The 68,342-nt window shown below is 40.4% G+C and overlaps 1 long non-coding RNA gene across 3 annotated transcripts; it reads right to left on the reverse strand.

Annotated features, from left to right (window-relative positions):
- Positions 1 to 29,357: 29,357 nt before the first annotated feature.
- On the reverse strand, positions 29,358 to 50,168 carry LOC131497255 (uncharacterized). 3 transcript variants are annotated; one of them, XR_009254842.1, is made up of 7 exons: positions 49,853 to 50,168; positions 46,418 to 46,561; positions 42,738 to 42,910; positions 32,238 to 32,351; positions 31,311 to 31,458; positions 30,843 to 30,945; positions 29,358 to 29,491 (listed from the first exon to the last, which is right to left on the reverse strand). It is a non-coding gene; the product is annotated as an uncharacterized LOC131497255 (long non-coding RNA). The 3 variants fall into 3 exon arrangements; XR_009254841.1 differs by having other exon boundaries at positions 32,238 to 32,356; XR_009254843.1 differs by lacking the exon at positions 31,311 to 31,458 and having other exon boundaries at positions 32,238 to 32,356.
- Positions 50,169 to 68,342: the final 18,174 nt, after the last annotated feature.

Genomic DNA, 68,342 nt, shown 5'->3' on the forward strand with positions numbered 1-68,342 from the left:
TGTGGACACAGTGCCAGGCCAAGCATTGGAAAGATGCTTCCTTCCTAGATGGTGGTGTTGTCGCTGGGCTTTGTTTCCATTCTTGTTCGGTGAATTTAAATCTGTACATCTATATTTCATTTTCAACAATAAATGTGCTTCTGAAAAATTCTGTGTAAATTGAAATTTTTATAAATTGAGTCCACTTAAGAGTAATACTTAGTAATCTCTCCATTTGCTTTATGTGTCCATGGATTATCATTTATTGAGCTAATAGTCTACATACTGAGTAGTGAAAGGTTTCTCTCAATTAGGGTTTCTCAGCTATGGCACTACTGATATTTTGGGCTGAATAACTCTTTTTTTAGGGGTGGGGAGGCTGTCCTTTGCACTTTAGAGAGTTTGGTGGCATTTCTGGCTTCTACCTTCTGGATGCTAGCAGCAACCTCCTGCCCCAAGTTTGACAACCAAAAAACGTCTCCAAACATTGCCAGGTTTTCCCTGGAGGGCAAAATCACCTGCAGATGAGAACCACAACTATCAAATAAAGTGTATGCATTTTATTATTTTTTTAATTTTTTTAATGTTTATTTTATTTTTGAGAGACAGAGAGAGCATGAATGGGGGAGGGACAGAGAGAGAGGGAGACACAGAATCCGAAGCAGGCTCCAGGCTCTGAGATGTCAGCACAGAGCTCAATGAAGGGCTTGAACTCACAGAGTGTGAGGTCACAACCTGAGCCAAATTCGGACGTTTAACCGACTGGGCCACCCAGGCTCCCCAAAAGTGGTCTTCTTATGATTAGACAGCATCACCTGTCATTTTCAAATATTTTTAGTACTTGTTTGAGTAAATTGCAGGAATCAGTCTGGCATGTGTGATTGTCCACTAAAATTAAAAGGTTCTAGGTATGTCACCAATTTTATCACTCATATCATCACAGCTCAAAGGTAAGAAATAACTGATGTTTTAGTTCCTTCCCCTACAACTTACTGAGCTGCTTGGGAAGTGCATTTACACTGGGAAGAGAGCTGGTAGCAACGGTGGTGTGTATGCTTTTCCTTCTTCCGGGTCTCCCAGAACTTAACCTTTCACAGCAGAAACTTCTGATCCCTAATTCCTATGAAAACAAAATTCCTTCCTAGGATCTATTGGAACTTCATTTGATGAGTCCAAAAATTCATCAAAATTTACTTTGTGACTATTGAGAACCTAGAAAAAGACATTGGTGTAGTTTACCAATACATAATAACTGCCTGCATTTTAAAGAGTATTTATTGGTGCACCTGGGTGGCTCAGTTGATTAAGCGGCCGACTTCGACTCAGGTCATGATCTCGCCGTCTGTGAGTTCGAGCCCCACATCAGGCTCTGTGCTGACCACTTGGAGCCTGGATCCTGCTTTGGATTCTGTGTCTCCCTCTCTCTCTGTCCCTCCCCTGCTCGTGCTCTGTCTCTCTCTGTCTCAAAAATAAATAAACATTAAAAAAATTTTTTAAGAGTATTTATTGGAGAATTTCCCTGGTAATGGGAGCTTTAATATGCTTACTATAGTCAGTCAACAGGAAAGGCTAACTCAGCAATACCCAGCTTGATGGAACCAATGGCAGAAGGACCAGTTAATAAAACCAACACATTCCAATTGTTTGATATAAGAGGTTGTTGAGAGTGTGACTTTTTTTTTAAGGCCATTTAATTACATACCCTGATGTCTTCACTCAGCCATTCTCTAAAATATATTTTCCCAATTTCAGCATATACCCCTTCTCTACTCTCAATTAGCTATTGCATTGGGCCTTTGCTTCCAAGCCCCATAAGTAATAGTAACTTAATTTTCCAAACCATAAATCAGGTAGACTTATGCTCCATAGCACATGTTCCATTTGTTTTTAATCAGGGGCAGCCCGGTACTCAGAGGTCGGAAGCTTTAATTCAGAGGGCTCCTATGCCTTTTGGAGGGAGAAACCTTTTGCTTTCTAGAGTTCCCTTTGTGAATGTTTAAGTATTCTTTTGGCAAAAGCTGGAATATATAGCATCTCACATAGAATCCTTCTTTATAATTCACTGACCTATACACACTCCCTTCTTCCTCAGCTCCAAGATTAAAAGAAACACTTAACAACATTCCTATACTCATGTATTCTCCTGATTTTTAATGTCATACTTTCAAAAGAAATGTAGTTGCAATAAAAAGAAACACAAAGAAGGGAGTTAAGAGATTTCTTACATTGAGAAATCACTTCAGTGAAATAGTTATAATAGGTAAGAATATGATTGGGATAGTTTAGATTTGATATTGTCTTGATAGGAATATCATTGTCCTGAGGAAGAAAAAAGAACCATATAAAATCTCTTAAAGTTTGTAAAGTCTTGGAGTTCCTTGCACACCATTTTATAACTGAAAAGGATCTTAGAGATAGTTTCTATAACTTCCTTATTTCATAGACGAAGAAAGAGAAAAGTAATGCCCAGAGAAATTTTAAGTCTAGACGATAGTCATGAGTCTGTCAGTATAGAGTTGGATTCAGAACTCAGTTATTCTGTATCTTTTGACATTGAATCTAAAATAAAGTCCAGGGGCACTTGGGTGGCTCAGTTGGTTAAACATCTGACGTCAGCTCAGGTCATGGTCTCTTGGTTCACGGGTTTGAGTCCTTCATCAGGCTCTGTGCTGATAGCTCAGAGCTTGGAGCCTACTTCAGTTTCTGTGTCTCCCTTTCTCTCCCTTTCTCCCACTTACACTCTGTCTCTGTCTCTCTGTCTCTCTCTCAGAAATGAATAAACAGAATAAACATTAAAAATTTTTTAAATAAAATCCAATAAGTATTTCATCATTCCGATGGTCTATCCATCTAACATAAAATATCCAAATATTTATTTATTTATTTATTTATTTACATTTTTAAAACATCCAAATATTTAGAAGTGTTTAAATTACTTACCAACCTTCAGTGTTCCATCTAGGTATATTATATTTAAATTTTTAGAATGTTGGGGCTCCTGGGTGGCTCAATCGGTTAAGCATCTGACTCTTGACTTCAGCTCAGGTCATAATCTTGCAGTTTGTGAGATGGACCCCACATCAGGCTCTGTGCTGACAGTGTGGAGTCTGCTTGAGATTCTCTCTCTTCTTCTCTCTCTGCCCTTACCCCCTCTCAAAATAAATAAGATAAACACGCAATAAGATAAAACAAAATTTTAGAATGTCAAAAACCAAGAGGAAAACTTTAAAAACTATCAGAGTAGAAAAACATAAAGATTACCTACAATAGATGAGTATCATACTGACATAAGAGTTCTCATCAATATGAATGCAATGAGACAGTGACCATTTTACATGCCGGACGATATTTAAACTTGAAAATGTTGGAAGAAAATTTCTTTTAGCCTATAATTCTTTACTAAGTGGTATTTAGGCATAAGTTTGCAAAGAAACTAGTTTTCTACATATGAATAGTAAGACATCATATGAATAATAAGTTAAACTCCTGAAAGAATTCTGAAAGAATTATAAGAAGATATATACTGGCAATAAGGAAGATTAATCTAAGAGGAAATAATGTGGTAGAAAAATCAAAGGTGACCAATGATGCTAGGAGAACTTAATGCTAAGTTTAATAAACATTCATTGTAAGAAAAAGGAAGGAAGGAAGGAAGGAAGGAAGGAAGGAAGGAAGGAAGGGAGGGAGGGAGGGAGGGAGGGAGGAAGGAAGGAAGGAAGGAAGGAAGGAAGGAAGGAAGGAAGGAAGGAGAAAAGAAATATCTGAAACTAAATTTGTCAACTATATAAATAGGGAATTTTGTGGAGATGCAGTGGGAGGCTAGAACAACAGGAAGAAAGAAAATCATTGAGTGTGTCTGATGTTAGTGAGGGTACATAGAAGTTGCTACATTTGTAGGGACACCTGGGTGGCTCAGTCAGTTAAGCACCTGACTCTTTTGATTTCAGCCCAGGTCAAGATCTCACAGTTTGTGAGATCAAACACTGCATCTGGTCCTGTGCTCACAGTGTGGAGCCTATTTGGGATTCTCTCTTTCTCTCTGCCTCTCCCGACACTTTCAAAATAAATCAATAACCTTAAAAAAATTACAAAAAAAGAAGTAGCTATGTTTGTAAACCACCTTTGTAGAGCAACTTTGTAGAATTGATTGACATGTACAGTGTACGTTTCCTATAACCTAGCAATTCTTCTTCTCAGGTGTCACCTTGAAGGAAAACATGGGTATGTGAATAAGGATGCATATCCGCTCAAGGATCCCTTAGCGGCAATTGTTCCTAATAGTGAAAAAAAAAAAAAAATTGGGAGTCCACCTTTCAGCCAGGGAGGATAGCTAAAACATTTGGGATATACCTCATCTACAGAATCGAAAGGAAGAATTAAAAAAGCAAAAAGAAAAACAAAAACCCAAACCAAACAAATACAGGCAGACCTGACCCAAAAAGACCTTCAAGTCATATTTTTCAGTAGAAAATGCAAGTTGCATGTATATATCCAAAGAAAATGTAAAGTTTGGGATTTTATGTGTATTTGTATATTAAATTTTATATAAATTGTGTCATTCTACATATATATGTTATTGCACGGAATTATGTGTAGATTAACCACTGTTCTACGTTATCCATGCCAAACATGCTTTGCATTAGTTTTGCTGAATGAGCCATTTGTTCATTTATTAATTCTGTGTTTTCATCAGATATCTATCAAATATTTATTAAATACTTTTTATATGCCACGCCTTATATTAGGATCTAAAATGTGGTCTATACTCTCCTTGAATTTATTTTACATTACAGGATCCAAATTATTGACTTAGGATGTCAGTAGTTTACAACAGGATGCATGTTTATAAAAGAGGTATGCATAATGGAAGATAAAACCGAGTAGAAGTAGAAGCAGCTCTATTTGGAGGGCTCTAAAGACCTTACAGAGCAGATGATGGAGTTGGTTGATCTTTGGAGGAACAGCACCCTGCCAGTACAAGAGACAGAAGAACACTTCAGAGGGCATACTAGAATGTGCAGCAGAATATTGACATGGGTGTACCCAACATGGGTGGGGAAATGAAAATATCCCAACGTGCAAGAAGGGCACGTATTAAAAATTTTGCAAGGGGGGCGCCTGGGGGCTCAGTCAGTTAAGCGTCCAACTTCAGTTCAGGTCATGATCTCACGGTCCATGAGTTCGAGCCCTGCGTCGGGCTCTGTGCTGACAGCTCAGAGCCTGGAGCCTGCTTCTGATTCTGTGTCTCCCTCTCTCTCTCTGCCTCTCCCCTGCTCGTACTCTGTCTCTGTCTCTCGAAAATAAATAAACATGAAAAGAAAATTTTTTTTTTTACATTGCAATTTATGCCAAAGAACAGAGAGGCACTAAAGACAAGGAACTTTATTAGATGTTTATTTTCAGAAAGGTAACTTGATAATTTGGAAGACGGGGGTGTTAGAGGAAAATAGAACACTGGCAAGGATTTTCTGAGAATTCAAGTGAGAGATAATGAAACGGTCATGGAATTGCACGAGAGGAAATTGATGTGATAGAGACTTCAGAACTTTCATGATCAACCTGAAAAACTGTTGCCCTCTAATACGGGGACAGTTTTCAAGTTATTTCTCAATTTTGTTTTTGAGTCTACTATCATTTTCTGTTTTTTTGTCCCAGGTTCCCTGAAGGCTATGGTATCCAATCCTGGATAATGGGTGGCCCAGAAGCCTCTTTTGGGTGGCTAATGCTTTCACAGGCCTTTTTCTAAAAGATACAGCTGTAGATACTGGCAGTGAGGGACAATAATGCACACCGTGGGTAAGTGCCAGCTCTGGGAAGACTCTCTTCCAGATGTCCTGGGGAGCCCAGTGGTCTCTAATCCCAGCATGCAGGGAATATACTCCCACAAACAGATGCCTTCAGCCACAGGATGGGGACTCCTGTAATTGGTTACATTTGGCATGCAAGGTCTCACCACAAGTTGGCAGAGGCTGGTCACACACAGAGAAAGACGTGTCTGTGGGCATGACCTTCTCCAAAGCCATGGTTTCAAAGCGGGTGGTGGCGACTCAGGGTGGAGGAACTGTTCGAGAGCTCGGAAGGCACCGGAGGGAGCCTTGGAAAGGGGCTGAGGTTTGGCTTGCATTAACCCCCCTGGCTTTGGCTACTCTGGCTACTTTGCTAAACCTCAGAAAAGTGAATTATAAGGCTGGAAATGTCATAAGAAAAGACCTCCTGGGGACACAGCTTCCTGTTCACCCAGACGCGTGGACCCTGATCTTTATGTTTGGAATATCCTTTCCACAGTCCCAATTTCTGGTCTACATTGTGCTAGAAGGAGAAGGAAAACATAAAAATAAAGCTATTCTTTGTTGATGCATGGAGAACTGGCTAAATTTCTTACAATTTCTTAATAAAGTTAAAGAGAAAAAAAATTATAAAAGCAAGGTCAGTGATTGGTGTTGTGTGTTTTTTGTTTTTTTTTTTTTTTTTTATCTCAACAACCTCATTCCCCTCCAGCTGCCATCCTTCGCAGGGAAAGAGTGGGCAGCTCTTACAAGAAACGCAGATACAGATGAATGAGTCTGTGTGACGTCTCTACAGGGACATGTTGGCTGTGTACACGGGTTTATGTCAGCATATAACCCCCACCCCAGGGATGATCCAGGGCTGAGCTGAAAGCAGGAATATGACGCTTGCAGGGCGTAATCCCACTCAGAATTCTCTTTTCCACTGCTTTCTTGATCCTCTGCAGTCAGACACGCTAAGACTCCACCTACTTACCTTTCTCTTTTCTTTTTCCTGCTTACTACTTCTACTTTTTGCCCTCCTGTCTCTTGCTTTCTGTGACTTTCTTTTTTCCCCCCTTATCTCAGACTGGAGACACTGAAAGAGTAAGGATTAATTGACAAATTCATTTGATTGCCCATGTTTACCAGTGTATAATTTTAAAGAGAATATGTAAGTAAAAGAGAACAGTGAGAGAGAGAGAGAGAGAGAGAGAGAGAGAACAAGAGATAAACAGAACATAAGAGTGTGAATACATGTGAGAGTGACCTTAGGTGACAAATTACAGTATAAGAAGTAAAACAAAACACAAAGGGACCTGACTGTTGACAGTTCTGCCTTCCAGGGAGCTCATATAATTCATACTGGGAGAAGGCATTTCATATTACTCTTCTTTACTTGCAAAGACTGGAGGTGGGAGCTTGGTATGCCTAAGAATTTGATCCTGAGATTGGGGTGCCTGGGTGGCTCAGTCGGTTAAGTGTCTGACTTCAGCTCAGGTCATGATATCACCATTCTTGAGTTTGAGCCCCATGTCGGGCTCTGTGCTGACAGCTCAGAGCCTGGAGGCTGCTTCGGATGCTGTGTTTCCCTTTCATTCTGCCCCTTCCCTGCTCTCTCTCTCTCTCTCTCTCTCTCTCTCTCTCAAAAATAAATAAACATTAAAAAAAAGAGAGAGAGAGAATTTGATCCTGAGACAAAGTAAAGCCATTTTTGTCTCTAGAACAACCTGAGTTTCGAGACAGGCAACAGTGGCCCGGAAACCTTTGAGGTAGTGGGTGGAGGGAGGGCTGCATTATTTTCAAGAAACACTTAACCAACTGAGCCACCCAGGCGCCCTTGTTTTGAAGAAGAAACAAATCAGCATGGGGAGGAGGGAATTGGAAGCTGGCCATGGGAGAAAGAAGGAAATGTACAATAGGGCAGTGGCCTGAGACATAAGGCAAAGAGACAGCCAGTGAGAAATTTCTTGATATGGGATCTGCCAATGGAATTTTCACAGGAAGACCTGCTCAGTTGGTTATTGTGAGATCTTGCAATGGAACTACTTTGTTTCATTGTTTAACTTCAAACTTCCTTATGTGTTCATTATACAGAACTGGCTTAGGGTGGTGATTTTGGGGGACGGTCAGGGCAAGGGGGATGTGTTTTCAGGGCTTATATGGGGTGGGGGGAAGGGAGCAGTCACATGAGACATAGATAAAGGAAAGTTCAGTAAGAACAGGAACTTGGAGAAAGTAGTGACTATGATAAGTCTAAGTTCCTCTAGAAAAGTCACCCATTTAGGCAGAGAGGTCCTTGTCTTCCTCATAAGAGAGAGGCAACTTATGTAGATATGTAGATATCATTGAAAAGGTGTCCTTATAACACTCAAGGACTTGGGTGATTTTGATGTGTAAGGCATAAGTTACACACACACACACACACACACACACACACACACACACACACACTCACATACACTCACCAGCCTATCTATCTGATATTGCTGTGGAGTCTTGTGAACTGTTGTCAAATAAATTAATTCCTTCCTGGTCCTCACCTGGAAATGCTGATCTACACCAAGCTGCTGATTTGAGAGGCAGGTGACAGAGGTGACACTGACTGCACCAAATGTCGTCTCTGTCCCTAGCATCTTAGTAAGACATATCTCTTCCATCTGGATTCCCAAGGCAGTCCTCCCTGCTTTGGTGTCCATGAACTTGATGAGTGCCTCAGTGCCTTCCAAGTTTATTTAATCAGAATATCCCTCAAATACTCTCCAAATGGTAAAATTCATCTAACGACTTTTGGTGCTTGACAAACAGGAGAACAGAGGTCAAACTGTGTGTCTAGTTTTCCTATATAACTTTCCCCTCAAATAGAAAAAAAGAGAAGTAAATGAGAATTTCGTAAAGATAAGCCAGCATCAAGTCCCCCTGTCCCTCCCAGGTTCCCAAGTGCTCACGTCTCTGGATCTAACGGGTAGTTGACATTCGTGTTTGTGGTACTGACCTGAACTGGGGAGTAACTGCATTTATCTGTCTTCACTCTGTCCTGCTGTTGAACACACTGTTCTCTGGTCTCTTCCTAGAAAGTGCTCATATTTCTACATCCTTTGAAATGCAAAAATGGAGAGCAAATCACAACATTTTCCTGTTTATCATGACCCATTGGGCAATGGGGTGAGCTGAGCTTTTCACAAGATCCTGAAGGGATGAAAAGGACCCAGAACATATGGAAAATATGGAGAATAGGGTATAAGTCATAAAAATAAAAATAAAATAAATAAAATAAATTGGGAATGCCAGTTTCTGGTAATGATTTGTTTTCACAGTAACTGAGAACTCCCTTAAACCTGCGATTAATCACACATTTATGGTGAGGCTAAGCGGGGAGAATTAGGGGCTTGGATTATTAGTGCAGCTGCTTTTCATTGATGAGATCTGAGTTCAAATCTTAACCAATGTTACAAATGAAAATGTCATTTTGAAAGTTAATTAGCTCCATGCAATAAATGCTGGCTGCTTGATTGATGTACCTAAAAAATCACTACCTAGGAGAAAAAATTATATATATGGCCCGTTAGGGGAGTCAAGCCAGTCAAAAAGTCAGACATTATTTAAACAATTTGCTTTTTTTTAGTAGTCCAACCACCTGCAAGTAAATAGAATTTATTAAAAGAAGGTGGGGTTTCTAGTAGTCAGAACACGTGTAAGAATGTCTGAATGTATTAAGAACTGCAGAATTTTAGAAGTAGAAAAAAAACTCTTTATAAGCCATCTAATCTAATCCTTGCTTTTTTTCAATAGAAGAGGGAATAGAAACTCAGGAGGATAAGGGACTTGATTAAGTCACACATTTAACTAGTGGGGGAGACAGGGCTGGGTTCCAGATGTTGTCTGGATTACTCCTGTGGATCCCTAGCTCGGCTCTCCCCTCACTACTCTGAGACTTACTTTCTTCCACAGGGCCTTGTCTTTGGTGTGTTCTGTGCCTCAGAAGGTTCTGTCTTCTTCTACCAAAAGATCTCAAAACTTATGCTCTCCATACTTATCAGTGAAGCTACCCAGCTCACACAGGTAGAGGAGAATCAGCATGTGATCCCTTCGCCTTAGATGTCCTAAAATGGAATTCAGAGTGAATTTGACCCAAATGAGAGAAGTGTGAGGTACTATATTTAGCAAGACAGCAGACCACTATTCTGCCTAAATCAGTATTTTGTTAAGAGCCCTGTCTGGGCTGGTGAGACACAAAGAAGTCAGGGAAAAGTTCCAGGTGACTTTGTTGACACGTTTACAATTTAAGCTGCTCCTGATATTGAAACAATGCCTTTGATGTGGCATTTCATTTGGTGGCAAGGTGACTTTACTAGGACCATTAAAGGTGATTCTGCTTGGGGCTCAGGAGCAAAGAGGAGCCCTATGGGGGAAGCCGCTATTGTGCCAGAGAATACATACATCATCATGAACCCAATGCTGGTAGAAATGTGGTTGCTAAGGGACATTCTGGTGAGGTCTGCAATGGAAACGAGGAACATGTTATTGAAAACTGGAAGAGAGGAGATCCTTGTTACAAAGAGGCAAAGACCTTGGCAGACTTGCGTTCCAGTGCACTGTGGAAGGTAGAACTTGCGGGCCATGATGTTGGGTGTTTAGCTGAAGACATTTCTAAGAAAGATATTGAAGGTATGGCTTGGTTTCTCCAGTGAGAGGAGAAATGTGAGAGGAGAGAAAAAAATGAAGGGCATTGTTAGGCAAATAGGAATCAGAATTTGAGGATTTGAAGAATGTTCACATTGCAAAAACTGAGAAAGCACGTTTCGAAGTGAACACTACGTCTCCCCTCTGGAGACGTTAGGGTAGATTTTGTTTCCATGCTCATTCTGGTTGTTGGGAGAATATAGTTCCTTGAGGTTGTAAGACTGAGGTCCCCATCTTCTTACTGGTTGTTATCTTCTGGAGGCCACCCTCATTCAACTTTCCGCTGCCCTCCCCATCTTCAGCTCCTGCAACGGTGGATAGAGTCTCTCTCAGGCTTGGAATCTCTCTGGACTTTTCTTCTAACGTTTCATCTCTGTGACTTTTCTACTTCCTTCTCCCACTTTTAAGTAATGTAACAGAGGTCTCAGATATGAGAGTGAGAACACTTCTGGGTGCTACTATTCCACCTACCACAAAGATGAATATCCATTACAATTTTACTTTTTATGCTTACTAATTATTTCTAAAATATTTAATATTGTATGTAGCTCTGCTCACTTATATACTAGTGATAAATACAAACATAACTCACTCCGGAACAAGATGTATGGTCAGAGGAAATAAAATAAGTTTTAAAATTTCAAATTAAATTTTGTTGTAGATAAGAAATGATCAAATCAGAACATGATTAATGAAGTTGTAGATGTATAAAATATATTACATTAGGATAAAGATAGATGAAAGAAGGGGAATAAAAATATAAATTCAAAGAGAAATAAAACTAAGTATAGTTTCCAAATCTTAAAGAAGAGTCTATTTAAAAAAAAAATGATAGTGGATGTCAAACAATTCTTAGATTTAGATTGCACTGAGAAAATGTAAAAGAGTGATACAATTTTAGTTTTGGACAGCAATATTTACAATATTGCAAATCTTTAAAGTTTAGAATAAATATTAATTTAAAATACGGAAGTGTTTTTTATTTTTGAGAACTATTTTATTGGTAAATGAGCAAAGAATGCCTAATTACTGCCTTAGAATACATATTTCTTTCTTTTTTTTATAATTTTTTTTAATATTTATTTATTTTTGAGACAGAGAGAGACAGAGCATGAACAGGGGAGGGGCAGAGAGAGAGGGAGACACAGAATCTGAAACAGGCTCCAGGCTCTGAGCGGTCAGCACAGAGCCTGATGCGGGGCTCGAACTCACGGACCGTGAGATCATGACCTGAGCCGAAGTCGGACACTTAACCGACCGAGTCACCCAGGCGCCCCAGAATACATATTTATTTCTATCTTCACTAAAACTTAATGAACTTCCATTAAAACTTCCAAATGTTAATATATTTTGCTGGTCTAATGGGCAAATAATATGTAATGTTGATTTACAACAATATGTAATGTTGATTTATATTTCTTCTTTGGTTAATTATCTGATCATACACTCTACATACTTTGGTTTGCCTCTTCCTTGTTTAATTATAGATGCTCTTTATGTATTTCTTCCCATGTTTGGCTTTTAGCTTTAATAGTTAAAAAAATTCAATGCATTCAAATACATCTATATTTTCTTCTATAGCTTTTGCTTTTGTTTTTGGTTTACAAAGAATTTTCGTATCTTAAGGTAATATTTTAACACTTCCTTTTTTAGGTTAAAGCACTTAATCCATTTATACTTATAAGTTCAGATTGTAAGAAAGATTTAACTTTATTTTCGATCTCTAATGACTAACCAGTTGCCACAACCATTTATTCAATAATCAATCTTTTTCCCACTGTTTAAAATGTTTCAGATACTACGTGCGTGTACATGTTGATTCTCAAATGCACACCTGGTTCAAGTTTCTTTCCAGAAGTCCAGGCCTTTATAGCCAAATATCTCTTAAATATCTCCTCCTGGATGTTTCTAGACACTTTGGAATAAATGTGTCTAGACACCACAATGGATCATCAAGCTGAAGCTAAAGAACACCTACTATGTATTGGTCATGTTAGCAAACACTCTGCTAAACATTAAAGGGGTAATTGTAGATAATCCTCTCAAGGTGGATTCTATTATACCATCTCTATTTTATAAATGAAATAAATAATTACAATTACGAAAGTTAAATGATTTATCCAAAGGGGTCAAGATGGGTTTGAACCTGGGCAGTCAGAGCCAAGGTGCATTCTCCCATCAACAGTGCTTTCCTCCAGGGTCCACCCACCCCCGTGTTCATTATCTCAGACAATGGCACCACTACCCAATCACCCTGAACAACTGCTAGACTTACTAGCAAATATCTCTCAATCTCTTCTATTTGGAACCCTGGGTTGCTTCTCATTGTTCTCTTGATACAATTCTAATCCCTACAGGACCTTATTCTGCTCTGTGGATCTAGCCTTTTTCTTTCCCTTTTAGGCCACATTCTTGCTCACTTTCTTTCTTTCTTTTTTAATGTTTTATTATTTATTTTTGAGAGGGAGAGAGACAGAGTGTGAACAGGGGAGGGGCAGAGAGAGGGAGACACAGAATTTGAGGCAGGCTCCAGGCTCTGAGCTGTCAGTTCAGAGCTGGACGCAGGGCTTAAACTCACAGACTGCAAGATCATGACCTGAGCAGAAGTCAGATGCTTAACTGACTGAGCCACCCACGCACCCCTCACTTTCTAAACTCTAACCCTTTTTCTTTCATGTGCAATGGTCTTACCCCTTTAAGGATTTAAATAATCACTATGTATCCTTTGGATTAATTGACCCTAACCTACCAGATTAGTTTCATCCTCTCTCACATGTGGCCATACCACCCTGTACTTCTGCTATGATGGCAGGGACTTGCCATGGTTTCTCCAGTGCTGATCATGGTACCTCAACAATAGTTACACCCAGCAGTGTTTGATATAAATTAATGACTACGTTAAATAAATGAATGCCTTTCAAAATCAACAGAATATGTCTTTGGCATGTTGACTCAGAAAAGAGAAAATGAGGTGAATGGAATAGATTGCCAATGATATTACTTTTCTCCCTCAATTATTTTTGTCAAATTACATAGAACAATTGTTAACTCTCTATATTTACTTAAAACTTTATTTCCACCCATTTTTTTATTGTTTCAATTTTTAACTGTGAGTCACTTTTATATAGATAGTGATGCCATCTACAAATAATAATGCTTTTGTTTCCTTCTTTTAAGTATTGGTATCTTTTATTTGGTTTTCTAGAATTTCCAGGAAGATGTTAAATTATAGTGGCACAATATTCGATCCCTAACTTTCACGGACAATTCCTTTAGCCATTCTGGGTAGTGTTAGTTATTGGTTTGGGATAGATCTCATTCTTCAGGTTAAGTAATTCTCCATCCATTTCTAAATTACAAGAAAGAAAGAAAGAAAGAAAGAAAGAAAGAAAGAAAGAAAGAAAGAAAGAAAGAAAGAAAGAAAGAAAGAAAGAAAAGGAAAGAAGGAAGGAAATAAAGAGAGAAAGAAAGAAGGAAAGAAAGAAAGGGAAAAAGAAAGAGAAAGAAAGAAAGAGAAAAAGAAAGAGAAGGAAAGAAAGAAAAGAAGGAAGGAAGGAAAAAGAGAAAGAAGGATGGAAAGAAAGGGAAAAAGAAAGACAAAGAAAGGAAAGGAAAGGAAAGGAGGAAGGAAAGAAAGAAAGGAGGGAAAGAAAGAAAGAAAGAAAGAAAGAAAGAAAGAAAGAAAGAAAGAAAGAAAGATAAAGAAAGGAAGGAAGGAAGGAATGAAGGAAGGAAGGAAGGAAGGGGAAGGAAGGGAGAAAGAAAATATACTCTTGAATTTTATCAAATGTCTTTCAGGTATTTTTCAAAACTATTTTAGCTGTTTTTTTGTGTGTGTTTTCTGTGGATTTGAACACATTAGCAACCTAATCTTAAACCAGCTTTATGTTTTTAGGATTAAACCCTTACTGCTACATACACATTTTACAACAGAGTCACTCTTGGGGCACCTGGGTGGCTCTGTCGGTTGAGCATCAGACTCTTGATTTCGGCTCAGGTCATGATCCCAGGGTCCTAGAATTGAGCCCCGCATCAGGCTCTGTGCTGAGCGGTAGAGCCTGCTTAGAATTCTCTTTCTTTTGGGGCGCCTGGGTGGCTCAGTCGGTTGAGTGTCCGACCTCGCCTTGGATCATGATCTCACAGTTGACATGTTAGAGCCCTGTGTTGGGCTCTGTGCTAACAGCTCAGAGCCTGGAGCCCGCTTCTGATTCTGTGTCTCCCTCTCTCTCTGCCTCTCTCTGTCATTCTCTGTCTCAAAAATAAAGATAAACATTAAAAAAAATTTTTTTAAGAATTCTCTTTCTTTCTCCCTCTCTCTCTTCCCCTCTCCTGCTCACACATTTGTGTGCTTTCTCTCTAAAATAAAAAAAAAGAAGAAGAAGAAGAAGAAAATTTGCTCTCAGCTGTACATAGTTTTAAAGGCTAAATTTTCATTTAGGTAGTAATTCTATGCCCCTGTTGAAAGTCTTGGAAGGAAAGCATGAACTTTCCATAAGGCCAAACCTTTACTATTGTCTCGTTTAAATTCAGTCCCCATTTACAAAAACACATTCTCATCCCACCTCTCTCACCCCAATTTATTTCTCTATAAGCCATATTCTATTTTATATAAATTTCTCAAATATTGCATTTGAATTCAAGTCAGTTCTTTCAATGATAATTCTTAAAATTCTTTTCTTGAAAAGTGGCTTCAGATCCCACAAAGACTTACTGAGAACTAATTACTTTCCAGGTTGTGTACTAAACATTGTCATGTACAATATCTAATCCAATTTATTGGACTTTAAACTCCTATGTAAAGTGTTTGCTTTAACTCGGAAGATGTTTTCCCTTTCAAAGGAAAAGAAAAAAAAATTGCCTGCCCCAGTTTCTGCATGCTGAAAACTAGACCTGACAGTGAGATGTGTTTTTATAGCTTGAGGTGCTGGTAACTACAGTACTCTGAAAAACGCACAAAGCAACCTCAAGTGCAGTTATGACAGTCAGACGATTTCTGAAGTTTGTACCTTGCAAGAAATAAGGCTGTGCTTAAAAGAAATGAGGCTGATGATTCAAGTGGAAATTCAAAGTAAATGCATAGCACTTGAAACTGTATATTTCTACACTATAAATGCTCTCTAATATCAGGCAAATTGCCGAGATCACTTGTCTCCCTTATTCAAATTCCTGATCAACACACATTTCCTGAGTAATTTCTTTCTACTCAGTTTACTCCCATAGCGTTAAGTATCATTAGGTCCACTAGCTTAGAAATTAATCTGTCCAATCTTAAGTACATCTCAAATCTATCCGGCCCTCTCCATCCCCAGTGCCACTGCATTAGTTCAGGCCTGCATCATTTTTCCCTTGGATTATTGTAATTGCCTCTATTCTGCCTTAACTGCCTCAAGTCTTGTCCCTTTCCCTGTACCCCTTACAATTTATTTTCTGCATTGCCTCAGTAATCTTTCTTAAATGCATGCCTGAGCATGTCATTCCCTGCTTAAAATCCTTCAATTACACTCAATTGCATTCATCATACAATCCAAGCTCTATGACAACAGCCACTTTAAATCCTCTCTGGAATACGGTGGGGGTGTAAATACAAACAGGGGTGCATGCTCACATGAATTCCTTAGCAGGGCACATAAGAACGACCTGACGACGTATCCTGGTGTCTGCCTCTCTGGCCTTTATCCTTCCACCTCTCACTCATTATACACTCTGGATGCCCCTATCTGCCTCAAAGCCTGCGAATGCACTATACGGCCACTCCCTTTGCATAGAATTTACCCTCCTCAAGATCTGCATAAGCCCTCACCTTTTAAGCCTCACTCACATGTAAGGAGGTGGGCAGTGAGGAGCCCTCCTTCGAAGCGGGTTTGGGGCCCTCTTCTAGATTTACCCAGCATTTAAGCACTTCTCCCACATTGTTCTTGTTGGTTTACTTGTTGATCAATTGCCAGACTATGAATTTATTGAGAGTAGGAACTAGGATAGCATTTGGCACTTGGTAGGTACACTATAATGATTAGTAAGAGCTGTGTATCTGGTCATTCAGAAGACCAAAATGTATTTCTCTGGTATTTTTGGTCTTCATCCACAGTTGCTAAAAATGTTTCAGAACCATAAAGGTGAAATGGGTGTATTATTATTAATGAAGGTGACTTCTGGACCCCATGCAAGGGCAGGGGACTTCCAGGAGGACCAACCATGCAATTAGAGGGTTGGGACTTTCAGTCTCACATTCTTGACCTGCAGGAAGGGGAAAGGGACTGGAGGTTGAATCAGCCAATGGCCAATGACTCAGTCAATAATGAAGCCTCCATAAAAGGACAAGAGGAGAGTTTTTTGGTCCTTTTTCGGAGAGATTCTGTGCTTGGGGAATCAGAATGCTTCCACATGTCACCAAGCTGGGCCTCAAGCTCCATGAAGACAGGAGCTCCTTTGGGACCTCTCCCTATGTATCTATCTGGCTGTTGATTCGCATACTCTATCATATCTTTTAATAAACCAGTTAACCTAAGTGTTTCCCCGAGTTCTGTGAGCCACTCTAGAAAATGAACTGAACCTAAGGAGGTCATTGGAACCTCCAATCTGTAGCCAGTTGGTTAGAAGCATAGGTAACAGCCTGGGGCTTGTGACTGGAGTCTGAAGTGGGAGTTGGGGGAGAGTTTTGTAGGACTGAACCTTTAACCTGTGGAGTCTGATGCTATCTCCAGATAGATAGAGTCAGAATTGAGTTGAGTTCTTGGACACTGGTTCTAAGAATTGCTTGGTGTTGTGTGGGGGGAAACCCCAACCCCCAGGTTGGGAGCCCTGAAAGATTAGGCATTCCAAGTCAGACGTACAGTTTTATTTGTTTGCTTTGAAATGCCTTATTGTTTTCTACTCTCTCTTCTTCTACAGTAAAACATACGTTATACATGAAACCGGGGAGACCAACTGGCCCAACCCAGACTTCCAATATAAGAACACTTTCTCTAACACATGAGCTGATGGTCATCCAGCACCTGCCTGACACCATGGTGTAAAGCTACTGCACTTTACCATTCCCAAAGGACCACAGTGATTTTTTTCATTGATTTTGCTCAGTCATTTCTTGAGAGTAGTTTGGAGAAGGGTCATCTTGGGCTTTTGTTCCTCCAAGAATACTAACCATGGACGTTTCCCTTGTCAGATAATTTATAGAATTGTGACATAGGTAAAATAGGTCTTGGGCAATTGCTTATTTTCCCTTTTAGTTTTCTTGATGTGCTTCTCTTCTCAAGATCCTCAGTACCCTGATCTGCCCCAACTTCCTTCCTCCCACCTGGGTCCACTCCATTTGGTTGGTGCACAAGGTTCATATTTTCACCTTCTCATGTACAAATCTCGAGGACTTCTGTTCCCTAGGAAACATTTAGAATAGGAAAATTCATAGTGGTTGATGACTAATAATAATTTCATTATCTGCCCACATGTTCTTTACATGTTAGTTGATGTTTCTACTTTAACCCAAAGAAGTAAGCTTGTGGTGATGAAATTTCAGACATCACAAGTGGACTTGTGGGGATTTTATAGATGTTGGGGTTATGGTTATTCTTAGCATCCTTACTAAACATACCATCTGGGTTTCCACCTATTCTATGTAAGCATTGATTTGTTACATGGCATTAATTTGTTATGCAGTAGAAACAATTCAAACTAGAGCAAGAGCTTCGAAGAGAACAAGCTCAGGCCTGATTCAGACTTTGTGGTCACATGCATGGGATCGAACAGAAAAGAGTTTATGGAGTAAGGACACTCAGGCAGTTGCTTCCTGGTGGATGGTAGATGCTTCCTGGTTGTCAGAGGATCCTCCCAGAATCCACCTCTAGAACGTACCTGTGGTACTCACTTACGGAGGGGAAAGGAACCACATAAAATCAAGAGGCTAGTAAAGATCTCTGAGGAGTTTCTGAGTTTTATACATTTGTTGATTCAGTCAGTAAAACTCATCCTCAGGGCACGTTTAAAATTTTGCTTTTATCAGATGTTTTACAGTCTGCTCCTTCCATTCTGGAGTTTTTCTTCAGTGTAGCTAGTCGTGATGTGATTTTCCACACTGATATGAGCTCTGGCAAAGCTTCCTCTCCACTTCTTTGGCTGCCAAGCCCCTGAGGGCTCAGCTACATCCTATTGTCTTTCTTCCCTGGAATGACTGAGGGAGAGGCTTCATAGAATCCTCTGGCTAGGTTGGGACAGCAAGACTCATTCCTGGGCCTTTGTTTCAGCTTGAAATACACCACAAATTAATTGGGCTGATGCAGGTAATTAAGATAGTCACTTGGATTGTGTGCCTTTCCTCTGAAAAATTTCTGTAAGTTGCCAGATCTAAGCTTGGTCTATTGAAATGTTAATGATCCATGGCCTTAAAAAGAAATGTTTCTTTTGAATGGAAATTCATAGCTAAAGAAAGTGTTTCTGAATGGAAATTCATAGCTAAAGAAAGTGTTTCTAGTGATGAACATTCATGCTGTAGTCTAATATACTGCTCTCAATAATAAATAGCTCATCATTTAGCATACTCACAAGTAATTCAATGCCAAACTTTCAGTAGACTCCTACTGTTGTAGTAACAATGATTTTTCATCTCTACTCTAAAATGGTCTTGTAGCAAAGAAGGAAATATTCTGGGATATTTTCTGGATCTGCAATCAGGGAACACCAAACTTTGAGTAGAAACCAATAGTTTGAGCAAACAGGATAACTTGCAATCAGAGGCTGTTAGAAAGGGAGATAGCAGTAAATACAGTAGTATAACCAGGGTCGTTTGTCATTTTCTGCTGGTGGTTACGATTCTTTAGCATTACCGTGTTTGTGCTTATAAGTCTAATAAATCATGATATTGTATGTTCTGCTAAGAGGAACCATTGGTATTTCTTACCTTGGCCCTTCATCAGGCATAGATCTCCTGTATTTCCTACATTAATTCCTTTTTGAGGCACATGCTTCATTTCTGATCCTAATTTTGATACTTCTGATCATGACCTGGTTGCCTGATCCTTATTCCACACTGATCCCTCAGATTTAGAAGTCAATTTGGGAGTATATCCTACTTGACTTTGCTAATTCCCACCAGCTCAGGAGAGGACCCTAGTCTTCTTCCTCCGACAGGTAAGTGTCCTTTAATTGTGCCCCAAAGCTTTTTCTGTGTTTCTCTTAGAATTCAAATTATTCATGGTTGGAGAAGGGTATTAATGTACATATTTAAAATAACCATCCTTGAGTTTTATATAAATTCAATAAAGTACACCTATGTTTTTCCACTAAAGTTTTAAGTTTGTTTTTAAGTGGATCAGTAGGTGGAAATGTTTGCAATTAGAAATTTAAAAAATAAGTTGAGCTAAGCAGAGCAACTCAGTGTTACCTGAAGGTAACACTAATGTTTGATGAATTTTGGTAAATTCCCATATTCATGTAAACATCACCCAAATCAATGCATATATAGAACTCTGTCCAATCTTTCTCCAAGTAAATATCGATCTGATTTCTATACTATAGATTAATTTTGCTTATTCTAGAATTTTCTATACATAGCCTCATATAGTATATATTCTTCTGTGTCCTATTTCTTTCACTTAGCATAAAGATTTTGAGACCCATCCTTGCTGTTGTTTGTGACAGTAGTTTGTTCATTTTAAATTGCTTAGTTTATTTCATTTATGAATATGTAACTATTTACCCACTGATGTACATTTGTGTTGTTTCCATTTCGGTGCTCTTATGAAGAAAGCTGCTATAAACATTCATGCATGACTCTTTGTGGACTTCTGTTTTCACTTTTCTTGGATACATATCTAGAAGTGCAATTCTTGGATCACAGATTAGGGATATGTTTAAACTTATAAGAAGCTCTCTGTTTTGCAAAGTGACTGTACATTCCCACCGGCCATGTGTGACTGTTTGAGTTGCTCCAAATCTTTGCAATACCTCTTATTGTCAGTCTTTAAAATTTGGTCATTTTTAGTGGGTATGTGATGATGGATAACTGTAAAATACTCCTTTATGACTTCAATTTGCATTTTCATGATTTCTAATGAGCACTTTTATATACACTTATCAGCCATTCATGCTTCTTTTGTGAAGCGGCTCCTCAAATAATTTGCCCATTTTCAATTGTTTTGTGTGTCTTATTATTGAGTTATAAGTGCTTTTTACATATTTTGGATAAAACTCTTTTCTCAGGTATATGTACTGCAATTATTTTCCTCCAGAGAGCTTCCTGTAAGTTGTCTTATTTCTGTTCATTGTTCCTTGGTTGGCCTTGTGGAGTCCAAAGACATGAGCAGACCCTTATGGAGACTTCTGGGACTCTTTGTGTGTCGATCGGATCTCTCCTTTCTGGCACTCAACAGCACAAACTCCAGCCACCTCAGCCTCTCCCAACTCTGATCTTTGCCTTTTCAGCTCAAGGAGACCCCTGTGTTCTGCTTTTCCCCTCTTCTTACAGGATGATTCAAAAATTGCCTCCAGGCAGAAGGCCAGGGTGATCACAAGGCTCACCTACTTGTTTCCCTTCCTGTGGGGATTACAGTCATATAATACCTATTGCCCAGGGTCTAAAGGCTGTTGTTTCACATATTTTGTCTAGTTTCTTACTTGTTTACTGTAGGAGGGACAGTCTGGTACCAGAATCCTCTTCTGGATTCTGTATTTTCGTAGCCGGAGGCAGACACTTTAAGAAGTTACTTAGAAACACAAGAAAATAAAGTAGGAAAGTGACAGATAAAGGGATTTCAGAAATATGATTGAATGCAGCATTAGTACACTAAAGATACTTGACCAAGAAATTATAAGGAATGTATTCAGCCTACTCTACTGAAAGAGTTACTAGTTTTTCATTGTACTACAACATATTTTTGGTTTCATAGCTGCTTACAAAGTTAAAAAAAAATCCAAAAATCAAACAAATGTAAGCCCTACAACTGAGCTAATAAAATTATCATCACTTCCTCTGGAATGCCCTTATTCCCTGGTTGAGCCTAGTGCATCCTATCCCTTCATGTACCTTTCTATCTTTCCCACTTTCCTGAAGACCTACTTGTACTATATTCAGAAGTTGGAGAATCAATAAGGACCAGATGTTCAATCATGAAAAATAACTTTTTCTACTCAATGATGATAAGACTATAACTATGCTAAGTGATTTATCTCATTGAATACTTATAACAACTCGGAGACAGAAAGATGATTTTGTGACCTTAAGCAACTTATTTAATCATCTCACACCTGAGCTTTCTTATTGGTAAAGTGAAATAGTAAAGACATAGGCAAGAGGGGAGCCCACTTAACCAAATTTCAGTGTGGGCAGCTTGCTTCCAGTTTAGGAAGCATGCTCTTGAACTTCTGGTTAAATATTATGTGAACGTGCATTTGAATACGTGTAATATAACACGCATGTGTCTCTTTTAAAGCCCTGTTCACATGGCAGTAAAATAATTTCAAAGGAAGTTCAAGGTAAAAAAAAAAAAAAAAGGTAAGAAAGGCAAACACAATGAACTACAAATTTCTTCAAAAGTTAGGCAGTAGAAAGGAGATAACTGGTTTGGTAAATGATATAACAGAGAATAGTGAGCTGAAAACCATGTTCCTGTAAATGAAGATATTAATAAAAATGAGCTGATTTGTGCTAAAGAAGCACAGTAAATTTCAGGTGCTTGGAAAGAAGCAAGGTATTCAGCAAGGCAGGAGTGAAGGATAAGTTGTAAAAAATTAAAATCTGGCTCCCAACCTCCTATTACCACATTCCTACCCCTATCCCAACAGGAGGCAGGGGGCTTACTCTCTGGAGAATACCAAAGAGAACTGGGAGTCAAGAGTAATGGTTAAGCTGTATATGAAAAACATGGCCCAAGAGAAGTTTCTGGACCTCTGTGGTGGTGACAAGTTCTATGCAAATACATCCTGGCAGCAGATTCATTCTCAGAAAGCTGCTTGATCATCCAAAGAGATGTTGAGGAGATGAAATGATCAGAGGGCTAATACAAGAAAATGTTCTAGGACACAGTCATTTGGAACAGTCGGGTCCTTTCGGGTCATGTTTTTAAGTTTTGTTAGGCAAGAACAAAGCAGCTCGTACTTCCAGTAGTGATCCTTCCCTACTTACTCTACCTGAGGACTTGTGAACGGTGAGGTTTTCCTTCTGGCTGGTGGGAACAGGAATTATTCCTGGCCCCAGGTGAGCCCTAAGAAATTGTTCCTTTTAACCCTTGTAGGTGTTTCTTTTCTCAGCCTCAGGTACTTTTCTCCAACATATACACTGATCACTGAAAGACTTTTAATCCCTGGAGCTCTCTGCTCTGTACATCACTATCCTCTTAAGGGCCCTACCATGCAAGCTCTAGCTGCCTTGACCTTTCTAGACCTTGACCTTCCTAGACAACCATTTCTGACTCCTCAACTCAAGGAGAGTGCTGAGTTCCACCTGGGTACCCCTCCCTGCACTGCATCTGCTCAGTAAGAGGAGTAAATCACAGAACTCACCTTGTTACTTCCCTTCTCTTGGGGTTCACTGTCCTTCATTGACTGGTGTCCAGTATCTTCAAAACCACTGTCTCAGGCATTTCTGTCCCACTGTTAAGATGTTGTTTCAGGTGGGAGGGTAAATATGGACCCTCTTACTCCATCTTGGCCCAAAGTGGAACTCACACAGGTAAAACTCTAGTAAAATTAAAATTACATTAAAAATCATTGTCTCAGTCATTGTTAACAAATCCCAGCCTTCCCAACCAGGTGATGCTATGATGACAAAGCCTCCATGGTTTTCATGGAAGAACAACAACTTGGGCCTTTCCCAATAATTTTAGCCAGAGAATGGTCTCCTCTTTCTTTGTCAGACGTTGCTATTTTTAAAGGAATGACCACTCTCCTCTAAGTTCATCATATGGTGTTGAGGAGAAAGGAGACAGGGTTCCTCAATGGAACCTTTCAAGCATCTACCTGGATGATTTTCAGGTAAGGCAACTAACCTCCCTGATCCTTGGTTTCTTCCCCTGTTGAGTGAAGTGGATCCTATCTACTTTGCAGTCATTACAAGGATTAACTAAGATATTTGTAAGACAACTAGCACAGAGCCTGGTTCATAATAATTTTCACAAAATATTAGCTAATTTATTCTTAAGAATGTCAATAAAGGCCTTTTGGCACTAGGTCTATTCTTCTGTGCGTGGTCTTATTGTCAAAACCTCCCCGCTGTGTATGTGGTTGACATGTCTTCAAGTTTTCCTTGTGGATATAGCTGGTTCCTGAAGCATATTATGTTTCAGTAATCCATTTGTCACTAGCAACCAAGGCACATAACTTGGCACACAAAGAGGGCAGACCAGCAACAAACAGATTAGTCTGCCCCAGTGATGCCTGTGGTGATTTGCCTGACAGTCTCAGAGCCAAACTGGGGGCAAGGAAGTGCATTGCTTCCTGTGTCTCACAAGCCGAGGGCCAGCAGTTGGAGACACCCATTCATGGCAGAAGATTAGCTGCTTTAGCAGCTAATTAATGAGAGAGGCTATGCATGACGTTTGGAAAGTTCCTGAGTGAGCAACGCTGTAGTGAGAAGCTGAATAACATCCTTATGCTATCTGTCACATCGTTCATGTTCACTTCTCTTGGCCTGGCCTTAGCACACTGCATAAATCTACAGCTGCAGAAACCAAAATCTCATATAAAATTGAAGGATTTATTCTGAGGTATTGAAAGGTTTATAGCTAAAAAAGTTAAAATTTGCCGAATCGGCATTTGGAGGACTCTCCTGTATGCCTCACCCCTTTTGGCTCTCCCATTGTGTTCTCTGAATTCCTGTCTCCACAGGGAGACAAGAGAGCCAGAGGAAAACAGTGACGTGGATGGAATTGTCCAGACTTTACCCACTCTTGGCCTTCGTGGCTTCATATTTCAACCTAAGTAGCCCTTGAAAGCTGTCATTATGATGCTAAGACCCATACACAAGAAATATAAAACAATAATTCCATTCTGCTCTGGTGCTTGATTGCATTTTGGACTCCAGAAACTTCCGTCAGTTTTCACGACATTATTTTAGAGCGTAGTGTTCAGTTTTCAATGCTCACGTTCCTGCATCTTTACTATTTGGTAGGAACCAGTCAGAGGCTGGCCTAGGTCTTTAGTTCTTTCATAGAATAAAAATCTGAATTATTACTCTTGTATTTAATCCAGGATTCAGCATTTTCTCCTCTGGATTCTGTAGGTCCTCCCTAATGACCTCCTAGATCTCTGGCTTATGGTCTGGTTCATTTCTTGAGCCAAGAGAGATAGGTGTTCAAATCTTAAAATGCATGCAAATGGACTGGGCATCTAAATATTAAAATAATAATAACTATATGTATATGCAAAATGCCACAAAGAAGGTCAGAAGGAGTATGACACATTGGTGAGACTTATCTGGTACTGGTCCACCCACTTTTCCTACTAAGATGGGGGGAAAATTATTTGCCTTAATCATTTCATCTGCAATGGGCGAAATATCCAATCTGTAAATTAATAATGACACGTGCCCCCCGTTTTCAGCGATTTTGTAGAAAATCAGTGAAGTAACACATACAGTCTTGAAAGGTGTAAGGACTTTAAAAATCTCAGATGTGGAGCGCCTGGGTGGCTCTGCTGGTTGAGCGCCTGACCCTTGATTTCAGCTCAGGTCATGATCTCATGCAGTGAGCGTGGAGCCTGCTTAAGATTCTCTCTCTGTCCTTCTCCCCAACTCATGAGTGCTTCCTCTCTCAAAAAACAAATAAACAAACAAACAAACAAACAAATACAAAGGAAAACAAACCAAAAACCAGACATAATGGCTAACCAGCATGTCATTTCAGTTGCTTGGCTCTTCACTGTTCTCACCTTCTACCTGCCTCCCCCGCAAATCAAAGAGGGAAGGAACCCTCTTCCTTTTCTCCAGACTTCTCCAATCCATGACATGAGAAAGCATCGTTACATAAAGGCTGTTGGAGTTCCATTAGTGAGGACTATCTGTCTTCTATGTTTCTGTTGCCATTACAGCACTTCTCAGGGTCCCATGTTCACAGAAATAATTCCAGAGGTGTGTTTGTGTTGGATCAGTGCTGACCCCAGAGTGCAATAGTAGCAGGACGTGACAAGTGGAAAAGGCCTTTAATCTGCAAATGAAAAGTCTAAAACTGGCCCCTGGCTGCCCCCTACTCTGGTGGTCTCTTCTGGGAATGGGCTCACTTTTTAGTTGAACTACGGCTATTTGGGCTTCTCTACAGAGTAAGCAGCAATTGAGATGTGCAGTTGCTAAGAAGTTGAGGGCTGACTGTTTTGCAGACACGCGCATCTGAACTCTGCAAGGGCTCAGTGTTTTCTGAAGTCTCCCTTATCCCGTAAGAAGAGAAATCTTTTTTACCTCGCTCTACCCAATGCCAGTTCCAACAGCTGTAACTATTTCATTTTTAATTTGCTCCTTGCAGCCTTGTCTCTGCTTAATCCATTAAGACAACTTTGAATGTTCCTGGCTCATATATTTATAAAGGGGGAAAAAAATGAAGGGAAAAGACTTTGAAAAATGGTATCTAAATTGTAGCCAAATGTACTCAGAACTCTCCTAGGTTAAATTGCAAATAATTTTCTTTCAAACATCACAAACACTCTCTCTAACTTAACTCAACAAATTGGACCGAGGGGTTTCATTGCTCTCGGAAACATGATTCATTCTCTTTTTCTGTCTGTTTCTCCTTTCTCTCTCTCTCTCTCCTCCCTCTCACTTTGCTTCTAAAAATGTTCTTCTGGTTGTGTTTTAACCACATTGTATTATCTCTAAGGTTTCCTTCCTGGAGCTTCCATGAATAATTTGCCTGTCTGTTGAGAGAGCCATTTTGGAGACCAGCCCCCTAGTCAACTGTGCGGGGAGAGGGGAGGGGTGGGGAAGAAGGGCCGGCTGCTTTAAATCAATCAGTTGACACTAATCTAATGTCTAATTAGCTCTGGGTGGGCGTGTGCTTTGATTATAGGAAGTGCCTCAGGCAGTGGCTGGCGTTTGAAGGGCTGCTCCACACATATCAATCATCCTTTGACAAGGAGAACTGGAAGGAGAAAAAAAAAATCAACAACAACAACAACAACAACAAAATGGAGGGGGGGCATGTTTCTCTCTGTCATCTGTTGATTATCTGTTTCCAATGGTCCAAACCAATGCTTTGAAACTCATCCATTTGCTCCTTAGTGATGAGCGCCTGACCAAAGAGAGAGGCAGACTTTCTAAAATCAGCAAATACTGCCAGTCGTGTCAAATAATTACTTCCTGTGTCACAAAATGCCTAATCATATCTAGTAACAGTTATGTGCGCTTTTTTTAAATCCTTTAAGTAAATGCAGAAGCCCTACATTTCAATATTCAGCTGGATCCTAAAAATGGAACAATTCCTGTTTGTAGTTTACATGGAACGATTCGCGATTGAAGTGACAAGATCTTTCATTAAAATTAAAAAAAAAATCGCTTTTATTGAAAATGGCATGCCTGTAATTATTTTCTGATTGTTCTATTTTCTTTATTTCTGTACTTAAATTCATTCTTTTTGAAGGATAGGCAGTTTAGAAACTTTCCTAGAAGTGACTATGGCATATTGAAATGCTGCTGCTTCTGCTATTATTTCTAGTAGAAAAGGAGGAGGCCGGTCTCTTTCCCGTTTGTTCTTCCAAATGATACGGCATTACAGAACGACAGTGCGGTCAGAATTAGGAAGGCAGTTAGGGTGCCTTTCAGTTTTTAAATAAAGAAAAACAAATCTAACTGAGGAGTTAATTTTACTCTCATCCTTATTGATGAGACTGAAAGAGGTATTTTAAAATAGTTTTTATTTCAGATCTATTTGATTTGCTTTTCTGTGTGCCTTTATTTTTCTAATGATTCCAAGCTGTTGAACTTGTTGGGCACAAGAAAGTGGAGTGACATAAAAGTGATACTTCAAGAGATTCATGTGCAAAGCCTGGTATAGAATATGGTCTGAGGCTCTATAGATGAATTGTCAGATTTAAATCCTGGCCATGCTACTAACCAGCTGTATGACCTTGGGCAAGATACTTAACCTTGGTGAACCTCACCTGCAAAATGGAAATCATGATAGTGTCTACTTCACAGGGTGATTATGAAAATCAAATAATATGATGCATGTGGAGTGTTTAGCACATGGTAAGCACTCAATAAAATGTTAACTGTTACTGTCGGTGTACAGAAGTGAGTATTTTCCCAACAACACGGGCTGAGTTTAGAAATCCACAAAAAGTATGTGTGTCTTTGGAGGCAGGGACTTGAAAAGGAAGGTCTCCTAAAATTTTATGTGAGGTATAAGCGTGATATTTATACCACTGCCTCGTATACAGGCATTGTGGGCTTACAGGAGCACTGCATTCTTGGATGTAAAGTAAAATACTTGTTAAGATTATTGACCCACTTTGTGTTAAGGTATGCATTTCTTAAGAATTTTCGTAAGGTTAAACTTTCTTATGATATGTGAAGAAATTCTGGTGTGATGACTTTATTAGAAGATTCGTATTGGAATATTCATTGGAATACTTCTTGCTAACTTTAAGAAAATGTCCTCTCTCCCTTTCTCTCTCTTTCTCTTTCTTTAACACAAGACAGAGTAAGGGAAAGACAATGATATATGCCTTACAAAAGGCACCAGCTCACTCTTTTGCACTCTAGAATTTAATGCTTTCAAATTTTCTCAAAAATTTGAAATAAATATGAAACATAAATGACTATATTGTATTTTTTCTTTTATAATATTTCATTTGATCAATAGGATACATTTTCAAAATTTTTCTGTTAATATGAAAACTAATATATTTTAGTATAAAATTATTTTTGCAAACTTTGTTTTTTCAAAAATAAGAAAATAAGAATATCACGAAGATAATCAATTTTGATTTCTTTCCTCAAAGTATTTTGTCAGTAACCATATACTCAACAGATGATTAAAAGTCAGATAAGGAAGTTGTCAGAAGCATAAACTCAGGATATATATTTCCAGGTTTCTTACTGAAAGATGGTTGAGGCTTCATTATTCTGAATTTTGAAACGGGCAATTAAAAGTAACAAAAAAACCCAACTTCAATTTGTGTAAAAGTGCAGAGACAGCATATGCTATTTCATGACCTTCCATTACTTACAGTAATTTAAATTAAAAGTATGATAAGAGATTACCAACAAAGGTCCTGTCCAAGCACATCTATCTTAAGAGAAAAATAAGTAATAATGATGCATAACTAGCATATCATATAGTGAATATTTAATATGTTAAGGTTTTAGATTCCAGATTCTACACACATAATTGACTTAGTAAATCCCTAACTTTTCAATATAATGAAAATGTAACATGAAATGGAGATTTAAGTGGATTTACATCACAGGTATCAAAATCTTAACTGTTTCAGTAAGGAGAATGCTATTTTATGTTTATAACTAATCAAAATCCAAAACATAGCAAAAAAATAAAAATAAAAAAAGGAACAGAACAAGCCTTGGCTTCCAAAAGCCCATATCACATCATGTCTTGTTTTGGTAAACTCTGATATGAAAACCCTATCAAGACTAACGCAGAGGAAGCACTACTAACCTGCCCTCTTCTCCTCAGGTGAACTCGACACACATAGCTCTCTGCGACTGTGGGAAGATGTTTTTATACTGTGGTGGGAGAGATTTCGTCTAGACTGGAGAAAACACTCTCTACATGAGGGTTATGTGTCATGGGAAAGCACATTACAACAGGGGCTATAGAACTTCCTGCTCTGGGAATTTTATAATAAGAGCCAGGCTGGTGTCATTTCACACAAGACCTGCCCGGAGGTAGGGGAATGGATAAAATGACCTTTCCTGCCTCCTCCAAGGGCTATGACTGGTCCTTAATGAAAACCTGGTACCAAGGAATAGTTCGGTATGGAACAATGCTTTTAAGGCCAAAGTTTAATTTCATAACAGCAATCGGATACTGTAGATAGCTGGATTGCACTCTTTGGAGATGGATAAAATGACATGGTCTTTGGAGCTCATCCCAAGGGGCACTTTAAGGAACATTCTCTGCGAACTGCATCCTGTGCTGGCAAAGGCATTACTAGATGATTTAATGGGTCTTTTCCATTTCCAGGTCTTATGATGTATTATTACCACCATTGAGCAGTTACAGTCTCCACATGGTAACAGACACCAACTAGGCAGTTCGGCCATCCAACTTCAAAATTTCGTCTTGTTTCATCGCGGCACAGTTGTTCAAGACGGTAGCTGCTAAGCTCCCTTCCCCTCTCCTTTGAATTTGAGTGTGTTCTACACTGTTGTCATGAAGATCTGTCTATAGAGTTACTTGATTTTAATCTGCATTCCAAGGAGGTTGCTGTGAACGTTTATTGGTATTGCAGCCTATTCTCTTGGAAGTTAAAAGTCCTTGGAGCCTTGAATCTCAAATCTATTTAACTAGCACAGAAGTAATAGATATGGTCTACTTGGGAGATACCAAATATGGATGGTTTTGAATTAGGGGTGTGTGTGTGTGTGTGTGTGTGTGTGGGTGTGTGTGTGTGAAGCTAATTCATACCAGTAATGCTCAATGGACCATCAAAATAAAAGCTTATGTTGTTGCCTTTTACTGGTTCTTACATGCTGTAGCTCTCAAAAGAGATAGGATTGCTACACTTACTATTGAAATAGGCCACTGGGCAGGCTCTGGGAGGGAAAGAGGTACAAGGAAGCTTTCTGGCCTCCTTTTTGTATGTGTTCATGTTGAATGCCGGCTACTCTGACTTCTTTTCTGCTGCTACTGAAACAGAATAAGGTGGCACACAATGGGCACAGCAGGGAGGGAGGGGCAATGGGCAGCTCCCTGCGACAGGTGCAAGCGGCATGGCCACCACTTTCCCACACGTATCAGTGGGTCTCAAGTGGCCTTGTGTGCTCTGAAAATGAAATAAATGGCTGTGTGGATCAAGTGTCTGCCAATTAGAAGTTGGAAGCAAAAGAGCAACAAGGAGGTGGATGCAGAGGGTGAGGAGGGGAGGAGTGCAGTGACGGGGGTTGTTTGTGTCCTTGCATCTTTGTTATTCCCATTTCCAAAGCCTGGATGTGAAATCCTATCTGTGTTATTTCGCTTCCAACAATCATGCTCCACTGAGGCCCTGAGATGGTATCTGGGTGATGAACACAGAGAAGTTCCATTGTCCCCCCCCCCCCCCCCCCGCCCTTTCATCTGCGCTGAGGAAGTGCCGATAAGAGTCTTCAGGTGGAACTGGAAGGTTCCTAGGGAGGCAGACGCTGTACAAAACCTGGAGTGGGGCTCCCACCGGCAGTCTTTCCTTCTGTGCCAACACCTCCGCCCTCTACCTCATATATCATTCATATTTAATGGACTGATAGTGCCTGTCATATCCTTAAACCTGACCTGAAATTGTGATACTCACTTGGAACAATTTGAGATCAGACAAGTAGAAGACATGTTTGTGGTTAAGGAATTATTTTCAGGGGCCTGTCAAAGTGTTTCCATATGAGGCTAATGCCATTTTCCTAAGGAACAAATGCAAGAGACACAATAAATATTATTTCGTTTCCTTTTGGTCCATTAAAAAAAAAGAAGGAAAGAAGGCATTCACAGGGAGATTTTTCCAAGAGCAAGTAAAAAGTACTATCATCTAAGCAATTATTTGGGGGGAGGGGTATTTTGCTTTGATCATGTTTTTTAGATGAGGCTTGTGTGTGCACCTCTAAATTATCTATGTTTTAATTCATTTTTATTTTCTGCAGAATGTGGTGGGGGTTATATTCTCATAATTCCCTCTCCAAACTTGTTTGATCCCTACAATATCTCTTGCTTCGATCACCTCTAACTACATTCTCATTACATATCAAGAGCTTTCATAACCCCATGGTACCTGCTACTTTGTATGTGGAGTTCTTTTTTTCCTTTTCTCTATTTGGTGGCTTCTTCTCATTTTCCAAGACTGGGACCCCATGTCCCTTCCGGTGTCAAGCCTTCTCCAACCCCTCAGGCATAATGTAAGTATCCTCTTTGTTGGCCTGCTGCTTTGCAAGAGCAAATGCCATGCATTAATGCACGGTAATTATTTGTGAATATGGCTGTCTCCTCCCTGGGTGATGAGTCTGTCTGGAGCAGGGGACATTTCTCCTTCTTTAATTCCATCACTGTCTGATGTGGTGCTCCATAAATACTGATTGATGAGTCCAGGGATGAATGGGGCTTTCAGAGGTTAGGATGAGCCTGAAAAATGGGATTCTCAATCCTCTTTAATGATTTGCCACGGATGAGCATTAGAGCCCAGAGTTAGGAAGGCAGTTCACCATATTAGGAATTCTTCAATTAGGAATTCTGTAAGAATTCCTTTCTTAGTAATAAGCATCTTATGTGATACGTAAGGTTGATGTCAGATTTATAATCGGACTTTTTTTGTATTTGGTTGCGTATAACTGATGATGGTGTTGATGATGATGGTGATATGATATAATAACAATATCAATAGCTGACATTTATTATTTAATGTGTGCTGGGCACTATGGCAAGCAGCTTTATACATGTATCTTACTTCCTGCTAACAACACTATGAGTTACAAAATATTATCCTCACATTATTTGTCAGCAAATGGAGCCAGTTTAAGTGACTAGATGTGATCCTAGGGAGCCTGCTTCCAGAACATTACACAGGTATATTAGCATAAAACAAGGACCATGAGAAACAATCAGGAATCCTGTAACTGTCTTGGGCAGTTGTAGGGATTCAGCCTGTGATTTCTTGCTCTACTAGAATTGGAAAGGCATTGAGGGTTTTCTATTTCCATATTACCTGTAAATGTCCTCCAATCCCCTAAGAGTTCAGAAAGATGTTGATTGCATATCCTGGACCAGTCTGGATATCAAGACTGAGTGAATCCATTCAGCTGGGATTCTGGTTGTGTATCTAGACTTAGAAGAAATTTTTAGGATTAAGTGGCTTTCTGGAAAATGTTGGCCAAAAACCACATTCACCCCAAATTGCGGTATGAATGAAACACATGGGTTTTCTTTGTGTTTTCTGAAGAATTCCAGTGGTGGCTTCAAGCTTCTATTTCCCTGTATTTGTGTGGAGTCCACCAAAATAGCTTTGTACAAACAATAAAAAGCATGAAAAAGCATATGCACCTTGCCACTGCTTTGCCAATTGGAAAAACTCTTAGGATACATGTACACCAAAAAACAGTGGTTTTGGTATTGACCAGCATTTAAAATGCTAAAGACATTGCTTATTCCAGAGTTCTTCTGTCTTATACTTACTTATTTTTAGTTTTGCATTTGCTCATTAGCTAGTATTTCAAGCATTGCATTTTTTCCCTCAAATAGAAAATAATTAAATTATATTCTTTAAAGATATCTTAAACTGATGGTCAAATCTGCCACATTCTAATAAGGAGGGGAATAATGCTGGCTTTAAATTGGTGATACAGTATTTTTGTGGTTAACTGTTAGAAAATTTCTAATGTATTTATTCACCTTGTATTTTTAAATTATTTCAAGTTTGTGAAAGGCTTAAGGAAATGTTGAACGTGAAGGTAAATCTCTTTTCTATAACCATCACCAGAACGCATTCTAAAATGGTAATCAATGGTCTGCATCTATATGTCAATTCTATTTTTCTGGGGCATATGAGCTATAACAAACATTTTACCTTTTTTTTCCCAATTACTAGCCTTTTTTCAGATGACACCGAAAATGAGACAAGATTTACTATGTTGCAGTACCATGTTTGATCTCAAATATTTCTCTCCTTTTAGTCATAGTAATCTACCTGGATTTAGACAGACTATTGATAAAAAGGAAAGATTTGAACATGACTAGTGGAGAGTAACGGCAGAATTATTAGAAAACATTTGTACGGAAAGGCATTCTCAGTCTTTTCACAAGTACATTGTAAAAAAGTATTGATAACAATTTTAAGGAATGAATCTAATCTTTATCTGATGTAGCTAAAGATCTATCCCTGACTAAACTCTGTCAGAGCCACTTGCTGACGTCAATCTATGCTGAATAACTTGGGCATTTTTACTTATTTAGACATTAAGACTACTTAAAAGATTTAAAAGCATGTATATTCTAAGACTTCAATAAGTTACAGGGGTCTAACGTGACTCAGGAATGTGGGCATACTGAGTCCACTTAAAATGACCAATCCATAGAAGTTAACATCAGAGACACTTTAGATAAGTAAACTTTATTTTGTTTTTTGTAGAAAAGCAAATTGAGACTCAAAAGGTTAAATGATCTACAAAGCATAGTAGCAAGTAGTAGATATCATATCAAAATTTCCATGTCTCCAGAATTCAATTGTGACTCTAATATTTTAGAATCCAGGCTATGTAAGGATCATATCTATCTTTTTCTGTGTAGTAGCTATATTAGGACCAACTTTCGAATAAGACTGATATAATTTTAACTGATGAAGGCTTCCATACCATTAATCCAAGAGTAAATAGATAGTAAATGTTACAATAATCAAGTTGGGGTTAATTAGCCCCCAAATATGGTTTGGACAAATCTGATACTGAATTATGGTAAGTAGAGTGGCTTACATAGGGGAAAAAAAACTTAGTGGAAGACATTGCCTATAGGAAATTACAGAGGGGTACCTGGGTGGCTCAGTAGGTTAAGCATCTGACTTCGGCTCAGGTCATGATCTAATGGTTCATGGGTTCGAGCCCTGCACTGGGCTCTGTGTAGACAGCTTGGAGCCTACAGCCTGCTTCAGATTTGTGTCTCCCTCTGCCCCTCCCCTGCTCATGCTCTCTCTCTCTCTCAAAGATAAATAAACATTAAAAAATTCATTAAAAAAAAAGGAAATTACAGAACACTACAAAATAAGTAGAGAAACACACTTGTTACCACTAGAAAATACAAATCATACCTTTAGCCATAGCAGTGTCTAAGTATAGCGTGGCAGATTGTAAAAATGTTCTAATTCTCCATACCTCCCCATATCCACACAGTTTACAATGTGACTTTACAATTTCTTTCATCAAGAGAGGGTCTCCTTTTCCCCATCCCTCGAATCTGGACTCATCTTGCAACTTGTTTTCACCAGTAGGATGTGGCCAAATTGACAGTGTGCCATTCTGAACACAGGCTTCAGTGGGCCTTCTCTGTGTCTCTTCTCTCTTAGGACCCTTTCCATCTGCCATGAGAATGAGTTTGTGCTATTCTCTCAAATGATGAGAGACTTTTGGCTGAGCGTCACTTGGCCACCAGATAATGCTTCATAAGACATGTTAAGTGAAACCATCCTAGACCAGCCATCTCCCATTTGGCCCACAAGCGGACTGCAGATGCATAAGCAATCCTGTTGAGAGCAGTCAAACCTGGCCCAGATTGGAACTTCCGAGCTGGTCTGTAGACCTTTAAGCAATAATAGATGCTTACTATTTCAAGTCACTGAGTTTTGGAGTGATTAGACAGTGCGTGGTAATAGATAACTGATATGAAGAGTTAAACATTAAAGGCAAGACAAAAGTCTGAGAAAGACTCAGAAATTCTACACACCACGTATAATATTCAACTTGACTCAGATATGGACAAGGCAATTCTTATTTTCAGTTGTTACTTGGTTTGCTCTATTGACTTGGGATAAACAGGTAATTATCCTTTTCTAAAATTCTTATAAAATATCAGTTAAAATGGGGCTTAGAAGTCACTTAGTCCAACTATTAACTTTATAGGAAAGAAATAAAGGCCGGTTGGGTTTAAAGGAGGAGTCTGCATTTGCTTCTCCTGTTACTGATAGAGCTGGAGCTTAACATTTTTGCTTCTTAACATTGGATGCCTTGATTCTGCTCTGAATGAGACATTCATAAAGAAGATAGATATCATGTAAATATTATATTTTATGGAGCTCACAGCTATAGTTCATGGCTGCTTTATCTTTCTGAAAAAGAATTCGATGTCTTCATGCTGATAATCACATTCACCTATTACTGATAGCCAAGTGTCTTCAGTCTTTGTGTGAGGACATCTACTGGACTACTTTGTGTGAGGACATTCCTCAAGTTGAGTGTAGGATCGCACAGTGGTTATTGGATAGATGTAGCTTAATAATTTTGGTAGAGAAGGAAAACCTCTTCCATTTAGATCAAGGCCTTATTCACCTTGCCCCCTACATGTTTTACCTTGCGACATCCTCTCTCAGTAAGCAATTTCTTGCAGCATTCAGTGACTGCACTGAAGTCTCCACACCATGCCTGTGAAACATGGCTCTGAGCAGTTTCCTACTGGGAGTAAACTGTCATTTTTCACCACATTAAATTTTATGTTTCAAGCGAATGGAAAATGGATTTTATTATTTTCTCTCTCTCTCTCTCTCTCTCTCTCTCTCTCTCTCTCTCTCTCTCTCTCTCTTGCCACGAATGTTTTATGGCTGCAAAAACAGAATTTGTGGTTTCAACTGTTTAAGTTTGATGCAGAAAGCTATGGAACCTCTTATGTAACCTGATGGCCTGAATAATTAACAAAATATTTTGCTTTCCACCCTTTCTAAGCTTTAGCAGCAGCAAAAAAAATAGTGTATGCAACCTTTTGACCACAAAATAATAATAATGAGAAAGCCCCTTTTTATAAGGCCTGCTCCTACACCTACGCTAAAGATGCTATAATTGGGGGAGGCTAGTGCTCATGCAGGTGTGCTTGTGCCCCAGCTCTAATCAGGGACTACCTTTTGCAAGGAAGGAAACAGAGTCTATGAGAAGAAAAGCCAGGGCTAAGAGAAAAGAAAAAAACAAATGTGATGGAGACCACTTAGTAGAGATCCAGAGCCATATGGCCTCTTATCCCTTCTGAATCCAGAATTCGTGTCCTGTTGATCCGAAAAAAATATGGAGTACAAAAAGCGTGTGGGTGTGTGTTTCTTTTGGCTTACCCAAAACATTATTTCTCAGTATCTACTGAGAACTGAATGTCCTCCTAGCTTGTTCAACATAGTGTCACCCAGATGTATTTTAAATACAGGTGAGCCTCACTTTATGAAATCTGGGCTCTAGAACATTATACTGGTAAATTGAATTCTTACAATGAATTCTGTAATTATGTACATATGTTCATGTGTATAATATATATAAGTTATAGTACATGTAAGTACAAACGTATGATTATATTTTTTTAACTTCAGAATTTTTTAAACTCCGTTTGTTTAAAATTGGTTTTATTTTTATTTGTTTAAAGTTTATTTATTTATTTTGAGAAAGAGACAGAGGAGTGTGTGTGTGTGTGTGTGTGTGTGTGTGCGTGCGAGCACATGGTTGCGCACAAGCGGGGCAGGGGCAGAGAGAGAGGGACACAGACAGAATCCCAAGTAGGCTCCGTACCATCAGCGCAGAACCTGATGTGGGGGCTCAAACTCACGAACTATGAGATGACCTGAACTGAGACCAAGAGTCGGACACCCAACCAACTGCACCATCCAGGCACCCCTAAAACTGGTTTGAATGAGTAGTACTTGTCAATCTGTATTTTTGATGTTTCTTTGCAGTAACTTTTCTTCATGAAGTTAAAGATCCACGTGCACCAACATATATATGGACTCTAAAGGGTTCTGCTGTGATGTAAATATCGCTCTCCCATTTTACACTTTCCAAAAGGAAAGAAAAACACTTTTTTTTCATTTCAATTTGGATGATTTTCCCCTTGGTTACATTCATAAATGCCTTTATTAGCACTGTATACTCTTTAGGGGAAGAAAAGCTTATTTTACTTCTAACCAGAAAACACTACTCATTTGCCATGAATTTCCCCACCGTGTTACATAATGCTTCGGGTGTGTGCTAAGTGTAAAATCCATTTGCAAATGTGTTTGCCACATTTATCAGTAGAGTATGAAGTCTATGAGAGCAGGGACACTGTCCTATTCTGAGACTTCAGTCAGTGTTGCTACCATGCTACTGTGCTGAGATGCTGTAGAAATTCAAGACCTGCTGAATGACTGAATTAACCTACCAAGCTCTACTTCTAATAAATGTCATGCAATTAGCACACACAAGTTCACTTTTCTGACTCAGAGACTGAGGGGCAATAGTGAAGCACTTTCCTTTAAACCTGTCAGATATTGGGGGATACTCAGTTTCAGTAGTAGTAATAACACCGAATTTTAATCCCAAAGATCTTATTACAAGTTAGTCAAGCTCTCAAAGTCTGTTTCCTGATGAAGTAGGTACTTCGTGGGGTGACAGTCTGTAAAGATGCTATAAGGGAAACAGCTATATAGGATTTGGAATACAACATATACAATGTTATTATAGGAATCGTATAAAGCCACTAAATTTGGCCTAAACACATTCCTAAAGAGCATTAACGGAAGAACATAAATGATACTACAATTGATAATCACTTCCAATGATTTTATTATCATCCAAGACTGTACAAAAGCGGCTCTTTGCAAAGTCTCTGTAGGGTTTTAGTGGATGTGCTAAGGCTTTTGAGTCTGACAGACATGGTGTGGAATAGCAGCTTCATTAATTCATGAGTCACGTAAAACTGAACGAGTTAATACCCCATACTTCCATTTTCCCACCTACAAAGGGATGGGAGTACTCCTTTTTGGAGTTCATGAACATACGGAGTGACAGTGTTCATTTTAAATTGTAGTTTTTAAATTGTGTGATTTTAAATTGTAGGCTCTGGAATCGGATCACCTGGGCTCATACTCTGGCTCTATTATTTACCAGTCAGGTGAACATGAGCAAGTTACCCAACTTGTCAGTGCCTCAGTTTACTTAGGGCAGTTTTGAGGGGACGGCATTAATACAAAAATATATAGCATTTCCTAAGACATAGTACAGACTAAATAAATTTGAGCCACTCGGTATTATTATTGCTATAATTATCACTGATTAAATGGAACTTTTTTACAATACTTTTACTAAGCCATTCAGAGGAGGCAATTCCATTTGGAGAAGATGAATACTGGTTATTTGTTTTTAAAGAGATGCTTTGTCATATTTAGAAAAGTATCCGAATGAGGGGAATGGCTTATTTTCATGGCAGTTTCCAGAGGAGAAGACTCTTTCAGTGCTGGGTCATGCTCTAGCAGACAGGGGAGCTCCAAGAAGGCGGTAGTACTATACAAGAAGACTCCATTTCTTCTTATTGGATTAGCCCCATGTCCATCAAATGTAAATTCTAGTGACTAGCCATCCATGCTGCTTAGTTAATAACAGTCCTTCCATTCAGCATGTATTGGGTTTGGAGGCTGATGGAGTTTCCTTTTCAAATCAACTCTTTTGGAAATCCTTCCTAATGGAACTTTGTTCATATGGCCAGAGAACAATGCAACCAAATAAGCCACCAGCTGGAGTGAAAGAGACGGCAAAGCTAAAAGGCATATCTCATTCTGGGGAAAATTAACCTCCCAATTTTGCTCAGTAATTGATTCCATCTGACTGAGGAGTTTCAGTCTCGATTGTGACTGTCATTTGGATAGCTGGGAAGCAAAAGCCTGTAATTACAGTCAAGCAACCCTGTTATCAGAACCCAGGGAGGGCTTTGTCTCTTCCTACCCTGGGTGATCACAGGTGAGGCTGGCCAGGGAGGGAGGAAGGAGAGAGGGGAAAGTAGGCTGGTGGATCTTTCTCCATGAGAAAGAGCCCCCCAAGGCAACCTCAGCCATGGAGAAAAGGTCAGAGGTCTTTGAGAGCTCTCAAGTTTTCATGATATGAACATGAAGAAGCGAGAGCTTCCTGCTTGCTGCAAATTCTTCTCTCTGGGGAGATGCTTTGCTTGGAGATAGCTAATAAAGCTCTACGACTGTTATGATTAACAGGTAGTTGGAGAATCATAACAGTGCTGCCTATAATATGCCATTAGCAGCTGTGTAAATAACTATTATGTCCAGATAGGGTCTGTGAACTGACAATGTAAACGCTGAACTTGTACAGAACACATTAAATAAGAAAAATTAAAAACTGGATTTGTCTTTACCTTCCATATACATGTTAAGTGGATGTTGTTGAAACTTCTAAGCATTGTTTGACTATCATGATTAGACTAAGTGTGATATTTACTGCTTTTTGTCAGTATAGGTATAAGCGCTTATCTTATTAAAGACAGAGATGAGGCTAGGAAAAGCAGAATTAACTGAAAACTGTGTCTAATGGGATGAAGAGGTATGGCTTTGGTCATTTTGTACTAGATCCAGTATCCTTTTAGTAATGGAACTAGGGTCTTGGACTGATAGTTTCAATGTCAAGATTCAAGTACCAGAAAAAAACTGACACACTTTCTTATTTATTCACTTCTTCGGAGTATACTCCAAAGATGTTAGAAAGATTATTGGCACTATTTTTTACACACCTACAAGTAATTCTAGAGAAATTAAAATGATGGCTTTCATCAACTTCATACAACTATTATGCCATAAGAAAGAGGTGTCATTGAAGCTACATTTACTACTGTGAAGAGATGGGCTGTGTTGGCAGATGAAATCCTAGCGGCTAGATGATATATCATTTCCATTATTATTAATAATGCTTATACCTAATATTTGTATGCTATTATGGAGTTCACAGAACACATATGTCACTGGCATCATTTAAAGATATTGGATTGAAATTGAAGGATATGGTCAGGTTGATTCCATTAAAATTAACTTATTAATTACCTACCACATGACAAGTACGTCTTTGGTGATCCAAAATATTGACAAATAGCAAAACTTTGCAAGAATATATAGGATTATAGTTTGAGTGTACTCAGAACACTATGATGAAGATAAATGTTTATGGTCATGGAGAGAAGAGAATTTGAGTCCTATCTTGAGGCAATCCCAATTCTGGTCTTCTGAATGTAAATTATATAAGCAATTATCTTTCACTTAAATACAGTTCCAAATATTTTTTTTTTAACTTATGATCATTAGTGTATGATGAATAAACTTATGGGAAGGATATAGTAAATATTTTAATTAATTTTTCCCAGGTAGAAACTTAAGAAAAAATAAGATACTTAGATTCCTTCATACCACCTCTTTAGGAGAATACAAAACTCATGTCAAGGTTTAAAAAAATGAAATAATATTGGGGCACCTGAGTGGCTCTCAGTCAGTTAAACATCTGATTTCAACTCGAATCATGATCTCATGGTTTGTGAGTTTGAGCCCCGTGTTAGGCTCTGTGCTGAGAGCTCAGAGCCTGGAGCCTGCTTCAGATTCAGTGTGTGTGTCTCTCTCTCAAAAATAAATAAACATTAAAAAAAGTTTTTATAAATGAAATAATAAAATATAGGCCTTTACATTCTTTCTTAGAGAAACAAGAAAATTGCTATTAATCTTAAATTTGGAAGAGTAAACACAATATATGTCTTGTATCAAAACTAAATGTAAAGGTAATGTGTGTGTTAGCTACTATGAACCAACACAAATACCTCTGGTACTAACCTGATTTCTTTTCAGGCTTAATATACTCATATGTTTGGGGGGGGGGTGGTAAGAAAGAGCAAGATAATGGCATTTACAACTTGCAGCATTGCTGTACATGTTAAATGAGAATACATACAGTTTGACCTAAAGACCTATGAAATCCAATCATTTCCTTATTTCTTTTTTAGCCACATTGCTACATGTTACAAAAATAGACTATATATTTAACCAATCCAGGACTGCTATTAGGTTGAAACCAACTTTTGCTATTACAAACCATGTTGAATATATTAACCTTCCCCCCTTTCCAGTACTTCCTCATGAGTGCTGTTTTATCTTCTGAAGATAAATGCTGTTGGCCATTGAAGAGGGCCCAGGTAAACAGCCTATATGGCCATTTTCCATTTTACTAAAGGGACTTGGAAGGGAAAGTAAGGCAGAAAGCCCGCAGACTGGACACTAGGGCAATCTAATTACTGAGGTCAGGCAGCACACTGTTGGGACCCCTGGAAGGCTGAGTGGCTGCAGTATGGAAAAATCCCAATTAGATGATTAATTTAGGTTCTGGGTGTGCTTTTTGCCTATGGCCATGGAGTCAGGAAAAGAAACAATTACCTCTCAAATTGCCATGCTGGACCGATTAATTTTTAATTGAGTCTTGTTAAAGGCATGGAAAATTGTGACATATATAACCTGCAGAAATAGTCCTGAGCCAGTGGGAGCCACTCTTCTCCCCACAGGAATCCACAGATTTAACCAGAAAGGAAAGTGATTCAGATAGAGCCTGGAGGCAGGGGTTGGCAGTGATGTGGAGAGGCTTTGGCTACCTTGGAGAGAAATCTGCTCTTCAAAGTAGTGTCAAAGGGACAACCGGTTTTCCTGTTTTCCTCTATCTCCAGGTCACCCCATTGGGCCTTGCCATGCATTGAACCCTTTTTCCTATTACTCGTTGTCTAAAATGATGACAATTCCTTAAATCTCATCATTGTGGGGGATATTTAGATTAGACCAGACCCTGATCCTTCATTTTTCTTTAGCTCTGCATTGTATGAGGAGAAAGAGAGAGAGTGTCTTATCCTCAACGAATACTCAAGTTGGAAATTTTGGTCTAGGTTGAGAAACAAATTGGAGTATTGGAGGAATAGAGTGGGAGCATGAGGTGACTTTCAGGGAATACAGATTTATACCAGGACGAAGAACCTTCACGTGGCATCCTGGAGTATGTGACTTTTGAGGCATTGTGGAGGTCGAACTGTTAGTTAACAGGATCTCATCTTCAATCAGCATCAATATGCTAAAGATATTTCACTGTACCTTTTATAGATGTCAAGCATTCCCGATTCCTTGCGAATCTCAGGAGCTATTCACAGTGTCTGTGAACAGACTCAATAACAAGCCCAAATAAGCTCGAATTATTTACATTGATCTACCGTATACAATTTCATCTAAACCAGTTAGGATTATTTCCTTATTAGGCAATTCCCTCTTAAATCTGATTGGTCTCTTTGACTTGGTATCAAGGAGATACTAGTAAGTGACAAGAGGTATTCTTTTTCTTACTTATATTTCACCCTTCTGAGCCAGAATCGAGCCAATCGTCCAGCAGAAGTTACAGAAGCATTTGAAACAGCCAGAGTTTCAAAGATTAGCCCGTACAGAATGACTGAAATGTTAACAGTGATAAAGTGCTGGTTGTGGTAAATTCGATTACTGTTTGACAGTACTCCCTTCTCTCACTTCCATGGGGGTAATGCACTTTCAAGGAAATTAATTGGAGACGTGGCCATGCGACGTTTCAGCTTCATGATAGGGAGACAGTGTACCTCCCCATCCTTCCATCAGAGCTCAGTCATTGTCCTGTACGCGTTAATAGAAATCCATGCTACGTAAGGATTAATAGAAATGACAGGGTTCACTTACATGGTTGGGGTTTGCTCTCTTGTCCCTCATGTTGTTGCCATGAGATGATCATGCCCTGGCTAGACACCTGGTCCACGTAGACACAGGGAGAGGATCCAGAGTTAAGCTTCATCTTGGGCTGTTGAGTTGAGCTTAGCCTTGAGCCTGGCCGGGATATTCAACTCCCAGCCTACCTGCAGATGCATTATCAAGTATAAATATTTACCAACATACACCATTAAGCTTTTGTGGTAGTTTGCAGGAATAGACAACCGATACACTAATGAAAATAGTGTGGGTTGTATGACCGTTGCACAACCCACGTTAGCATTCATCGCGGGTTTTATAGGCAAATAATACAAGTTTTAGTCATCTAAAGAGAATATCTGCATTTGTGTTTTCTTTGAGATGGTCTGCTTGAAGCCAGGGCTTGCCTTGTGTCCTTGGACAAGTCACTTGGGCCTTTTTATGTCTGTTTCTCCATTGGAGGAAAAAAGATATTACTTGCCACCTACCTTTCCCCAGGGGTCATAAATTAACAGTTGAAAAACTCTTTGAGATCTCCCATGAAAGGTGCAATTTGAGCAGAAGCATGCCTATTATTTATTTTTATTATCCATTTTAAAATTGAATACTTAGAGCAAATAGATTTTCCAGCCACCAAAAAGGAAGTCTCTTCTATGCCACAACATATTATGTATTGGGCACTCTCCAACTAGAGACTATATTTCCCATTTATAGCACTAATTTAGATGTTTATGGGTCTGTAAATGTATTCCATTTCTCCTGGGGCTTCTGAATACCTATAAGAGTCTAATATTTTGGAACACTAAATGATTCTTTGGGCAAAGTATAAAATAGGGGAACAAGAAAGGCAGGGAAAGGATTACATAAAAAGGGAGACACTTTTTACAAAATAAAATAATTTTAAACTCCCAGAATTACTCTGCAGCGTAGTCCAATTTGTGATTACTGTCTCTCCCTCATGTTACAAATTATCACTTTTATATTGAGCTTCTACTGAGTGTTCAACACAAAACTATTTGCAGAAGAGAATATAACCGTGTTAATAGCGCACATCTGTACCAGCCTTCACTCTGGGCCAGGCACTGTGCTGGGTGCCTTTTAATAAGTATCCCATGTATTACTCCCCACAACGTAAGGAAAGATGCACTGTTATAACCCTCACTGTAGACAGTACAAGTGGTACAAGTGAATCACTTGCCCAAGATCACACAGAGGTGGAATCATGGACTGAATCCAGGCTCTTCTTTTATGAAGTGAGTCCAACCTCTTCACCATCATGTGGTTCTTATTCACAACTTTTGGGGGTAATGAGACCAATGTAAAAAGAGCTTAAGATATTTTAGCATCCATAATGAAAATCTCTGTGATGCCCTCAATGTGACTGCAGGGAAAGAGCTGGTATGTAAGGATATGGAAACCAAAGCCTGGTGTGACATTTCCAGTTTGTCTGCAGCTCGTGTTTATTTTTGCAATCCCTGTTCCAAAACTGATGTAGATAATCAAGTTTTCAGTCAAAACACTAATTAAAATAGCCCTTTCCTGATGGGCTATATAGAACTTCCTATGCAATAGAATGGTTACTTAACTATTGTTCTCACTCATAAAGACTTGACTTTTGTAATTTCAAAGATAGCATTATGAAGACTAGTAGGATGAACAAACATACATGAACGCAAAGTTTGGAATCAGAGGAGAAATCACGGATGAGGGACTCTTTCCAACTTGGGATTCCTGTATGGGGCCCTGGTCTATGTCAAGCTGTAGAAGCCAGTCTCTTTTTAGGAACCGGAAAATTCAAATGGCATTTCCAAAAACACCTCCATGTTGCTGAAACCCCCACGTGGAGGAGTAATGTTTTCGTCACTCTCATCTACCTTATAAAATTTTACACTTGCCAGGGAGAAGAGGTTGCTTCTAGTCACTGAGGTTCCAACATAGTCATGAATAATTCTGAACTTGGCTCCCTTAACAATATGCCCTGGGGGCTCATGCCATTGTTAACTACTCTTCTAGTTTTCAGGGACTGGGTTGAAGCCAAGAGGCTCCGGCTTCCTAGTGGGGTGTGAAATTCCAGCTTTGTCAGTAGTTAGATTGGTATGTACCACGTCACCTTGAAAAAGGGAAAATCATTTTGAGGAGACATTTTAAACTCTCCAGTCAATCAGCCATGTATTAGTTACCGTCACTACACAATGATATGGAAAGAAATAGGGGCCTCTACCCCTCCCTCAGGTTGATCTTAACATTCAAGGCAGTCGAAGCAGGATAAGCTGTGCCCGGACTTGGGTTTGCAGAGCAGTCTGAGAGGGGGATGGGAGCTGGGACTGACTCTGTTCTTGATCTTAATCCTGTTTCGGCCACTCTCTTGCTATGTGATTTTGGGCAAGTTATTCAACTTCTCAGAGTTTCAGTTTCCTCAGCTATATAACCTGAGAATAATACCTAAGTCTGCTTTTTGTGGTGGATATAATAAAGTCATTGACCACACAGGAAGTAGACAATGTATACTACCTACCTACCTACCTACCTAGTCATCCATCCATCTGCATGCTGTGCCCATCAACCTTTTATCAAAAGAAGTGCTTGAAGAGGGTTGTAGTTAAACTGGGAGAGAGAAATATACTACTTGGTGAAGTTGCTCAACCCATCACAGAGCACCTCCATGTTTATCAATTCTTCCAAACATTAAGGAAAACATGATTTTAACATAACTCTGTATAAGGCAGAATATCTTTTGAGAGTCTAGAGGGGTGTGTGTGTGTGTGTGTGTGTGTGTGTGTTTAATGGCTTTGATTCTCTCAACTCCTTTTGCTAGCTGAATCTTAACTGGAGAAAGAAAATTTTAAATCATTCAATGACCCATTCAGTGCAAGAATTCCCCCTGTATTGCCCCTGGCAGGTTGTGATCCAGCCTTCACTGAACCCAATGGGGAATTTAATATCTATCATGCATGAGAACCTTATGGCCAGCTTCAAGCATTATAAATTCTTCCCTGTGCTAAGCCCACATCTCCTAGAGTCTCTGCCTTTTAGCTGTCTCCATTTTGTGCTCTATGGCCACAAAGAACCAGTTACTTCCCTAAAGAAAATCCAACATCTTGTAACTAAGGGCTAATGTGGCTCTTAAGAAAGAGGACTTATTTATGTTTCTGTAGAAAATAATAATGGTACTTATCCAGATTTCTTTACCAGACACCTTAGTAAATTGTGCCGTCCAAGGGCAGACAGCTAAATCTTTTGGTGGGTGCCAGGTTGCGCTGGTGCCACATTGAAAACCACATGCTTCACTAAAGGGGTGATCTAATGAGTTTATTTCTCTGCCCCGGTTCCAGCGACAGGGCTATTTGAGTGACTTCATTGCAATCAGTATTGCTGACTAATGCCTGTATCAACACCTACCGCCGCCACCGCGGGCACTTCAGTGATTTTACGTTTAGTTTGATTTCTCCAGACAGAACTTTTCCACATCATTGGAACTAATTGAGGTAATGGAGAAATTATTCTGGTGCCAGAACACTCTTACTTTCTTTCGCCCACTTCCCCCCTTGGTATTGAAAGACAACAATGTGCACAGTCTCTCAGTGTTTCTTTACAGCAAGAGGGGGAAGCTTGATCATGTCACCGTTACGCCGAGCCCACGCTTGGACAATTAAGGCTGGAAAACATATTCTAACCTCCATCTTTCTCTGCTTCCCAAGGCTGTGGCTGCACGGTCCAGCACTGTCTTCGTGCCATGCTCCTGAGCTGCTTCTCAGTGAGGATTTAGGAATCCTTGCTGTTGTTCTCCAGACTGACCACAAGACATCTTCTAATAGTCACTAAAACAATTAGCAGACAGAAACAAACATTTATGAGAATGTATTCCACCTTAATTACATGCATTGTCTGCCAGTGTTTATAGCGTCTCAGAGGGAGTTTGGAGGGAAGACGGAGCTGGCTGAATATGGTTTTGATTACAGGGATTTGTATCGAAGGTGGAATGGTGCCTTTTACTGACTCCCCCCCCACCCCTCCCCAAGCGGCTTTGCATCCCTCACTCAAGAAGGTTGAACGAATCATTCCCTAGACAGCATGGCATACTGCAGAGTCCCTGGTATTGCCTTGTGTCAATAGTTAGGGGCTTAGTAAGCATTGGAGGTTGAATTTTGGTAGACTACAGCGAGCTTCTCCACTGCCTGGTTTGGATTTTAAGGGGCCATGCCACAGTGTGAGAGGGTAGGATAGCCTCTCAACAGATCAGAGGCCTCTGCTTGGCACAAGAAATGTTGGTTCATCAGCAGGGAGGAAGCGCAATTAAAGATGAGTGGGAACACTTACAAGTCTATTTGAGGTTGGAGGGAAGAATCTAATACATTCTCAATAATAATTACTTTAATAATAATATTAGTTTGCATATTATACCACGTTCCGTTTCTGCGTTTTCCTTCCCTCTCCGGTTGCTAATCTTGCAACCTCTCCCTTATTGATCTGTTCACCCAGACTGGGTAGCAGAAATGATGAGATTTGAGCAACCAGTTGCAAATTTATCTGTGTTACTACCAGTTAGCAACTCTGGTCAGCATTTGGTTAGAAGTGGCTATTTGAGCTCAGAGCTGAAATGGGTGTTTTACATTACTTGTGGATTTTATTTCTCCACATCACCTCTGACCCCTTTTGCAAAGTTAATTGAGGGTTGGCCTTTTTCAAATTGACTGCAGGAAATTGACCTTTGTGTTCACGCTATGTTAGGAAAGGCCTGGATGAAGAGCAAGTCAAGAGGGAAAATGGGAATGATCTGGCCCTTACAGTCATGCTCCGGCACTCTGTGAAATACTCACAAATTCCTTGGTGCAATCACGTAGGCCGTGGTACCTACAAGATTGTTTCCCTGCAGAATCAAACCATAAATCAGAAATTCCCATTTTAATTTACAGCATACTCTGATGGCTCAAAAATTTAACAGTCTAAAAGTCTCTTTTAAATTAATGTCTACTATGTTTATTCTTCTTTAGCCGAAGCCTGTTTGCTCATATTTTTTTTAATTTTATTTTTTATTTTTTAAAATTTACATCCAAATTAGTTAGCATATAGTGCAACAATGATTTCAGGAGTAGATTCCTTAATGCCCCTTACTCATGTAGCCCATCCCCCTCCCACAACCCCTCCGGGAACCCACAGTTTGTTCTCCGTATTTATGAGTCTCTTCTGTTTTGTCCTCCTCCCTGTTTTTATATTATTTTTGCTTCCCTTCCCTCGTGTTTATCTGTTCTGTGTCTTAAAGTTCTCATATGAGTGAAGTCATATGATAGTTGTCTTTCTCTGACTAATTTCGCGTAGCATAATACCCTCCAGTTCCATCCACGTAGTTGCCAATGGCAAGATTTCCTTCTTTTTGATTGCCGAGTAATACTCCACTGTATAGATATACCACATCTTCTTTATCCATTCATCCCTCGATGGACATTTGGGCTCTTTCTGTTCTTTGGCTATTGTTGATAGTGCTGCTATAAACATGGGGGTGCATGCGTCCCTTCGAAACAGCACACCTGTATCCCTTGGATCAATGCCTAGTAGTGCAGTTGCTGGGTCGCAGGGTAGTTCTATTTTTAGTTTTTTGAGGAACCTCCAGACTGTTCTCCAGAGGGGCTGCACCAGCTTGCATTGCCATTCTCATGTGTAATCACTGGTAGAGACAGCTGCTTGAGGCCACTTACATAGAAACCTACCTCTAGGGACTATCTGTCAGGCAAGTGTATCTGTTCCTTGGGGAAGAAGGAAGGGCGATGCGGAAAAAAAAAATGCGTGCATTTTGACCTTAACGATCCTGGGTTCAAAATGTGACTCTGCCACTCATTCTCTGACTTATTTTAAGAAAAGGATGTAAACCCCTGAATCTTAATGCTTCATCTGTAAAATGATGAAATTTGCAAGAAATAAGAGTATGTGAGGATCAAATGAGTATTTTCAGAACTCAGCACCTAGATGCTTAGTACCTGCACTCATTTTTTTTCCATGTTGTGTGCCTCTTCTGTGCACTGGGGATCAAGTAACAAAGGGAATAGACAATGGCCTACCCTCATGAAGATTATGCTCTTTGAGGGATGATTATTTACTTACACTTCTGGGGACAATGAAGAATCCTGGTTAAATCAGCAATGTGTGAAATCCAATAGGAAATGGATTGTTATTTTTAACTAGAAAACCAGCATGTTAGGGGCACCTGGGTAGCTCAGTCGGTTAAGTGTCCAACTTCAGCTCGGGTCATGATCTTACAGATCATGGGTTTGAGCCCCACATTGGGCTCTGAGCTGTCAGCTCAGAGCCTGGAGCCTGCTTCAGATTCTGTGTTTCCCTCTCTCTCCGACCCTCCCCTGCTCATGCTCTTTCTCTCTGTCTCTCAAAAAATAAATAAACGTTAAAAAGTTTAAAAAAAAAAGCCAGCATGTTAAATGGCCTCCTAAATCTCACAGCTGGATTAAATAATTCTGGGTCAGATTCTAGATTTCATGGTCTGGTGGTAAGGTCAGGCTGAGCTTGCAGACAGGGTGTCTGATTCGTTGCTTGATCCCAGACAAGTACTCTATATCTATCTGCCTTGATTTGTGTTTGTTTTATTTGTTTTACATGTAAAATTGGTATAACGATCCTTTTTTTAACCTCATAATAATACAAATGTAAAACCAGATAAAATCTGTGAAGGTGGCATACATAAAATATATTCGTAAGTTCATTCTGATTTTATTAGCCAACCAAGGTGTAGAGGCTCTCCATTCCAGCAACTTAATTATATGGACAAATTATTCAAAGCAAAACAAAACAAACAAAACACACAAGGCAGTCCTGGAGGAGTCTACAGATTTAAATACAGTGACCCAAAATAGATCCTGGACAGAGATAGCATGAGTGGTTTCACATTAAAAGCACCTGTGGAGGGGAGGCAGGGGAAGAGAATTAGGCATAAAGCCTCAGAGAGATCACTAACTCCATAATGGACACAGGGGATGCCTCAGAGACACAAGGGGAAGCCTAGACCTGGGTTCAAATCTCAGCTCTTTCACTTTCTGTTGTTATCAGTGATGTGTAACAAAATGCCCCAACCTAAGTGTCTTAAAGCAACAACCATTACATACGGGTCAGCTGGGCAGTTCTGCTGATTTGGGCCAGTTCACCCGATCTTGGCTGGGTTTACTTAGGAGTCTTGTTGTCAGCTTACAGGTTAGCCAGGGTCATGCTTGTCTAGGATGGCCTTGTTCCCATGTCTGATGTTTAACAGCTGGTTGTCTGTTGGCTGGGGTGAGGGATGTGGCTGGCACACTGTTTCTCATCATCTAGCATTCTAGTCTGGCCTTATTGGCAAGGTAGAGGTAGAGAGAGTAGAGGTGTCCAATGGATCCCAAAGCCCAAGCTCTGAACTGGGACCACATCACATCTTCCATCTTCTCTCAGCTGAAAAAGTCAGAAGGCTGGCTGAAATTCAAGAGGCAGGGGAACAGACTCAACTTCTTAGTGAGAGGAGCTTAAAAGCCACATTGCAAAGGCTGTGGGTATAGGGAAGTGTAGAGAATTGGGTTTTGTAATCTATCACACTAGTCTGTGCACTTAGACTGGTTCCTTCCTTTTTCTGAGGATAGCGAGTACCTCACAGGACTGCCGTGAGGATTAGAAACACATGTAAAACCCTAGATATTATGTAAAATCTACGGGCAGATACCACAAATGGTAGCCATGATTATTTTCCTCTTTACTTTTAGTTATACAAAAGTATAATTTTTGTATCATCTTTTTTGGTAATATACATTTTTGGTAATATACGTCATCACAGAACAATTTAAAACATATATGAAATAATATTTATATGGTTTATAATATAAAGTGAAATACATATAAAAATAAAAAATAATTTTAAAATCATTGGGGCGCCTGGGTGGCTCAGTCGGGCGTCCGACTTCGGCTCAGGTCACGATCTCGCGGTCCGTGAGTTCGAGCCCCGCGTCGGGCTCTGGGCTGATGGCTCAGAGCCTGGAGCCTGCTTCCGATTCTGTGTCTCCCTCTCTCTCTGCCCCTCCCCCGTTCATGCTCTGTCTCTCTCTGTCTCAAAAATAAATTAAAAAAAAAACGTTAAAAAAAAAAAATTAAAAAAAAAATAATTTTAAAATCACTGAAATCTCATTATCCAGCGCTAAGCACTATAAACATGTAGGAAACGTGGAAATTTCTCATAATCTACCATTATCCACATTGGCTTGACTAGATTGGTCTTACTTCACTTGACATTGGTAGGTTAGGCGGTCTTTCCCCATAACTTGCAGGTAACTACAATGTCTAAAACTAGACTCTTGATCTGCCTGTCTACCCCTTTCCTAAGCCATGTCTACCTACCCACCCATCTACTACAAGCTTCCTCTATCCATTATTTGGCATGTTGCCTGTTAATGGATCCACCTTTACCTGTAATTCAGGTCTATCTGACCCCCCGGGTTCCAGTCGCTTTCCCTCGGATCCACTCTGTGGGCTGGTGCCAGAGTAGACTTCAGTCCTGCTGTTCAAATCTTTCAGGTACTTCCAGTCACCTCTGGGGAGAGGTGTGTGCAAAGCTTCTGAAACACTGTGTGTGCAGAGCTTCTGAAAACCCTGTGATCTTTGCACATCCTGTGTTTTCTGCTTGCCTTCAGCCTCATCTTCATAGCCAGACCCCTTCTCATTTAGCTGGATCGTCATGTTATCTGTTATGCGTAAGCCTCAATGTGTGAGCCACACAGCCTTCTCTGATATGCGCCAAATCTCCGATAGCATTTCTCACATGGAATTATTGGTTTATATGTATGTTTCTACTACCAGACCCTGCATTTACTAAGTGGGGGGAAAGTCACGATGATTCAGTCACTAGGCAAACATTTGCCAAGCACATGGGCAGGGCATAGCATTTGAGATTGGAAATAAAATGAATGAGTGAGTGGTTGAACAACCTGCAGATCCTCCCATTCAGGCTCTCAGGGCTTCCACTAGTGGAACAGAGGACGAGGTTTAAAATGGCTGTTTGAGGCCACAGAACAGAAGGAAGTTCGTTGACCCACATGGACATAATGATCCCTCTTCCTCATGATACTTTTCTGCCCACGGGTTTTTAGAGAACATAAATTGGGAGCTCAGCTAATTCATTCCTTGTCTCAGCAAGGAATCACCAAATACAAAATCAGATCTGAGGAATGGAAAATATTCCCAGGGAGCCATGTACTCAGTCAGTGTCACATAGAATCCACTGTGATTAAGTCTGATGACTTACCCTAGATGCACATTGTGAATGAAAATAGGGGAAAATTCTGGTAAAGAAATGCTGATTAAAATATTCACCTCCTTTGAAAATAAACAGATTAGAAAGAATAGGTAACATTCAATGCTGGCAAGGCCGCTGTCAGGACTATTATTTTATAAACTATTTGGAAGTGCAAACAGTGCACTTTGGCAATATGTGTTAGTATCGTTAAGTGTTTTATAATTCAACAATCAATATCTGAGATCCTATAATAAAGAATCTGTCTACAAAGATGTGGACAGCAATGTATGCTCAAATTGCTCACCTATGTGAAATTATACAATGGATTTTAGTTGTCATCAAAATAGGAAAAGATTCATGACGTTTTAAGTAAAAATAGTACACAAAAATATATATGCATATGTATGATGTACGTACATCTGTATATCTAGACCTATGTAGATCTCTATGTTACTATCTATCGAGAGAAAAAATGAAACAGAAAGAAAAATTAATTTCTTAGCAGTACTTATATGACTTGAGTAATCATATATATCTTTTGTATTTTCTAAATGTCTTGCATTGAGAATGTATTATTTGAATGTTAGAAAATAGCCAGTAATTCGTGTAAAAGGCAATTGAAGAAAACCCCATCATTATGTGCAAACTAATACGTTCTGTTTTCCCCCTGAGACATAGGGACTATAGGACTACACTTATACATTTATTAACGTGGCTACATTTATGCACAAGAAGTTGCTAAATGGCCCTTTGGATACTTTTTATTTAGGAAAAACAACATTGCTACTGCCGCCTTGCGTGGAGAAACTCCAGACAAGAATTAAAAAAAAAAAAAAAAAGCAAGTATTAGAAACAAACAATATAGTTTTCTTTTAGAAACAAAACCTGTGTTTAGAATCCAAAAGTAATGTAATCGCTCTGGAAACTATTATCGTAAGTAATTCCATGTCGATTAGTTCATGCTCCCATGTCTCCAAGACATGTAAAGTCTAGAAGAAACAAAGGTTTGGACAGGAGTGAAATTAATCTTAGATTCTCAGCCCCATCCATGTCTCTGGGTAAGTCATGAGTGAGCAGTGACAGAAAATTCCTGATAGCCTCAAACCTTTCTTAAATGTAGACTTTTTTCACGATTTCTGGGTTCTCCCACCCTTATTTTGACTTCCCAATTGTTCCTATTTTGGAACATACTACATTTGGAGGAGTTGCCTCTTGGTCAGAATCCACTCTGTTTTCCATTTTCTTAATAATGCGCCTTCCTCCTAAGGCTCATTTGAAACCCTCAGGCTCCATTGTGTCTCAGGAAGGAACTGGGTGCCTGTGAGGTGAATCAAGGGAGAGAAAGCAAAGTTCAAGTTGTCTGCATGCCAGCTCCTTCCTGTGGGGCCTCCCGGCCTTGGTGGCCATCCAGATGGAGCGTCCCTTGGGCACTCTTTCATTTCTCTGAGCAGAGATACAGAACAATGGGATACGTGACCAGTATACTACTGCAGCATCTTGGGCTCCTGGTGGGGTGTTCCTTCATGGCCCTACTACATACACAAAATAATGATAGTTGGGGTTCCTAGGTGGTTTAGGTCATGATCTCGCAGTTCATGGGTTCGAGCCCTGCATCAGGCTCTCTGCTGACAGCTCAGGGCCTGGAGCCTGCTTTGGATTCTGTGTCTCCCTCGCTCTCTGCCCCTCCCCCGCTCTCTCTCTCTCTCTCTCTCTCTCTCTCTCTCTCTCAAAAATAAACATTAAAAAATAATAAAAAAAATAAATGATAGTCTTCATTGTATTGCCTGGGACATATGTAGTTCCCAAGTCTGATTCTTACACAATTAGTTGTCACTTTTTACTTTGGTTGAGCTGGAACCAACATGACCGCTGAAGACAATATGGAGTTTGGATCCAAGCAGACCTGGGTGGGAGATGTTAACCCTGCCTCTTCATAGCCAGGGGATTCTGGGCATTCTATAAAGTAGGAATAAAAATACCCACCTGCTGTGGTGTTCCTGGTTACTCAAGCTAAGGTAGTCTATCTATGCACAAAGTTCCAGGAGTAGGACTCCAGTGAGGCTGAAATGCTGGAAGGTACACTGAGTCTCCGTAAACCTTTCTCTCCTAAGGGGACGGAGACCTCAGGATACATGTCACTTTTTGATTCTCCTCTTGGTTTCTTATCAAAAACTTGGTGGCAGCTTTTGGAGACTTTACAGGCATCATCTTAGTGGGGTAGAACAGTAGGGGGCTTGTCAGAAAGTTGGTGAGAACACTCTCTTACATGGTACGTCACAGAGCTACTAAAATAAAAGCGAGTTTCCCTAACTTGTGCTTCAGGCAACATGTCTTTCTTCTCTTCTTTTTATATGGGGCAGATAGGTGGCTCATGATGAATGTCCGAGGTTTGAATTCTTTCTCCTCTTGCTACAGACGTTTGGATTTCTGTTTGCATAAGGATGTCTGGACACGCCTGCTGCTCTGATGGGGCTCCTGCCTCCTGTCATCCCTTGGAGAGGAACCCTCCACCCAGTCGCCAGCTCCCTCTCCTCATCTGCCAACCCAATCTGACCTGGCAAAATGATGGGGATGGAGTAGAATGAATTCACTCATCAACTTTACCAATATTTTATTTAAAAGTTTTTTTTTTATTGTTTATTTATTTTTGAGAGAGAGAGAGAGAGAGAGAGAGAGAGAGAGAGAATGAGTGGGGGAGGGGCAGAGAGAGAGGGACACACAGAATCTGAAGCAGGCTCTAGGCTCTGAGCCGTCAGCATAGAGCCCGATGCAGGGGCTCAAACCTGCAAACCGTGAGATCATGACCTGAGCCAAAGTCAGACGCTTAACTGACTGAGCCACCCAGGCGCTCCAACTTTACCAATATTTTAAAGGTTCCATGAGAAAAAATAAATAAAGAACTTATATAACAAAAATACATAAAGGGATATGATATGAGCCTACTCAGTGCTCTTTCTCTTTAACTTTAATACCCTGTATCCTTCGTTCAGGTGGCAAAGAATCACACTTAGGAGGGGAACACACAATAATAAAACAATGACTAACATTAAAAAACTTTTCCTCGAGTCCCCTAAGTTTTCATAGTAACTTCTGCTGGTATGTATAAGGCATCAGAAGTAGGTCTGACCTGTGGGAAGACTGCTGTCTTTGGCTCCCCCCCCCCCCCATAGTGACTTCCTAGTCACATGCTTTTATCAGCCAGGAGGAGGATCCAAGAAGACATGGCTCTTGGCAAATATATTTGCCTATTTAGAGAAATTCTTCAAAGTGGTACCGAGAGCGGATTGGCAGTGTCTTCTTTTACTTGAAGGTCTTTTTCTCTTGTGATCAGGGCTGGAGAACAGACAAATCTATTAGCAGCTTCTGTTTCTAATCTTGTGTGTGTGTTTCTTTTCTTCTAATTAATTCTGTGGCCTCAGGCAAGTTGTCATGTCTCTGATTCTATTTGATGACGTTCTCTACCCTGTGACCAGAGTTAACCATTTTAACACGGATCTCATCTGATCAGGCCTTCCTCCTGCTCGAAACCCTCTTGGGTCTCTCCTCTGGTCCAGATCTCTTGTTATTGAAGACCCTTCATACTTTGCCTCACTCTTCCTCTAATTTTAGGTCACATGTATTTCACTCCAGAAAGGTGGAACTGTGTGAGGTTACCTCAGATCACTGGGCTATTATCACTGCTGAAGATACCAAGGTCAGTTTTTACTTATTCTCCACACATACTTCAAACATCTTCTGCTGGGACCTACTTCAGATCTTACTCTCTATTTCCAAATCCCTGTACTCCCTCCTGAGTAGGATATTCTGCTTGTTTATATCCCTAATTTGAATACATTTCATATTATCCTAGGGCCTATCAATCATGAGCTCTTCCCCCAAGGTCTTCGATTCCTTGGTCAAGATGCAAATTCTGAAAGTCTCAGGCCAGTTAAAAATTCTTCATTCATATTACATTCTCCATATTCCCTATTTGTTATGGTATCAGATATCATCCAAACTTTTCAAGATTTCTCCATCTTGAGGCAAGTGTCCCTAATCACCTGGATGATCTCAAGTCCACTGGCCGATGCACAAGGACCTCACTTGGGGATGGAGGTGGGAAGAGGCACAGCAGCACCTGAGATCTCGTAGGTATGATTTTAAGAAGCAAAAGGTGCTAAATGAAGGTCCACTGTCCTTTATTCTTTCACTTCAGGTAGAAATCAGAGGCCCATGCTGACATCTAATCACAATATTTTTCCACCTTATTCAGGTCACCAATTGGCAAGTTATGATTTCTTGTATTTTTTCCCCCTCTAGAACAGCAATTGATGAACTATGGCCTGCAGGCCAAACGTGTCTATTGCCTGGATTTGTACATTTGTGAGTGAGTTTTTAATGTTGAAATAGTAGGGGGGGAGAAATGAAAAGAAGAGTGGTAGTTTTGACATGAAAAGCACACTGGATTGTCACTAGATATGGACTTTTTTTTTTCTTACATGTAGTAGCTTTAAATTTAGGTTCTGATCTCCATGAGCATGATATTGGAAAGAAAGAGTCATAAAAATATGCTTCCACCTCTCTGATCATGTATCTTTTTCCTAGTTGCTATTTGTTTGTTTTTTGTGGTTTTTTTTTTTGATGCCAGCATGTTTACTCTTTGTTTGATAAGCAAAGTAAATAAGCCAAGATAAATCAGTTTTAATCTACTAGCAAATGAGAGAAGCTAAGTTATTCAAGATGGTGGGGAATGGGGTGGGAGGGAGGAACAGAGGGAGGAATAGAAGGATGGAGTAGCGGATATTTTTAGGATCTGTCACTGTTTTAATAGCTCTGCTGTTATCACTTCAGAACAGCCCACATTTGGGACCATTTACCGCTAATGGACATGTGTTGAGAGGTGTATGTAGGATGATACGTCATGCAAAAGTGAAAGCTAAATGTTTGATTTTGCCTGACCAGAATGTGGATGAGAGGGAGAATCTGTGCCATTATTTTAAGTGCCTCCACTCATAGCTAACAGGTGTCCTGAGCTCGTTTGGGGTGTTTCTATATATACTGAAATTTTTCCTTTGAAAAGAAGTTTTGCCAAGAATATGAGGTCAAGATAATGCTTTAAATCATGCAGGTTCTACAGGGACCTGGCTTGGCCTCAAAGAAAGCCACCGACCTTTCAGCTTTGACAATTAGACGGTCTTCCTCCAAATCCCCAGTCTCATGATTTGAATTCATCTAACTCTCACAAATAAATTCTCATGTCTCTACCAAGTGTTTGAAATCTTAAGAATTCTTCGTTCTAGTTTCTGCTTTCCAGTGAAATTATTTATCTGGACATGTTTGTGATTTGACTATGTTTTTAAAAACATTAATTTTTTTTTCTTTATTTTAGAGAGATAGAGCATTAGTGGGGGAGAGGGGGAGAGGGGCAGACGGAGAGGGAAGGGGGAGAGAGAGAGAGAGAGAGAGACAGAGAGAGAGAGAGAGAATCCCAAGCAGAGATCCTTGACAAAAGTAGCCCACCGACTACTTTTGATGGAAAAAAAAATTCTTACATCCTTAGCTCAGACCACCACCTAGAGAGTTATACGAATTTCTCCAACTTCCTTCCTCTCATACACCACATTGATAATAAATAATGTTGGCTTACCATTTTTGTGCATATTTTGGGCACCATTCTAAGACCTTTTCATGTGTTAACCCATTTACTTCTCTGAATAATTCATTACATAGATGCAGAAACTGAAGCAGAGGTAACTTGTCTAATTGTTCTTCTGACAGCCATTTTTTTTTAAAGTTTATTTCTTTATTTTGAGAGAGAGAGAAAGAGTGAGAGAGAGCAAGAGCACATTGTGCCCACAGGGGAGGGGCAGAAAGAGAGGGAGAGGGAGAATCCCAAGCAGGCTCAACTCTGTCAGGTGCAGAGCCTGACATGGGACTCAATCTCATGAACCATGAGATCATGACCTGAGCTGAAATCACAAGTTGGATGCTTAACTGACTGAGCCACCCAGGCAGCCCTCCTCTAACAGCCTTTCTTATTGTACACCTGTGTTCCACCAGGTACTGTTCTAGGCACTCGGATGTCTTCATAAACTAAATATGTACAACCCCTTGACCTCAGGGAATATTCTCCTATCTAATGCCATGGAGCAGAGGCTGGTTTAAGACCACTACAAGGTGGTGCCACTCAAAGTAAATTTACATCTTCTCTGTATGACACCATGCCTGACTCCAGCACAGCTCCGTGTTTCGGCTCCCTCCCAAGTGCTATGAGGTCCTGGTTCAATGTCAACTAATTGATTGTGACTCTTGTAAGCCTCAGTTGCAAAAACTGTTTTTCTATCAATGGATCTATCTCCTTTCTGTCTTCACAACCAGCATGTCCTTTCTTGGCTAATTACCGTCAGTCATCAGAGGCAGAGAATGAAAGCAAACTACTAAAAATGAATGCAGCTAAGGATAGGGCTGGAGAGGGAAACCACAGGCGTGAACTCATCCTCCAACTCCTTGATGTTGGTCTCACCCTTATGCATCTACGCCAGTCCGAGGCACATGTGGGACACACGTGGCCTGTACAATGATGGCCCAGGTCCTGTCCTGCTACCCCATATGGCTCCCTGCAATTCTCCAGTGTGGGAGTCTGCCCTTATTGTCAAGGAGCTAATATTGTCAAGGACCTAAGTAATACCACAAAAACTGTGGATTCAGAATTGGAGTGACAGAGTGACAAAAGTCCCAACTTGCCTGTTTTACTGTGGTTCCAGCATAATTATAAATAACATCCTTCCCCCCCACCCCCGCACAAGTATCCCATTTTGATAAGATCAAATGATATCATAACCCTAGGTAGTACCATCAAGATCCTCAGAATAATATAGCCCACACCCTGATCCAGGAAGCTGCAACTCGTCTGGAAAGGCATCTGGAAGAATGCCCCTTGATCATTCTGGTTCACCATTTTCCACCCAAATAAATAGAACTAAAGCACATTTTCTCTTCCTTTCCTTCATACCTATGCTGATATAATGAAGCTTGTGGATTTACAAGAGCTTTTCACTTGTATTCTTCCTCTATTTCTTTGCTGAAAATGCCACCATTTGTTGGCATCTCTGTTAAAAGCCAAAGAGTGAAAGCAAGGGAACATAAACTCTATGCACAGTCACTTAGAAGTTTTTGTAAAAGTTTGAAGGTAAAAGCTATTGGAATTGTTATGTAAAATGAGTCTTTTGTTGGGATGCTTGGGTGGCTCAGTTGGTTAAGCATCTGATTTTGGCTCAGGTCATGATCTCATGGTTTGTGGGTTCAAGCCCCCACATCAGGCTCTGTGCTGACAGCTCAGAGCCTGGAGCCTGCTTTGGATTCTGTGTCTCCCTCTCTCTCTGACCCCCCCCCTTCCCCCATTCATGCTCTCTCTCTCTCTCTCTCTCTCTCTCTCTCGTTCTCTCTCAAAAATAAACATTGAAAAACATTAAAAACAAATGAGTCTTTTGTTTTAGCTGGAGATTTCATTTGTGTATGTGAAACCAACTATTGATAGGTGCTCATAATTTTCAGGGAAAGGACTTGAAGACCATTAAATACAAAGAAAAAGTGAATACAGGGTGCCTGCGTGGCTCAGTTCATGATCTTGCAGTTCGTGGGTTCAAGCCCCACATTGAGCTCTGTGCTGACACCTCAGAGCCTGAAGCCTGCCTCAGATTCTGTCTGTCTGTCTGTCTCTCTCTCCCCCTTCCCCTCTTGTACTCTGGCTCTCTCTCTCAAAAAATAAACATTTAAAAAACTCTTTAAAAAAAAGTGAATGCAAATTTATATTCCAACAAGAAATTACTTTTAGGGATTTGTTGGGTCTTATCTGCATCCAAGGAGATGCCTTTCAGACCCTCCTTAGGGTAGCCTGGCCTGTCTCTGCTTAGCCTCTAAGTAGCAGTGCAGCTATAAACAAGACACTTAAAAAATTCTCTGAGCTTGAATCCTCACCCATTATCTGGTCATTCAGCACACACTGAGACACAACGATGAGAGATCTGTAACATACTCTAAAATATTTCAGCAGAGGTTTTGATATTGTGTATGTATGTGTCAGCTAAACTTACATCCTACGTACCATGATCATTTTTTTTATGTGAGAGAGAGTGAGTGCACAGCAGGCAGGGGAGGAGCAGAGGGGGAGAGAGAGGGAGAATCTTAAGCAGGCTCCATGCTCAGCGTGGAGTCTGATGCAGGGCTTGATCCTACAACCCTAGGATCATGACCTGAGCTGAAATCAAGAGTTGGATGCTCAACCAACTGAGCCACCCAGGCGCCCCCATACTACCATCATTTTAATCAGAGATCCACACTTCAGGTGTGGTTGCTGGAAATACATCAGAAAAACAAACTCCAGATGTGGATATTATAAGCATGTTTGTCACAAAACCTCTGCTTAATGCCAGACTTCAGCTAATTATCAGTCTGTGTGTAAATTGGTAGCTTATTAACCAGCATAAGGGACATTGATTTACAGCATTTGAGGGATGTGACTTGGCTTAAATATTTTAAAGACCTCTGTGCCTTTGTGGTTAGAGGGCATAAAAGCCCAACAAAGGCAGCAGATTTAACATCGGGGTCGACAACCAAAGATTCATAGCTAAAAGGTCTTATGTCTAGCCATTGGCTTTGAGCAAGGGTTCCCAACCTCAGCACTACTCATATTTTGGGCCATGTGATTCTTGGTTGTGACAGCTGTCCTGTGCGTTGTAAGATGTCTAGTGACATTCTTGGTTTCTTCTCACTAGATGCCAATAGAGACCCTCCTTCCTCCCCTTCTGTTTTGTCAACCTTAAAATGTTTCTAGAAATTGACAAAGGCCCCTGGGGGTGGGGGGGTAAAACCACCTCAGTTGAGAAAGACTAGTTTAAGAGGACATAAGGTCATGGGACTAACCTTAAGGATAACTGAGTTCTAACAGTGAACCATTGTCCACTTGAGTGAACCTTTTCTTAGAAGGTGGATCCAGACTGTCCTAAAGGATAGAGCACTGAGGTGTCCTTGAACTCAAAGAATGGATCCTCTGAGCTTTTTTGTGCTGCTTGCTAACAATTGTGTACTTTAATATCTGTATGTGTATGTGGGGGGACAGATTTGCTTTGATAGCTGGTTTGATTATAACTGGTTAGTGAGTTTATGGGGAAAATAAGCCTCTTCCACCTTGAACTTCTTGGTGCCTACCGTTATCTATCACAAAGAATCTATGCACTGTGACCAAATTGCCTTTGGTCAGTTCTCAGCAGGGGTGGACAGTGTCAAATAACTGATTTGGTTGGTATGCAGAGCTGGTCAAACTCTTCAACATGAAGTTCTAGGCTCCTAGTTGTAAGGAATCAGGACAAGGGTGTGCACAAGTGGAAGCCTCCCTCTCTCACCCTCTTACCCCCCAACACACCCCTAACTTGGGCAATTTCATCATTTCGTTTCCTAGAGATGCTCTGAACCACCTTGGCAATAGTTCCTTCTGTATAAGCCACTTGGTAACTATCTGAGATTCTGAGAGGTAATAGTAGTATATAAACACAATTTTTTTTTTTTTTTTGAGTTAAAAAGCGATGATCTCACTGCTGGTCTCCAGAAGACATAGGGCTGAGACTCTGCTGACCACCCCCTCCCTGCCCAGGTCTCTTTGGTGGGAGATCTGGAGTTCATTCACAGCTTCCTATCTAATGGAACCAAACGCATGCACTTCATAAAAATAAAATGTCCATCTCTGGTTTTGAAGCACCTCAGGGAACTTATGCAGGCCCCGAAACTAAATTCGAATCGCTCAGTACTTCCTTAGCTCTCCTCCCTGGAAACCTCCGTGGGAGCTGCTTTTGCAGTCAAATAATGCGGCAGGGCAGCAGGGTCGTGACTTGCAGAGCACAGAGGCCCCCAGCACCGAGCCTCTCTGCAAGCCGTTCTCCTGCCCATCAGCTCCACCAGGTGGCTCTGTGCCCAGAGGAGCACCACTGTCCCCCAGTCCCTGGGGGCTCTGCTGCTCTCTCGAGGGGAAAGTTAATGATTTAATTGTGTCTGTGTGGGATACATAATAAATGAGCCTGAATAATTCAAGACAGGATGGCAGTGTAGAGGACACAGCCAACACCTGGGCTGGACAAAGATTTCTTTGGCTGCTTGAGAGGGTGAGGGGGGGCAGGGGATATGCAGTCTTCATTTTACCATATTATGTATGCTCCCAGCTGCAAAAAGTCTAAACTACAGGGACAGGCTCTTTCCCTTTTGAGAAGACAACTATGGCTGTCTGGATGTATGCGTGTGTAAGTGTACGTGTGCTTGTATGTGTGTGCGTGTGTGTGTGCGTGTGTGTGTGTGTGTTTCCTTGCCAAGACAAATTTTGATGATAAATCTGGCACCTTTAGAAAGATACTGGTCTTGTATCCCTTTACTCAACTTCGGATGTGGGCCTGAGAAAAATATCAAGCAAGCCACATTCTTCTCTAAAGTTTTATAATAATGATAATAAAATGGACCCCTACCAAGTTCAAAGGGGCTTTCAACTGGATACTTTTAGACCAGGATCTTGGTTGAGGGCGCATGGGGATCCTCTGGAATTTTGCTGCTTTGGGAGAAGATGGGAATAGTAAAGTCAAACTCTTGGCTCACCTGAAATAACCCCATAACTGAAATTGTTTAGTGACAGTGCCCGGGCTTTTTTTTCTTTTTCTCCCAACCTGGGTATTACATTTTATTTAAGGGGCTGTAAATGTTATAGGTTCTGGGGGTTTATTATAGTTTTCCTTTTGTTAAATCTTAGAAAGTAATAAGATGAAGAACTGACATCAGTTCTGCAGAATACTTGCAGGAATTGTATAGGATTATCTCGAGGAATGTCACAGTATTTACTTTAATAGCCCAAAGAGATAATCATTCAGATGGACCTGGGGTCTCTCTACCACCACTATCAATCCCACTCCCTCAAATATCAATCTCCAGATGGTTTACCTTAAGACAATGATTGTTATCATCTTTGTTAGTCGAACAAAGTCCTGGCCACACTCCCTCGTCAGTAACACGCACATCTAGACATATTTGAAGGCAGATGACAGACTCTTTGAAGAACCACCCACCAGTCCTCCAGTCCTCCAGACCCCTTGATGACTACGGTCTCAACAGAAATGAAATCTGTCCGGGGGATGGGTGGGGGGGGAAATGTCGCCATATTTCAAATGCTCATCAACTCACATAATTTGACAAGCGCATGGGCAGGAGGAAGTGGGAGCAATAGGTTGTTGAGTCCGGTAATAAATCCAGACCGCGAGACCACTTTGAAAAAATTATTTGAGGGCACCTGGGTGGCCCTGTTGGTTAAGCGTCCGACTTCGGCCCAGGTCATGATCTCGCGGTTCGTGGGTTCGAGCCCCTTGTCGGGCTCTGTGCTGCAAGCTCGGAGCCTGGCACCTGCTTCGGATTCTGTGTCTCCCTCTCTCTCTGCCCCTCCCCCGCTTGCACTCTGTCTCTCTCAAAAATAAATAAAACGTTAGAAAAAAATTTTTTTAAAGAAAAAATTATTTGACTTTGGGAAATGCTTAAAAGGCACTTTCAGATTTCTCCAGTGGCCCAACAAACGCCGGATAAGGGGAACAATGAGACAGAATAGAAAATGGAGGCTGTATGCTCTGGAAAGTAAAGAACATTCTCCTGAAGCGATGGTGCTCTCATTTCTGTTTATCAGCTGCCAGACTCTCACGTGAGTCAGATTCAGTGCATGCTTTCTTTTGCGGTCCACTTCACTTGGAAATATGGTGCAGAATGATCGAGAGCATTGATTTAAAAGCTCCAGGTAGAATATGGCCATCTTGTTCTCCTAGAGAATTAACACATTGCAAATTTCCTAGCACATGAGAGCTTATGTCCCTTGTCAGTGAAGAAGATATGACAACTGTCATTAAGTGCCTCGCTCAAGAGGGACCTTAGACAACATTGAGTTCCTCTCCCCTAGATGAGCGTATTGAGACACAGTCAGGAGAGGACAGTGCCTTGCCTAGGCCACTTCTGAGTTGGTGGCAAAGCCAAACGACATCCATGGCCAGACTCAATCGGTACTTCCTCGTGTGTGTCTCCGTTTTGACCATTACCCTGTCAACTTCAATGAGTCAAATGCTCCAGCTTTAAATAGGTTCCCGTGATTTAAAAAGAAAAGAAAAGAAAAAAAATACAAAATCAGGCTAACTTTCCATGACTCACTTTTCCAAAATGTTTTGTATCAATGCATCATGTATAGGGCAAACGTATGAGTTGCAGCAGGACCACAGCCAAGATTCTCCAAGGCGGAGAGTGCGTTAGGGAAACCCTGATACAGGAGAATTGGTTGCAGGGTCTCTTAGTAAATCATTGTTTATAAGTTCCACGTTCAAGAGAAAGAAAAACTAAGGCTTCACAAAAACCACAGAACAAAAGTGGAGATTTCCAGCGAGGCGAGAACGCAGGGAGTGGGGGAGGTGGGAGGAAGGAAGGGGATTCTTAATGGTATATTGTTTTCTGAGCTCTACCAATTAGCAAACATCTCTTATAAAAGGAAGAAAGAAAGAGGGAAGGAATTTCATGCACTGAAATAGCCCCAGTCAGCTGCAAACGCTCCAGGCTTCTGCTACAAGGCTTTCAACCCCCCTCCCCGAACCCTGGCCATTACATCAGTCCAAGTGCATCCTGGGGGCTATTGTCATGCTGATGAGACTGGATTCTCCCACTGCCCGGGGAGACATTCCCACCACAGACTGGCTCTGGGGCGCATTCACGCTGTGCTGAATTGCCCTGGAGAATAAAAGATGCAGCCTTAATTAACTACTGCGCTCAGCTCCCAGTCACAGCTTGATTGTTGTGCGGGCTGCACTCTGCGCGAAAGAGGAAATGCCAGGGCTCCTTAAGCAGACCCAGTGCTGGGAATTAGGGCTCTCCTTAGGGAGCTGCCGTTGGGTTCTGTCTTGTTCTGAAAATAAAATATCGTAGGGTCTCATATCTCTGGATCGCTCGTGTCCCGTTTTCCGCAAAGAAACAAACTTCGGTGTCTGTTGTTATTTCTCTGCTCCTGCTCGAATATCCCAGTGAGGGTCTTTCCATGCATTTTATAACTCTGGCAGACAACTCAACTTTATTCTTAGCACTGTCTTTATTTCATTTGAATAGTTTCTGGTGCTGTTGATACTCGGAACCATAAAAGATCCTGGGTTTTTTGTTTCTGTTTTTTTTTTGTTTTGTTTTGTTTTCTGTTTTTTAGCCCATTAGATTTGGAAGTAGATCTGTTTCACCAAGAGGTTGGGTGGGAAGTCAATAGTAGTCACACCTTTTCATCCTGAGGCATCTCACCTTTAATCCTTCCTAAAATCATAGTCTTTGGAGATTGGCTTGATTTTTTTTATCATTGAGTTTTTTTCTTTAATACTGTAGGGAAAAAAAGGGTGTTCTTAATGGTGTATCAGACAAAATTGAGCACAGAAGTTTCAAAAATGCTGCAGTTGGTGGACTTGATAATCTCTAAATTCTGTGGCAGGTTGTGATTGATGAAGCAACAGGGCCAGGAGAGGGATTCCCATTTTCCCTGGGGCCCATGAAGTGTGTTGGATCAGGCAGGACAGCGACTGTGGGAATGATGTAGAAAATGCTGGGATTCAGAGCCAATGGCCAAGAAAGAATTCTTGAGACCTCTTTGATGCAAAAAGGCCGTTTTATTAAAGCATGGGGACAGGACCTGTGGGCAGAAAGAGCGGCACCGGGGTTGTGAGGGGTGACTGATTATGTACTTTCAGGTTGGGAGGGGGTTAGGGACAGCATAAGTCTCTAAGGAATTTTGAAGCAAGGTTTCCAGGACCTTGAGGGGGCTAGCTGTTGTTAGGAAAAGATAATTTATTACTGTTAAGTAAAAACTCAGTCCTGAGACCCTTCAGATGTATATCGGTGGAGCCTGGAGGATGACTGCCAACATATATTGTGGGGGAGGTAGAGATAAAGGAAGTTTCCAAAGGCATTTTTGTATGTTGAAGTAGACTTACAGGAAGGATCCTGGGGGTTTGGGCTAAGACTGCCTTTTGCCCTTAGCAAAGTGTCATCATGGAGGCAGCTGAGCTCCTAGAGCAATGTTGCTCTGCCTGTCTCAAGGACTTGTCTGTCAATGGGCTGTAAGTTGTAAGGAAATTTAATTTTTTTTCCTTCTGCCTTTGTTTCCCACACCAGGAAGAGTCAGCAGGGCTTTAAGGGCCTGATTCGGGTCTCTTACTTCTGTTCCTTCCTGGTAGCCTCCCAAATGCAGTCTCTTCAAACCTCCCCTCCATTATTTCTCACTCTTAAGTAAAATCACAGAGAGCCTTGGAAGTCTGGGAATGGATCATTTTCTTGGGAATGTTTTCTTTATACCAAGTTTCAGTGATCAGGTGCATTTTTTAGGAGATCAAAGATCATAATGTATTTTTGCTACTTACTATCCTTCTAGAGCAATTGACTTGCCAGGTCTGTGTCAAGGGGCCACTTGTTCCCTTTTAGAGTATTGAGGCCACTACAGGACATGGTTCTTATCCAGCATGTGTCCCACCTTGTCATTTAGCCGGCAAGACTTTCCATGGTTATGGTTGAATAAGAGAAATCCTACGTTCCTAGCTCAGGGCTTTTTTTTTTTTTTTTTTTTTTTTTTTTTTTTTATTGTTTTATTTATTTATTTTTGAGAGAGAGTGGGGGAGGAGGGGAAGAGAGGGAGGGAGACAGAGGGGACAGCTCTGGAGTCCAATGTGGGGCTCGAATTCATGAACTGTGAGATCATGACCTGAGTTGAAGTCAGATGCTTAACTGACTGAACCACCCAGGCACCCCATTCAAGGTTTATTTTGAAATATTTTAATGTTTATTTTTGAGAGAGAGAGAGAGAGAGAGAGAGAGAGAGCGCGTGCGCGTGCGTGCACTCAAGTGGGGGAGGGGCACAGAGAGAGGGAGACACAGAATCCGAGGCAGGCTCCAGGCTCTGAGCTGTCAGCACAGAACCTGACGCAGAGCTCGAACTCAGGAAAGGCGAGATCATGACCTGAGCTGAAGGTGGACGCTTAGCTTAACTGACTGAGCCACTCAGGCACCTCAGGCCTTATTTAAAAAAAAATTTTTTTTAATGTGTATTTATTTTTGAGACAACGCGAGAAACAGAGTGCACGCAGCAGAGGGGTAAACAGAGGGAGACACAGAATCTGAAGCGGGCTCCAGGCTCTGAGCTGTTAGCCCAGAGCCCGACACAAGGCTTGAACTCATGAACCCTGAGATCAGGACCTGAGCCGAAGTTGGATGCTCAACCGACTGAGCCACTCAGGCGTCCCTCAGGCCTTAAATTTTTTAAAGAAAATAACAAAATATTTAACAAACTACCCAGCATTAAATACTTGCCAGTATAATGGACCACTGAGTATTTAAAAATAGTATAAGATTAGACCAAGACTTTAAGAAGACCTGGGTATAATGGAGCTCAGGCTGCCACCCCAGTTTACCTTAACATTTTCTTTCTTAAATTAGTTCTTTTGTTTCTATGCAGTTGAGTATTTCTCTGCAGCCATTAAACGTAAAGAACCAGACAGAAAATGTATTAGAGTGAAAAAAGTCAAGTCCAGCAGAGATAAAGTTAGACCCAGACACACCAACGTAAATAGAATTTAACATACTTAAAATAGCACCCCAAAGTGATGTCACCACCAGGAAGAATGGAGTGAAAGGGTAGCTCTATTGCAGGAAGCAGGTAGGTTGACATGGACGAACACGTGGCTAGGTCCATGGTTTTGAATTTGTGTTTTTTGGTCAGCAGAATTTTAAAAAGTGAAATGTTATGTAGAACCCCAGTGTTAGGAAGCCGATATTTTTCTAACAGGAGCAGAGGTCAACAAAGACTCAATTTCTCTACTGTCTCATCATGCTAGGCTCATTTCCCAACTCCAATGGCATGCCTCCAAAAGAATATTCAACTTGATGTAAAAGAGTTGGAAAGACATTGCAATGACATGAAACTATGAGCCAGAAAATGAACGGGGGGGGGGGGGGCTGCTCCCCTCCCTGCCCACTAGGACGTCTGTGAGCATCTTGAAGTAAGGCTGTGATCAATATAGCCTTATTAAGAATGAATCATTCAGAGACTAAGCCCCTTATGCAATTATGATACTTAATGTTGATAGATGAGGTGGGTAGGGTAAATCAAAAATTCAGTAAAACATCAGCAACGTGTCCTTAAAAGATGTTGAAACTGGGGCACCTGGGTGGCTCAGTCAGTTAAGGGTCCAACTTCTGACTTCAGTTCAGGTCATGATCTCATGGTTCATGAGACTGAGCTCCCTATCTGGCTCTAAGCTGACAACTGGGAGCCTGCTTGGGATTCCCTC

Source organism: Neofelis nebulosa, chromosome 16, assembly GCF_028018385.1.
Source record: "Neofelis nebulosa isolate mNeoNeb1 chromosome 16, mNeoNeb1.pri, whole genome shotgun sequence".
NCBI lineage: Eukaryota > Metazoa > Chordata > Mammalia > Carnivora > Felidae > Neofelis > Neofelis nebulosa.